Here is a 70,669-nt window from a genome sequence, read left to right as displayed (position 1 = left end):
TTTAACTGCTGAACTCTTGAAAGTTTGTAATTTATAGAGACCCTGTCTATCAAGTTTTTCATATATAAAAAAATAAAGCTTCAGATTAACAACCACTTCAATCACCTAGAGAGCTGTCATAACGGCAAGTACCAACTGGAGTGAGAGGATTGCTGGATGGAGAAGCTGCAAGAACTTATAATGAATTAATGATACTTGATTAAATATAAAGCTTCCTAAAACAAAACTTATCATCATAAAGCTTCATAGGTTCGGTTAAGGAGTGGTGTAATAACTAATGCAGTCCATCAAAATATATATGTAATTGTACTCGTAAGGGAATTAGTGAATCTTTATTCAAGGGTTAGGTGCAAACGTATAATAATAACAAGATTGGAAAGAGAAGATAACTCACCAGCATTTGACAAGGGTGTCAGAGGTCCAGATTTATTGTACTTTGCAACCTTGGACCTGCCATAGTTCCTACCTCCTTTTCCTGATACTGGTGTAAGGAGAGAACTGGTAGCAGCCTCAGCGTATCCAGGGCTGGTTGTCCACTCACTTGATTCAGCAGCTCCATTGTCTTCTTGTTCAGTCTTTCTCTTCAACTACATATGGAATACCATTATCATTGAAATATAATCAACAACATCATAATAAATATGTATTATTCAGAGAACAGATTAAAGAACTGCATTAATAAAGAAAACACAAGCTTGAACCAACTTAAGATATGCTTAGATTTTCTCAAAAAACAAAATGCTAAGGACCCACTGCAGCATTAGGATGTCACACGTATTTAGGGAGTATAAACTTTCAGACAACAAAATAATCAAAAAGTCAAATAAACTTTCCAGAGTATTGGATTGGCATTGAAACACAAGCTTGCAACACACCTGTACACATTGAGATTCAGGTCACCAGCTCTCAAAGTCATCTTGCAGACCCTATAAAAGAGCCAGATCTTCTTTTCTGGAGTTGGCACTCTCACTGGCCCCAAAAAAAACCCAATTTTTCATGTTGCAGGAGGTTCAAGCTATCATTTATTCAATCTCTTTATGTACAAAATATTCAGAACTTTTCTGAAAAAAAAATATTATCTAAATTTGATTTTGTAGTGCTTTTAGGTGGTAACTTTAAACTAGAACTACAAACCCCATAATATTGTCAAAAGTTTAAGTGCCTCTGACCAATTTCTTCAAAGTTCCAATATCAAATTGAACAACTACCTTTCATGAAAACATCATTTTCAGCTTCCCATATAAATTACACTAAGGCGTAGGACTGTGTTGTTCTGAACATTCTTATAATCTTCCTAGAAGGTGATATGCAAATTGTACAATTGCAAATCCCTCTTTTCTTCATCATATCTATGTATTTATGGGGATTAGATGGTATTGACATGTTCAATGAAGATCTGAAGAGGCTCCAATAAGGAGGGGTATTTTAATTTGTATTGAAGATCGTAAGAGGAGAGGAAGATCTAAGAAAACATGGATGGAGGTTAAGAGGAAAGATATGGAGAAGCTTGGAATAACACTCGAGGTGGTTCTAAATAGGAATATTTGGCCAATAAGGATCCCTGAAGCCAATCCCAAATAATTGGGCATGGCGAGCTATGTGTTCATGAAACTCGACAAAAAGGGATTCAATCAAAGTAAAGAAAGGTCTTGGAAATATAATGAATGTTAAAGATATGGTGGTATATTATGAGGAGATGGTGACATAACGCATTGTTAACAAATTACCATAATATTGATTATATTATCAATTTATGCAATGTGATCATTCATAAAAGTGAAGGCCCAAGGATTGATATGTTGAAGTGGGCCAGATCAACCAAGTCTCCTTTTCATTTTGTTAAGCAAAAGAGGCTTTACCAAAATACGCAATGCCTTGCATCCACAAGCCCACATCAACAGCTCATTTGCATAATGCTATAAAAATAAACAAGATAATTATGAAAGGGGATGAGAACCTATTTACGCTAAAAAGATTTTGCAACTTAGGGGAGGAAAAAATGCTGCCCACAGCACGAAGTCCAAAGATGACAAGCATAAAATAGTAGAAAATGACATGAAGCATCTAATATTGCTATAAATGTATTTAAATGACAAAATAGTAAAATTGGTATGTGGATTACACAAAAGCATTTTTAAGAAAAAATTGTGGACTTCATATCAAGATTCAAAAGGTAATAAAAGTTGCTGATCTTCATTGAATGAAAAAAGAATAAATAATGTAAAAGGCCTGGAAATATGTATTAAAAACCAAGGGAGAAAAAAGATTAGTAAGGTTAACTATACCCATTTATGATGGTTATCCACTGGTTGGGCTAACATATCTAGAAGTCAGCTAAAGTAGGGGTGTGAAAATTAACAAGGAAAGATGGAATATGTCTGCAAAATTATCGAAATTCATAACTCTAGGAAAACACATAAGGGCAGCACTCTAAACAATATAAGTTGAGAAAGCTCTGAAAAGGATGATGATATGAAAGAATTTTGATGAAGATTCAAAGGTGAGGACCTAGTTAACTAGCTTATTCGATAAGATCCTAAAGTAAGAAAATGAGAAGTTATTGAAAGAAATACCGTATCAATTTTATAAGAACAAAACTAATTTACAGTATTGCACCACTTTATGTCACATTAAATTCATAAACTATATCATAGAATCATGGAAGAGGGTGGTGGTACTAAGACAACTAAGTTACATTATTCCCAGAAACCATATCAACAAAATTTTGGGAGTTGAGGGTGCTTTCCAACATCAAATCTAGCATAGAAGATATATGAGAATTTTTCATAAAAGATGCAAATCAAATCACAATATTTCAAATTCTGGGTGGATGGGTTGAAAATGTCTTTTTATTCTTATTTCCAAACCATAGATAGTTGAATAGAGAAAGTGCTAAAAATCACAAAGAGACACTGAAAAGAGATTTGGGGCATTAAAAAATTGATATAATACATTCTTTTCCAATACATGAAAAGCAAAGCCTGTAATTTCCGGAGATAATATATAATTGATATTTTGAACTTCATTGTTAGCTCCAAATCATATGGTAGACTGAGGGATGTATCAATATAAAGGAGTGATTCGAGACTGAAAATCACATAGTATGAAGTAGCAAGAAAGAACTTGGCATATCAACATCAGTACTAAACCAAGTGGAATGGAGAAAAAAAGATTCATGCAGCAGACCCCAACTAGTTTGGGATGAGCACTTTGTTAAGTTGACTTGAGTCAGCTCCAAATCAGACAAATAAGAACTTCAGTTTTGAAGGCAGGTCCAAATCAAGTGTCACCAGATAACTTTGTATGTACTGACTCAAATATCAATCTTGGTTTTGACATCAACACATCAATGGTTGGAAGCACTAGCAGTAGGCTAAACCAGTCAGATATGATGGGATCCCAAATTACACAAACAAAGAATGACATGCCCACATGATATAATAAATGGATACAATAAAAGAATTAGGCAACAACAGTGCAACTATCAACTTTTGTTTTACATTTGCTACATGATAGAGCACGCAGAGGCGGCAAGCATGATAACTAATGCAAGAGTTGTTGATGCACCAGAAATTTAAGCTATCAACTTAAGCAATGAAACCATAAAAACAGTAAACAACCAAAACAGTGAACAAATAGAAAGAATGTACATTCAGCTGTTCAACACAAATGAAACCAGTCCCTAACTTCAATCAGAGTGATGTCCATTGATGCACCAATTCAACAATAGGGACACAGGGTTGATCTTTATTCTCCATTCTGCATAGAATCTTCTCCCATTCTCCTCCATAACATATGGAAGTCATCACCCCAAGCCTGGTTGGCTACCATGCAATTTTGACAACAAACAGTGATTTCAGTTGCCTTATATTTCTTTTTGCACTCTCTTCCATTCCACCATCTCTCCATTTCGAGCACGTACCAGTCATCTACTATGTCTTTTGCCTCTCTGTTGCACTTTGACAAAAAGGGCTGGTATAATAAATAGTTCCCTTATCAACAGCCTTTGTGTTCCCTTTCTCTCTTAAATTTTCTTACCTTTTGTGCTAACCTTTTTCTTATCTTTCCCATTATCCACATGTTAATCCAAGCTTTTCCTCAAAAACATTTTGACCTTTAAGTTTTTCCTGTTCAGAATTACTCCATTTATTAGTGTTAAATCCACCCATTATGCTTCTAGTTTGACCATCTATAAACTTCTGCATGAAATCAGTGGCGCAGAGGATCAGATATAGCCACAGCATAAGATAACAAAATACCACAATATGCCAATTCTGTAAAATGTACTTTGGTGCTTGCATGTTCCACCATGTCAAACATGATACAAAAGAAGATTTCAGATAATCAGCACAGTGAGCATTGCAATCCAAAAGTAGTAAATAAAGAACAAGAGGGGCATGGAGTTGAGAGTGGAAGCAGGAGAGAGGTGTTATTGGGAACAATTGCTAAGAAGAAGGCACTAAATAGAGGCAAAGGGAAAAGATGGAGAAGATGGAAAGAGAGAAGTAGGTGCTTGTCATGATTGGACATCATATTCATGACAAAAATTTCAGTATAACAAAAAGGCATTCATCTGGTGAATTTACCTCAACAGATGGGACCCCACACTAGAAACATATTTGATGTAGGAAAAGTATACAGGACCGAATGGAAATCTGATACCAAATTTTGGCAAACTCGGATATGCTAATTGACCATCGGTAGATAACTACTAACCACTAGTTAAAATTGATTAGGTATGAGTTAAACTCTTTAAGCATTCACGGATGATCAAAACAAGAAAAGGATTAAATGTAGCAAGTATTTGAGCAACATATCAAATCAAAATGAGTAACTCATTGCAAAGGCCATAACTACAACCAGTGAGTTTTGCTCCATCTTTTCAAGATCAAAGCAATCATTTTTAGCTAGTCATATGCTTCATGAATGAAAACTTACTTGTTCTTTTCCCAAAATTTCCATGCAACACTAAGCCATTATCCTTAAGACTCTCTGAAACTATCTAAGCTCCTCTTCTTAAAATCGATCAAGCGTATATCATTTAACATGAAAAAACCACATGTTTATGTCCATCACTTCATCCTCGATTGGCTGGGCTTTCAAGCTTCGGCAATTTGCCAGACAAAATTATTGTTAAGCCAACTATCCAAGAGATCCCCACTTTGCTACCTAATCAAGCAATTTTCCAGTGTTCAGTCACAAAATGACAACATACATCTCTCTCTGTCTCACTCCCACTTAAAAAGAGAAAGAAATCAGCACATTCTGCAGCTAAATAATGAATTGATGCAGCATTGAATCCACAGATTAATTAAAGCCTTACAGCTGTTTGAGTTTATAAAATCAAAAACGCACTAATACAACATCCGCAAGATGCAAGAAAATTCTAGATAAATCTAGGGGGATCTTTAGGCTTTCTCTTGCACATGCTCCTCGCAAAGTGGCAGAAATATGTGATATTGTTGTTTGATTGAGCATAGAATCACAGCTGTTCTTGTCGGTATATCGCCCACAGCGATGCTCATCCCTCTTAATACTTTAAACATTCGTTCTAAGATAATTTACAAAATTTGCAGTTCTTTCAAACGATGTAGATATCATAAATACTAAGCACATAACGATCATAAATAGAGAACTTGGAAGTGAATTTCAGATCAAGCAGCACGTAAACTTTCTACAGAAAGCTCCACCAATTTCAATGCGAGCTTAACCTTCAAGCTTTACGACAGCACCTCAAAACACAAGTAGCATACACTAATTGCTCCAGCTATCATCCATACTCTCAAAAAATGGCAATTTACCTCCGAACGAAGAAAATCAAAATGATCAAATCAACTATTTACTGCTTCAATGCAACAACTATAAACAGTAACATCTATAGCTTCAGTGGTTAACGTTCCCAAATAACCAACTCCATTTGCAGCAGCAACAGAAAATAGCACGGATCTATAAAAAGCAAGAAACCTCAATACAGCACAGTACAACACTTCTGCACCAATTCGACCACTCTAATTTTCTGAAAAACAAGAAATATATCAGGAAAACAGCTAATTTTAGTATTAGATGAAACAGAACGGGGGAATAGCATCAAGAGCACTAAAAGCACGATCAGAACACTCAAGCAGTGGATTTATCGTTTCCATCTCGAACATAGAACAAAATGAACAAACCTCCACATGAAACTCACGGGTGTCTTAATAACTAGGGCATCGGAGACATCATCGGGGGTGATCCGGTGGCCGTCAGCGGCGGAGAACTGGTGGTACTCATCGGGTGCCACGAACGGCGGCTTCGCCGAGGGGAACAGCGGGTGGCGCTTCAGCGGCCGGAAGATCTGCCCGGCCTGCTGCTGTGCCGACCGGTTCCCCGCTGCCCGGCCGCCAGACATCGAGCCCACCGCGGGAGACGAAATCCGATGAAACGGATGCCGAAACGCACACAGATTGGTACTGGAGGCGAAAGCCGAGAAAAAGACCCCCGATTCAAGGAGGGGATCGGAGGGCGTGGCGGATCGGGGCCAAGATCGAGGGGTTGAGGTGGCCGCCGGCGGGGGGTCGCCGGCAAGAGGGGCCGCGGGGGCTAGGGCTTGGGGGATTTGGGATCTGGGGCGGAGAGGGAGGGTTAAAAAAGCGGAGAGCAGAAAACGAGGGAAATTATAGCCTGGACTTCGGATAGATATGGAGGGAAGGCGTGAGTTGAGTGAAATTAAAAAGGAAAATATAGAAATAAAACAAGAAGAATATAAGAAATTGCCAAGAAATCCTCCCCTGTGGTTATTATACAGGGGCAAAAACTTGTATTGACGTCACCGGTCAGCGACGCTCGTTAGTTAAAATAACGGCCCTTAGCTGTTATAACTGTGAAAGGAAAATTACATATACACCCCTCCAAATTTGAGCCATTTATACTAGGATACCAAAAGTTTAAAAAGTGTCAATTAGCCATCAAAACTTCAAATTCGTTACAATATAGACCAACTGTCTATCTTTGTTATGAAATATTATTACATGGGGATCATCTGAAAACTAAATTTTTGAAAAATTCTAGAGCTATCTTTAGTCTACCAACTTAGCGATGAACTTTTGTTTTAGTGTAAATTAAAAAGAAGTGCACGTAGATGAATTATAAAGGGCAAAGTGTTTTAATATATGTGCAGGTAAATGGATGATAGAGGATGAGGTATTTTAAGATTTATATAGATTTATGAATGACAAAGGATAAAGTATTTTGAAATCTATGTAGATGGATGGATGAAAGAATATAGTACTTTGAGATTTGTACAGATAGATGGATGATGGAGGATAGAGTGCTTTTAAATCTATATAGGTGAATGAATGACAATGGAGTGTTTTGAGATCTACACAAGTTAATGAATGATAGAGAATGAAGCATTTAGACATCAATGCAAGTAGAATAATAGCGTGCTTTGAGATCTATGCAGGTGGATGAATAACAAAAAATTGTTAATTGAATCTTTTTCATTCTCAACGTGTCATTATACTTTGTCGAATGACAACTAATAAGAGATACTTAAATAATAGCTTTTATCTAACTACTATTTCCTAATCCAACTACACTATGACAGACCTAATAATGTATACTGGGTATGATAGTCACTACTAGGTAACTTAGCATTTGCATTGTTTACCGGACAAAATATTATTGTGAGATTTAAACTTGTATATTATCTAAAAATAATTTTAATAATAGAAAATATAAGAAATATGCCAGAATAGTATTATTTTTATTATTATAATGATAAAATATGATTGATTATCATGTTTAGTTTAAAAAAATTGAGCATATAGAAATAATTTAATCATTACGATGGATGATAACAATTCATACAGAGATATCTACCATTACAATAAAGGTAACAACCATCGATGATTATTGGCCAAAATAGCAACGAAATGTTGGTTATTATTCTGGCATTTTATTAATATATATATAATCAGAGTAAGAGGTTCTGAATTGTTATAACGGCCATTGATATGGACTTTGATCCGGTCGCCCACACAACAAAGAATTGTTGGCAGAGTGCCAAATCTAATAAACGGACGGCTGAGATCATCTTGTCTATGCACGTCACCAACCCACGCCCGTTACTTTAGGAGGGCGTGAAGGTTGGCTATACAACGTTTTTGTCTGTATATAAGACTCACAAAGGAAAAGGTTTTTTTCCTTCTTTTTAATGTTTTTTTTATTTTTTTAACACCGTAGTTTGTCCGGCCCGAGCTAGTGGGAACAGCTCACGCTCGTTCGAATCGGCGATGCCCGCGCTTTTTGGCCTTCGTCTCCTCGCGATTTTTCAAGGGAGAAACCCTAGCGGGCGAGAGGAGAGAGCCGTGGGATCTGGCGGGCGGGCTGCGAGTGGGAGGAGCGCCTTCGGGAGACTTTTCCACTAAAGGGTGCGACGACGTGTCGAGAGTCGAGACACGTGACAGCGACCCTCCGTAAAGTAACTGGTGTCGCTGTTTCCCCTCCAACAGCCACCACGAGTCACCTGGTCGGTTGCAATTATATCCCAATACTTTGAGCACAGGTCTTTTGAAATATGTGGGTATAAAAAAATAAGTTTATACCTAATTTTGCATTATATCCCAATAGTTTGAGCACAGATCTTTTGAAATATATAGGTATAAAAAAATAAGTTTATATCTAATTTTACATGAATATCCTTCTAAAATTGATATAATGACTAAAATATTGTTAATGGGTAGATGTGCCAAAAAAAAACATTTAATGGAGGGCAAAAAAGTAATTTCAAAATTTTATTTTATTTTTAATTAAAATACATATGGTTTTTATTAACGGTGTCAGAAGAACCATTATATTAGGGGCATTTGTGCAAAAATAGTATTTTATGAAGGTACACAAATAAATATAAATTTTAAAAGAATATTTATGCAAATTTAAATTCTTAGAAAGGTATTCGTAAGAAAAAAACTCTAAAAAAAATTTGTCTCAATGCACTACAAGAATGAACCAAATGTATGCAATTTTATCGAGGTTATTCTTATATTTTGAATTCGTAACACTTATATCACAATATATCAAGACCAGCCTTCTTAAGACATATAATTCCTCGAAGAGCATCCTTGTCGAGTATCTTGTCTCTCATACTTGAAAACTTTTATTAACACTAGTTTATTGAAATTGGAACTGATCAGTTCATGTTTTTTTAAATTGGGCATGTAATTGCTATCGGTACTATTGTGGTTCAAATTTGGCCCGAGAGTGACCACATCGGTGGAGTCGAGGAAGCCGCTAGTGGTTGAAAAGGGAAGACAGGAGCCATCTCCTGCGCGACGGCCACGGACCTGCACAAAGCCTCACCGGTGTTCCCGATGAAGGGCCTTCGACGTTCAAGTTAGAGTGGGATAAATTTGGTCCAACCAAAAATCCCTTAAAAGTTACCTGACTGAGTTATTTATAGTCTCGGTGGAGTGGCCCAGATGGCAGAGACACTGTCAGCTCTTATCATGAGGGGGCGTGGCTTTGAATCGGATAGCGTGCAGCTTAAGCTAGTTGGTGGCGTGCAGTACTGCCTATTCTTGAGAATTATAGGATGTTGACAGTCACAACAGGGTATGGCCGGAGTAGTTAAGGTGCTGTCTGACTGCTGAAGGCCGGTTATGAAGACGTGACACGGTAGTGTTGTAAAGTACGGCCACGTAAGTGGGCGTAGGCGCACACATGGCTGCGGTCTTTGGCGAGGCCGAGCTCGTTAAGTAGTCGCATCATGCGTTTGACGAGGTCAGCTTGGCGGGTGCTGGGAGTAGCTTGGCTTCCTGAGTTCCAAGGCGTGCTCGGTGGAGCGCCCCGAGCTCGAGGGTCGGGACGTACTGCTGGGGTAGGCACCTCGAGCTTGGTCGGGGTGGGTTGGCGAATGTCTGGAGGCACTCTGAGCTTAGTCGGAAAAGTCGGCGAATATTTAAACTTGGTGGAGCTTTTGACAGAGTTCCGAACGCTTTCTGCCTATGCTCAAGTTTTAGATGGACGAATTGGTTTTGCAGGTAGTAGTTGAGAAGTGGATATCTTATTCTAAATGGGAAGTTTGGTGAGCATTCTTTGCTTCACACACACACACACACACACACAGGTACAACATTCTGCCTATGCTCAAGTTTTAGATGGACGAATTGGTTTTGCAGGTAGTAGTTGAGAAGTGGATATCTTATTCTAAATGGGAAGTTTGGTGAGCATTCTTTGCTTCACAGTTTGGCTAACATCCAAATACCCTCTGAGATCACAGCATTCTTAAAATTTGATAACCCTGTCGTGATGCCCTGCACCTCTGCTATCACCTTAAATCCAAGAGGAACAAAGAAGAGCACCTGAAACAACTCTGTCGCACCAATATTACTCATTATTCTTGCAGTCTAAAAGTACCATGGAAACCTGATTAGCCTGATGAAGAGCTTGGAAACAGATGACAGGATCATCACTTTCAAACAAATACATAAATCCAACGCCTTTTGGCTTCTGCTGGTAAGTGAGGGTGAGGCGAGTACTATCATCCCTGTTTCTTTACTGGTCATGAGCTGGGGCTCTCTTGAGTTCTGTGCTCAATAAACTCCATTGGTTTCTCAAAGTCAGCAAGCTGGCCAGGAAGTGAACATGGCATGATACTAAAATGTACAGACCAAGCAGAATCAACACAATCTCAATCCCATATTTAACAGTCTGGTACAAACAGGAACTATAATGCATATCTAATTTCACCATTTTATACCGTATTGGGAGTGATAGCACTATCTTCTTCCACAAAATTCATTCAGATTTTAAAGGCTGTAAATTGTCATATATGACAAAACCAATAGATCTACCAGGCCTAGACACCTCCATTATATTATAATCACCCATATTTAACAGACTGGTACAAACAGGAACTATAATGCAAATCTAATTTCACCATTTTATAATGTATTGGGAGTGATAGCACTATCTTCTTCCACAAAATTCATTCAGATTTTAAAGGCTGTAAATTGTCATATATGACAAAACCAATAGATCTACCAGGCCTAGACACCTCCATTATATTATAATCACTCGAAACAAAAAGGAAATGACATCCTACTTAACCAAGTGAGCCAGATCTGGGTCATCCATGTCCAGATCCAGCCAGCCATAAAGCTGCATGTATTCAATATAATGGTCAGGGGGCTTTATAGCAGGAGGGTTCTTTGGGGTGAAACCATGAAGCCTTTGAACATCACGAGCAAGCCATCTACCATAGGCTCGGTCCAATGGAGGCATGACCTTAACCAGGATCTCGTCGCGCTCCTGCTTGGTAGGCTTATTCCCCATGTCAATTCAGAGAATTCTGATTGCGTGCCACCTGAATCTGAAAAGGCAGAGGATCAGATTTGTGAGGCTGAAACAAAGGCACAAATAAGGATCAGTCTTGTGAGAAACTGTGCAAGAGAACTTTTAAGGGAATGCATTAAGTTGTTTTCGAAAAAAAAAATCAGTAGCATATTAAGATGCCACATTAGATGCTAAAACAGACTTTGATCAAAATTGAGTGTTGCACAATAGGGGTGCTGCTATTTTCTTCTGGGAAGTCAAGCCTCAAGGGCCATCACAAAACTGTAATATGTTACACTGCACATAAATATGCCATTTCTAACATTCTGCATCTTTTTTCCTTTTGACAAAATTTCTAACATTCCACATCATTTGCTTAGAAAAGCTACCTCCCATTGTACCCTTCAGAAGTACAGACATACATACAAACATATTTATCCTCTTAGAGAGAGGGGGGGGGGGGGGGGGGGGTGTGGAGGGGTTCCTGAAAATGCCGAGTATCCTCAAAATTTTGGCTTCACACTTGACTTATACACAAACATGATCAGCACTACTTAATCTAGTTCTCGGTATATGAACTTTCAAGCCAACTTCTAACTAAAAGCAGCTCGAGTTTACAAGGCACAACTCAACACATTGAATGCTACTTAATCATGTAGGCCTCCGCAACAGCCTTCTTTGGCTTCTAAACACCTTGGAGGTGTCATGAGACTTCTACTTCTCCTGCTAATTGGTCCAAGTCCGCATGCATTTGTGATGCATGCAACTGAACTGCTCCCCATATTGTTCAGATATTTTATGTCTGAACCAAATACCCATTGTCCTCAAGCAAAGGGAGAACAGTCCAGGTCTGCACCTTTCTGTTACATTTATTCCATGTTAAACCCCCTCTACGTCCAAAAATCCAACCTCCTGCAGAAGGCCTTCATGCGTGTCTTTACTGGTTATTCATGACTAGAATCCTGCAGGTTCTCTGCGCATGAGGGGAAAAAAAAAACATACTGCAGGAGTTGATTGGGGGCCTCATGAAATGCTCTAGGAGTTTAGCATGTGCTGGACTTCCCACATTTTTACTAAAGATACAGTGCCATTTATAGTGACTTTCCCATTATATATAGAGTAGAAATTATCAATTCAATAACCAAAAAGCATCCATATTTTACTATTATCTTGATTCAGAAAAAGTGAAAGGGAAAGAATAATCTCATTTGATTTTCCTTCAGCATGGAAATCCTAGATACTTGAATCCTTGCATATTCTTCCAACATTCTTGATCTCGTTACCTTTTAAACATCCTAAGGAACCCCCTACTCTTTTCCTGCATACATACCCCAATCTATGATCACCTTTCCATGCACTAGATGACAGTATGAGAGAAAATTACCCAACAACTGATGAAAGAATATTTTCAACCAACCACAAGAGGACATTGCCCGCCTTTGTTTAAATTTACATAACATGACTTTTTGCAGTCATTAACACCAAAATACTTTGATATAATGAAAACTGTACAATAACAACAACTAGAAGAACAAAAATTGGATCTATGTAGGGTTGTCTATCCTACCCACTGCTTCCAAAATGACATGAAATTTGAACGGCATAGTAAATAATGTTTATCAAATATCGTCAAAGAGATATGGCTGAACAAATGATTCAGGTGTAGGCTTGCCAGTCAGCACATATCGTGCCAATGCCAACATTCTGCTTTGTTTTGCTCTTGCATATCCATGCAAGTATGCAGTTTTGATTTTTAATAGCCTTACTTACCTCAACCAAAAAAAAAAAAATTATAACAGCCTCACAATGTGATGGACTAATGGTCACTATGCCAATCTCATTCAACTTTAGCAGCTTCAAATAGGTTCCTAAATCCCACCAGAATGTTGCAGACTAATAGCATCATGTCATGCCTAATTTCTTACTTGGGTTTTCATATCACCCTCTTGCTATACAGTCGATACATTTACCCCTTTGATTTCATTCATACAACACACCATCTAAACTCATTCCCTTTCATCAGTCACAGCCAACCTTCAATCCCAACTTAATCATAATACAAATATCAAGTCTTGACGTAATCATTTAGCATCAGCTTCAAATAAGTTCTTTGTCATCATATGTTATCAAGGATTGCAACCTCGTGTTCGCTTATCATTCCGCAGCGATCGCATCCCACGCTTTCGAAAAAAAAATCCCACATCATAATCTTACAAAAAAAACTCACCGAAAGAAACGATGATTATATTTCTAGAGAAAGAGGGCTTAATCAGGGGAAGGAAGGAGAAGATTGCAAGTTTTTTCTGATTTGAAGAAGCCATATAAGGAGTTGATAGGAATTGGGAAACTCGAATACTTTCGAATAATAGCGATTCCAGGACCAATTAAGGAAAAGAACCAAGAAAAAAATTGAAAAAGAAAAGGGGGTGTCAGAAGAACCGCACCTGTGAGGCCGATACCTCTCGCACCTTTCGCGATTGGTTCGGTGGGTATTCCTTGGGGATATGGCAGTGCCGGAGACGACAGGGTTCAGATGCGCCGCGGGTACAGGTTAGTCGCTCCGTCTCTCTCCGCCGCATGGGGTCCAAATTGTCCAATAACACTCTGGAATTTTTTATTTTTTTTCCCTATAGGGATCCCTCATACACAACTAAAATGAGAACACCTAAAATCAAAATATATAGCAAATCTTGTAATACCATGGGCAACATTTTTTTAAATTTATAGAGTCCCTCAAGTGAGCGATCACGTACGAAGCCATTTAATTCACAATTCTATTAAAATCTTGATGTTCTACGAAAGCAAAAAAAATGGACCCCTTGAGTCCCTTCCGCCGCACCCTCTCCGCTAGCCGGTTCCAGCAGAACAATGGACGCTTCACCACACTTGCCTACGGGCGAGGGGCGACCACTCCACCTAGATCCCCGGTCGGTCCGGTCCGGTCCGGTCGGGTTCAACTCGAGATCATGTGGCGCCGGTTCAACCCCCCTCCCCTTCTCCCTTATCCACGCTCCCGGTGACAGAGGCAGCGCGAAGGAGAGAGAAAGGGAGCGCTCCGTCGCCATGGCTCGCTCCGTTCCTTCTATCGTCTCCTCGAACTCGAACCCTAGGGTCTTCCCCTCCAAACCTTTGGCGCCCATGGCTTCTTTGCCTTCCGCGCCGGGGCGTCTTTCCAAAACCCTAGCCATCCCGAAGAGCCTCCACGGCCTGCGGAAGGACTTCCAGCCTCGCTCCCTCTCCGTTTGTCTCCGCTCCCAAATCTTCCCGAAGAAGCTTCGTCGCGAATGCCGTCGGCGGGGTTGTTCTCCCAGACACCAGGAATTTCTATTCTTATTATGATTTGATGGCGTTTCGTTCCTGTTGCCGGATTTCCTGGTCACTCTAGGTTATTCTATTCTCGATCCCGTCACTCTTATCAGTGTTTTAGATTTTTTGTCTTTTCCAGTAATTGATTGTTTCTCGTGGTTTTTCTAATGCAGCGGCAATACTCTTTGGGTTATCGTTGTTTTTTTTCTTGTTTTACTTCGCTTGAGTGCTTTTTTGGGTTCGGGACTTTTAATCTTCTTTTCTGAGCGAGTTGATTATTTTTGCAGAATGAGCTGCCACTGGCTGGAAATCTGGCGCTAGATTTTGAAGCTGAAGCAGTCTTTGATCAGGAGTTCAGCAAGGTACACACAATTGCATTCGATTTTGGTATTCCTTCCTCTCTTTTGTTTGTTCTCTGGAAAATTCGGCTTTGATAATAGGTTCTCCCTGTATTATGATTACAGTTGCGATGGTATTAATTAGAAGTTGCGATACATGCTGCAAATTCCACTAAATTGGATAATGCATTGCTTGTAGCTGTTGTCCTCTACAAGAAGATTGTGATCTTTTTGCCCTTTGTCTTAGCAATATCCTGATAATCCAATCCAACGAAATAAGAGCATTCAGCAGAGTTGAGAATGCTCGTGTACAATGCATCAGCATATTTTGATTTTAAGCGGCCGTAAAGCCTAGGACCATCTAACAGTTCATGGTAGGGAGATCTCCAGTGAGTTTTCAATAGCGATACCCAACAATTTAAACTGGGAAATTCTCTCTTCATAATCATGGGGAAAATATTGTTGACCTCCCGTTTACCTTCTTATTTGCCATTTGTTTTTTTGTTTTTTCAATCTATGGCTGGTTGTTGGTCATCTATATGCTGACCAAGGGTGTTTATTTGTTAAAAGAACAATAATGACCTAAAGGGATATTAAAATATCTCAAGAAACAATTATGGTAAAAGGGAAAAAAGTACAATACAGATGGCATATTTGATGATTTTGGATATTGGAAATTACTGGAAAAATAAGAAAATTGAAACTCTGGCCATGACTGATATTTGTTTCATTGGTTGGTCCTGGGAGGCTTCTTTGTGCATGTGTTTTCACTAATTTTTATATCATCAAGGCTTTCTTTGGTTTCTTGTCAAAATTTATAGTTAAAAAAAAGCTTATGCAAAAAACCTGTTTCAATTTTATATCATGCACGTTTCAAGAAATTGGCTGTAGCTGACTTAGAATATGGGCTTACTGCATAGGTGAAAATTTTGGTCGCAAGCTAGTCTAATCATTATGCAAAAGATACTCAAAATTATTCAAAAGAATTGAAATGAGTAATTCAGAACTGTGTGGTATTGTATATTTTTATGGTATTGTACTGTGTAGGCATTGAGTTACTAGCAGTTGCTACTCTGGTCTTTCTCGATGTGGGAATTACTCTGAAGATATTGGAAGGTATTGGTCAGTAAATTATAATTCTTTGGAGCTAAGTCTAAATATTATTATGGATGCATTTGTGTGTGCCTATGCATTTCTGCACATGCAAGTCTGCACTCCAAGCTTATGGCTGGAGCTAGACATGCCTGCGCAGGGGGATCATGACAGTCGCAACAGTAGTAAACCTAGTTGTAAAGTCATTGACTCTGGATAAAAGGTTATTCTGCACTTAAAGGGCTAACATGGAGCATGCAACCAGACAACTTGCTGCTAGAATCTGTCAATGTCCTTCATAATATCAAATAGGATGAAGAATTTGCCAAAGCAGCCATGCACCACATGCTGTATCAGCTTTATGAATGACTTAAGACCTCCACTGTTGATTTTTTCCTTCTGGTTTTGTCATTAGTGATACTTGTTATGATGCTAAACAACACCATGAATGCATCATCCACAGAATAAAACAATTCCTTTTCCCTTGCCAAGAAATGATTGCTTGAGAACTTTTAATTTGTGACATCTTTCTTGTGAAGAAATGAACTATAAAGTGTTGTTTGGAAGTTAAATAATCATGGTTTAAGTTTTTTAGTTCTGCAGTACATTTTGGTCAGCCTGGCCCAAGACATTCTAGCAGAATCCAGGTGAAATTAGTCTTCCAGTAAGGTAGTGCTGGCTTAGGTCAAACCTAATGTGCCCAGAAGTGAACGAAGAGGTCCAAAACATGGTGATTTCTGTTTCAACACTGGCCAGATTCTAAATCCCAGTAGCTGTACATGAACTTGATTATCAAGCCAAGATGCTTGTGATTACCAATTACTTGATTAGTAACCTTGCAAGTGGACGGAGTGTTGATGAAACCATGAGGACGCTTCAGGTAAAATTGGAGAAGAACGTTCAGAGCTCTCGTTCTGCTTTATAACAAGATGTGTTCATTATTTGGTCGGTCACTCCAATTTGCATCCCGTAATCCATTTTTTGCCTGGGGGATGAGCTGTTTCCTGAAAGCTACCAAATCATACATTTTGCTTAATATTTCACCAATAGATTTTAATAAATACAGTTTGTTGCAGCAGTAACCCACTCAAGAACTATCAAATAAATCTAGAATTTGTGATTTCTTTTTTGTGGCTGCCAATTTAGATTGCAGATACGTCTCCTGTTGCTTGGATTATTAACCCTGTAAATTTTGTAGGCTAGATAAACTCTACCTGCCCAGATTAATTCAAACTTCTTTACTGTGCTTTTCAGGCATTGCAATATGTCCAAGAGAACCCAGATGAGGTCTGCCCTGCAGGATGGAAGCCTGGGGAGAGGTCTATGAAGCCAGACCCTAAACTCAGCAAGGAATATTTCGCAGCTATATAGGAACTGTTCCATTTTGGCTGCTGCTGGTGCTGTGCTATCTGTAAGAGGTGGAAACCAGTCTGTTATCCTGCATTGCATAAAGTCCCTGTATGTCGAGCCGAGGTGTATCCACTTTATGAATTTTTCATGGACCCATACTCGAATAAATGGGAGGAACTTTTACCCCTCCTGATTTTACTTCATGTATAAGATTTCTGTTCATGGGTTCATATTTAGCGCCCCTGCTGAGTTTAATGGAGCAGAAGCTCCGCAGACAGCATGTGTTCTGTTAAATGCAGATCGATGAACTGCAGTTGTCATCTTATATCAAATGACTAAGTGGCCGGCAGAACAAATTGCAACTGGAGTTGCGGAATCTTAGCTGCTTGTGCTTGGTATTGTAAAAGTACAAACTTTTTATTTATTTATTTATTTATTTATTTATTATGCTGTGATGAGAGTGAGCAGAACTGCTGACCAGTGAGTTTAAAGGCTGAAAGCTTGTTAAAAGCAATGAGAGGTTTGCTTGTCAGGGTTATCTATTGTTGAGATGTATTTTCTTGCATGCTATCCTTCCAAGTAGGAGCAGCTGACCAGTCACTACTGTTTGTTATCGCATCAATATATATGCAACAGCGGTATGTTACGAATTACTGGTCTGCCCAACTTGATTCTATTAAACTATCGCTCCTCCTAGTTGTGAGGTAATGGATGCCAACTTAGAAATGCTCTGTTCTGGATCACCCTTGCTATCTTGCAACCTATGTAACACATACAAAGGGAGAGATTAAGAGACTATAGAGGATACAACTGCTCATCTCTCAGACCATAAGAATATGGGTCTACTCTTGATTCGTGTTGCTAATTCATGTTACTCTCACGGTATGGAGAGTCAGAGCTGCCTCCTTTTTGACAGGAAATAGTGGCAAAGAATACTGCTTGCTGGATAACAATGTTAAAGCTTGACTGGCTTGTTATGCCACTTGACCATGTCAGATGGCTATGCTAAACTTGAAATGTAGAAGTTACTGACCTTAACCTGCCATAGGTTCCAAACTCCCCGCATTTACGGATGAAAAATGTGACACAGCTCATTAAGCTGTACGACAATCAGAGTTGCCATATGAAAACTAGTTGAAAAAAATACTTCTAGCTGACTAACTGGTTTGCAAGTGCCAAAATGCCTAATGATAAAACATATCGATTTGTAAAGTTGTGTTCCAGAGAATGTTTTCGATGGCAATCCTGAAATAGCAGGTGAAGTACATGTCCTCATCGAACATGGCTGCTTTTGTCCAAAACCCGATCAAACGATCCCTATCTTGCACACAAAAAAAAAAGAAAGACTCGTCAGATTAGCTCCATTCAAGCTCTCCGATGCTTAAATAAGAGAGAACTTTGGTAGAACAAGAAAGCTAAGGAAAAAATAATTAAACAAAGGCTCTTTCTTTTAATGAATTCATGCTCTACAGTCTTTGATTCATTGGGAAGAGTTTAAGCTTTTTTTTAATTGGGGCCCAAAAGTTCAAATTTAAATAGTACCACATCCTTTTTTTTTTTTTTTTTCCGCCACATGTCACCTCCTCATTGGTTGATATATTTTAGCCACATCAATGGCCAATGATTCTTACCAAAAAAAAAAACTTGCCAATGAAATTGCAGCATATCAACCAAGAAAACTGGCAAAACATATTTGAACATAACAATCTACGAATTTGTGTCTAAGAGAATGTCTTAGATGGCAATACTAGAATAGAAGGTGAACTACATGTCCTCATCAAACATGGCCTCCCAGTCCTAAAATGCTTGCTGATTTAACTATGCCATATCAACCGATAAATTTGCGTTTCATGCAACATTCTAGATGACCATCCCAAAGTAGAATGCGAATATATATGGCCTGAGCCAGCATCAACCATGGGCTCCACCTTGCTTGCTAATAATAATTTGACATATTAGTTCATAAAGCTGTGAAACCGCGGGGAGACAGCTGAGCTGCGCTCCCTGTAAACAACCAGCAACATTAAATCGACTGCTTCGTGCCCAAACTACTATTTAAGCAACCCTTCTTATTCCCACCGCACGTGACCAGAATCGAGTTGGGTCCGCTCCCAATGCGATCTCCCAACATTCTCCTCCTTCCCACGTAAGCCGATCCGCTAGTCGCCTTAACCTACCAAACACCTTACACCACCTCCAGCCTAACTTACAGGCACCGCCTTCGCACGAGCCGCCATCTAATCCAACACGAGCCGTCGAGCCCCCTCCTCCTACGGTGTTTCCTGTTTTACACCAGAAATCCTAGTGCCCATCAGGGGAAGCAGATATCCGCTACGCTTACCCGCGAGGCAGGGGAAAGGAGGGGACGTTAAAGAAATAACATAAGAGGCTCATTAGCTGCATGCAGCGAAGGGTTTGATGGAATCTGATACAAAAGAGTAATTTGCGATACCATCCCAAAGTGACCGTGATGGAAAAAATATCTATAAATAACGAACGATAACTCTCTTTACTTTTACCTTTTTAGAGCAACAAAAAAACAAATCAAAGAAAGTAAGAAAACGGAGACGGAGCCCGAGCCAATATCGGTCTCTTCCTCGTCTCCTCCTCCTCCTCCTCCAAGGAAACGGGAGAGAAAAACCCTAATGCTTTTTCTCTCTTTTGATTCGAGGATGGGTTGGTTTGGAGGAGCTGAAATCGTCTCGTTTCAAGTAAGCCATTTTAATTATATCGGATTATAATCATCGGTTTTTTCCTCGTTCTTTTTTTCTAGTTTTTTTTTATTGGGTTAGGTTGAAGTTTTTCGGAGTTTTGAACTGATTGGAGTATTCTTTTTTTTAGGAGTAACCGATTGGAGGTTTATAGACGGAGATTGCTCGTCTCTGATTGTTTCTTTCTTCCGGTGTTGTCTTTTTGATGGTGCATTGCATTAATGTGATTGGTTGATTGCATGTGAAAACTTGGTACTGCTCGTTAGTTTTCTAGGAGAAATCCGGATCCTTTTTTTTGGGTTTTGGTGCTTTTTCCGATCAAATTAGAGAAACAAAAACCACTTTTTCATCTATTGGATTGAAGGTTTCAACAGGATTGGAATATATCTTCTTTCTGGATTTGTTTGGAGGTTTATTACTTCTAGGATTTCTATTAATTTGCGGCAAAAAGGCGCTGGCCTTTCTTTATGTGGGTGTGTGCATGCGTGTTTTTTGGATGATCTATTTGGTTCTTGAATTGTGTTGGTGCCATTGAAAGCCGGAAATCGGTGGTTTTGCAGGATTAGTTTGTCTTGGCCTAGGGTTTTGCTCTAATGGCTCCCCCACCCATGGAGAATTCGACTTTGAATGGCTCGTTCTTGGTCCTAAACTTGGGAAACAACACTGTTGGATTGGGCAACTCTTCTGCATTTCCGGTGGCTTCTAATGCTTTCAACCAGAACACAGTAGAGGGGACTCCCAATCTTAATGCTGTCAGCAAAATGGACACTTTATCTAATTCAACAGATGAAGCATCATCGGCATCAGAAAGTCAGAAAGGTAAAAGGACCTCCAGCGAAATGCAGGATCCGGATTGGGTGCCAGAGAAGAAGGCCAGGAAGAGCAGTAGTTCAGCAAGCAGACCCACCAGACCGAAACAAGGGCAATCAGTCGGTAAGAATGCTTCCGAGATACCACCGGTAGGAGACAACAGTATGTTTGGCTCCAAATCAGGACCGCCGCCCCCATACCTAGTGAACCTTTTGCAATTCTTTGGATGGAGGGTGATATTTCGGCCTGGCTTTGGTGACTACATTTACATCTCTCCCAATGGTATTGCTTATTATTCCCTTCCCAAAGCATTCGAGACCTTTCTACATGGTACTTCAAAGTATAAGGAGAAGGCATGGAGTGCATCCCAATTCCGGGAGAACAGGGGGCTTGATGGTACCTTTGTTGGAGGGCTCTCTGTGAGCAATGTAGGCCTGCAAAGCGGAGCAGCAGCTCCCGGCAACTCCATTGCAGAGATCCCTGCTAGCAATGTACCCCTGCAAAGTGGAGTTGCATATGAGGGCGGTGGTAAGAAGGGGAAAAGCATCAAGACAAAGAATTCTACAGTCAGAGAGAATGCGGAGCCTGGAATGACGAGCAATGTAGGCCTGCAAAGTGGAACAACAGCTGATGGCAATTCCATTGCAGGGCTCCCCTCCAGCAACGTAACCATGCAGAGTCGTGTTGCAGCTGAGGGCAGTGGCAAGAAGGGCGAAAGCATCAGGACAAAGAATTCTACAATCAGAGGGAATGTGGAGCCTGAAATGACAAGCGAAAAGCCTCCCCAGTTAAAACAGTATTCTGTCTATAAAATTAGCAAGGCTTCATCAAACATGCCAGGTATGGTGGTATCTGAAGGAGCGAACCAGGTGGTTTCATCGAGCATGGTAGACGAGAAAACAAAATTACATGTCAAAGATAGATGCTTGGACAATGAATCCAAGAAGATGGCTGGTAGCTGCAGTTTGACTATAGAAAATGATAGACCCTGTACAAATCGCACACGCCAAGATGGAGAATTGCTTGAAGTAAGGAAATCTATGCAAATTAGCAGGAGACATGTTCCTGTAGAAAGTAAAGTGGATAATGCAGAAACTGACGGCAACTTCTCATATTTGTCTACATGCAGAGTCAGCGGAAATGCAGTAAATGCAGTGAGGGGCAAGGAGGAGCAGAAATTTAGAACTTCACAAGCAAAAATTGTACTTGATAACATGCCTGAAGTATGCATGATAGATCAATCATCGAACAATGAAGTCAGAAAGTCAAAATCCAGCAGTATGGGGGTTACAAGAAATACACATAGCAGCACAACCTGTGTGGAGAAAGATAGCCAAATAGTTGGAGTTAGGAGGTCCAGGCGTGCAAATAAGAAAAATGTTCCAGTGGATTCAGAAGTGCATGCAGAATTGATGGTAGAAAACAACTTGGCTTCATCTAAATCTGTTGTTAACGCAGCTCCTAGAAAGAACAAGGGAAAGTCATTAGTTTCAGAGAGTGTGATAGATGAGAAGATGAATTTTAGTATGACAGGCAAAAGCTCAGGTTCTGAAGCTCAAAAACTGGACTGCAGCATTGCAATCCTTTCACGTCAAACTGATGTCAGTGATATGCATCAATCTGGTGATGTACTTGGAGTCAGGAGATCTGTGCGTATAAACGGCAAACATGTTTGTGTAGATGATGAATTGTATGCAGAAATGGGGGTTGATGATACCTTTTTAGATTTGTCCAAGTTTGCAGCCAACACAGTGCTGAAGAATCAGGAAGAGCTAATAACTAATTTCTCCGGACTCAACGACAAGGAAGGAAGAAGTCCTGAATCAGATAATATGCAGTTGAAGCAAACCAACAGTAAGAAATCAGACAGCCAAAAATTCAGAACACCCAAACAGGTGGAGAGTCATGATTCTAGAAAAGGTGGCAAGGCAAAGAATCCAGGATCGGAAAAATCCTCTGCTTCTCAAAAGGAGATTGAGGTGGCTAAAAGGAAGCCAGCTAGTGGTGGAAATTTAAATACAAAACAAAAGAAAAAGTGGAGTCGTGGATGCAGTCTAATTGTTAGGAGGAATGGAAAAGAAAATCATCACGAAGAGATCTCATCACAAACAAAACTTACTATACTATCTTGGCTAATTGATTTTGGCATTCTAACAGAAAACGAAAAGGTTGTTTACATATCAAAGAACAGCATGGGTAACATTCCTAATGGTTTGGTGACTAGAGGAGGAATTTGGTGCGACAGTTGCAAGGAGGTTGAGCCATTGTCAAAATTCAAAGCTCATGCTGGCAGCGATCTTTACCTGCCTTGGGATAACATTTTCCTAATGTCAGGAAAAACATTAACACAATGCCTCCTGGAAGCTTGGGAGAAGGAAAAGAAACTTAATAAAGTTGGTTTTCAGACAGTAGGAACTGTTGGTTCAGATCCCAGTGATGACACGTGTGGGGTTTGTGCAGATGGTGGGCACTTGATATGCTGCGATAATTGCCCTTCGACTTTCCATCAGGACTGTGTGATGCTTAAGGTAGTAGCTCATGAACCAGTTGCTCCTATATAGTCCCACCTCTTTTACATTTTAAAAGTAAATAGACTTGTCTGCTTGACAAAAAAAAAAAAAAAAAAAAACAGAAAAAAGAAAAAAGGCTCAAAAATCAGGTGCATGCACATAAAAAAATGACCAGAATCAAAAGATAGACCAAATTTTGATTGTCGTCCATGTATATTTGTAACTTAGGTGAGGTGGTATAGATCAAATTCTCGGACATCTTACAAAACTCCTATAGGGAACTCTTGTTAACATGCTTGTTGTGATATTATGAGCAGAATGTAACTTTTGCTTTGAATTTTCCTTTTTCTAAAAAAATTATTGTGATTACCGCCTTGATGGATCATAATGGTGCTTCTGAGATATAGTTTTGCTAGAAAGGATTATTTGCTTATCATTTTTTTTGTGCTTCTGAAAAACTGTTTTACTGAAAAGATGTTTTTTATTTATTTTATTTGGTTATTTCATTTTTCTAGTCATTTTTAAGAATAGTCTTTTACTACTCTTTTCCCTTACTCCAATATTAAATTTGATGAATATTATTTCTAACATCTGCATTATATGGCACCAGCATGGTCTGTCAATGAACTTCTTTTATTACTCCTTTTGAGTATACTGTGCGCATCCATGGTAAGTTCACTAAAGGAATGCTTGTCTTCTTTCAGGCTCTTCCAGAGGGTGCTTGGTACTGCCCATATTGTCGATGTGCCTTCTGCATGGTAGCTGAGCATGGATCAAAAAGAGGTCCTGACACCTCAGCTTTGCTTCTGTGCAAGCAATGTAGACGCAAATGTAAGTATAAGTCAGTTCCACGTGCTTCTTTTTAGTGTTATTTTTTACTTACCTTTGGCCTATCCTTAGTGTTCTTCTAGTTAAGTGATGACTGAAGTACTTGAAAATTCTTTTGCAGATCACCAACAATGTGCCTGGGGGAATGACATTAATGAGGGTTCAGTGCCAATTTCATTCTGCGGGAAAAAATGCAAGAAGGTTTCATTTGGTCTTGGATAACCTTTTAGTTTCCTCTAGCATTATATTGATGCATTTACATTTTAAAACAACCATGGCATAACCATGTAGCCTCATCAAGTGAACCATGGTCAAAAGTGCCAATATGTTTGTTTTTTTTAATATAAAAAATGACAAGAAAGAGTTAATGTTTCCTTGACTGATTTGCTGTTCTATTTGTATCTTGTTAAATAAGCCAGAAGTGGAGGAGAAAATAACCTGAGCATAAATTTATGTATGAAGAGAAACACATTTGTTTTCTTTTTGCTACTGATGCGAGACTATTAGCATCTTTCCTGCTTGAATTTCATCTTTTTATAATAAGCTGCCTGTCGTGTTAAAAACAAATTGCACATGCTTGTGTAGATGCCTGAAATTCTTCTGAAAACATCTAGGATTAGGTTGTGAGGGTTGAGTAATTTGATATGCTCTTAATTGAGTAGTCAGTGTGGCTAGGTGCAAAAGAGTTCTGTATTGAGTTTATAAAGGATGAGAGAAAAACAAATGTGCACAAAAGCCTGCAGCTATAATTTGTATCTTGTGGCAAGGACAAGGAAAGACAGTTCTAGGTCTACATGTTGGTTTGGAAACCATATATTTAGATGGGAATTGAACAAATACAAAAGGTAATAATATCCAGATTTCCTTTCTAGTTTTTGGCCAATATCTTTTTTCTTCTTCATTATTATATAATTTTGATGACTTGCACAAGTCCAGCCGGTGGTACTTCATTCATATGGTTGTTTCCTAGAATCGTGCTTTCTAGTCCTTAATCATTATCATGCTTGTTTTATTATTGCAGCTGGCCACTCAATTATCAGATATGCTTGGTGTCTCAAATTCTATGGAAGGGGGGTTTTCATGGACTCTATTGAAATGTCTTGATGAAGAGGAGGGAGTCATCTCTCATGAGAAATTACCTTTTATTATGGAATGCAATGTAAAACTTTCCATGGCTCTCTCTGTACTGAACGAGTGTTTTGTTCCTCTAATGGATCAAAGGACAGGTGTGGACGTGATTTGTCAAGCAGTTTACAACCGTGGGTAAGTTTCATCTTTGTCCTTTCATCTGAATTCTCTGATAAACTATTTAGCTGCGTCATCTTGCTATCTTTTAAGAGAGCTGCTGTTCATGTCTATCTTGGATCTAGCTATACTGTATTATGTAATGTTCATGATTTTTATTTTGAGTTCTTTGAAAAGCTTTAGTGTTTAAATTTCAGAGGAACTTTTCTTTTCTTCATTACAGCTGGACAAATCTTCTGAATTTTATCCATATCCATAAAACTCTCTATTATGATGGCAGCAGGATTATTATTTCTTGTTCTTCATGAGGTTGTTATGCTTCCTCTTTTAGTTTTATTATTATCTGTCAAATCCTATCAATGTAAAATTTTTACTCTTTTTTTCTTATTATGCTCGTATAATTCCAAATAAACAACTGATCTCAAGCTTAAGGTACCTATTTTTTTAATACCATGATTGAAGATGTGATTTCAATATTTCAGTTCAGTTTTGATGATGCAAACTATCCTGTAATCATCTAGATTATTGGGGATCATACATGCACCATTTTCTGTAATCCATTTTCTGATTTCAGTCTCGAGGAACTTACTTCTTCGATATATTAGGTGTATAGATGATAATAATTGTTTAATTTGTTTCCCAGATCAAATTTTAATCGTTTGAATTATGAAGGATTTCATACCCTAATTCTGGAGAAGGATGAGGAAATTATCTCAGTAGCTTCACTGAGGTTTGTATTCATACCTGGTTTTCCTCTTTTATCGCCACTATATATATATATATATATATATTCATTATTTTTCGTTTTGGCTCTCTACTTAGCTTGTACTTTCAGCCGTACTCCTTAGTCAATGAAAAAACTAATATTTATCTTTTTTTCTTTTGATATGGGCAAATAAGTGGAACCATTCCCTACAAGAAAAGTGTATTAACATCTGAAGGTGTGCAAAGAGAACTGCTCTTAGCCTTTAGCAGGCAAGCAGATGTAACATTGACGTTGCAAGGATATATCTTACCAGTAGGTTGGATTTGGTTCAAAAAATTAAAAAAAATTAAGCCATCTTATAATACCTCACTTTGCTTTAGGTGCATTACAGATGGATTTCTTTGATTCAGTGTCTTGAGACATCAGTATTGAATAAGTCAAGCGCTTTAGAATTGTTGGAACCACATTATCTTGGAGATCACTGCATGTTGCAGGCATGACCTCAACTTTTGAAGAAAATAAAGGCAACGTGGCAAGAACATTTAAGTTAGATTACTTGGATGAATATTGTAAATATTTTCTGAAGCCAAATAGGTTCAACTTTCGATCCAAAACCTAAAAATCCTATAGAATAAACATGTGCCACATCCATGGCATAAATAAGGTGATAAAGAGATAATTTAGGAGTCCGTTGGAGGGTTTCTTGTAACTCTGTCATGACGAATTATTTTTCATTCAAAATGCCGACAAAATTATCAAGCAAAATCATGGTTCTGGCTGACTCTTGATTTAAATCCAAACATAAATATAAGTAGATGAATGTTTACCTACTAAAGATCTACATGAACACTGTGTGCCTTTTTGTCATTTTGTCATGTGTTAAATTGATAACAGATTCTTCAATAACTTGATGCTATATGTGTTTTGACTCCTTAACCTGAACAGGCAAGCCCTGACTCGTCTGTATGGGGTTAGCTATGTGGATTAAAGAATGATCCATACTAGTTCTATAACTTATGACTGGCTATCAAATGCATGAGTGATGTTTCCATGAGATATGGAAAACAGTCTGATCTAACTAGCCAATACAAAAATAAGATCTGTGTACAAGTTTGATTTTGTTATAAGTAAGCTGAACATTACTACATTATGTGTCAGTTATTCCATTAACCTATCATTTTTCCCTTTTAGATCACCCTTTAGATCAAAACAAAACTGAGAATCTAATTAGAATATTTGAAGAGCACTGAAGAAAAAAAGACAAAAATAAAACCAAGAATTTGGGGAACATGTTTGCCAGGTATAAGAGCTGGTTCTTTGTGATATTCATCTATGCAATTAGCAACAGATTACTTTTGAGGAAATAATTTTGTTATTATATTCACATATCCTTATCCTATGGTAGAGGTGATCCGTATATCGTACTTGAAGGCAGCATTTTTAATAGGAATGGTTTGAATATAGCCAAAGCTAACATGCATGTATTGATTGAACATGTTCTTTATTTTTTGTCGAGTAAAGCCTTTTTTGAAAAGAGTCTCACATTATGATGCACGTATGGAAATTTCTTCCTATTTCCTGCCTAATATTTAGTATGTATTTGATTTTCTGGATAATTTTTAAATTTTGTTCAATAGAATTTTCACCAATTTTGTAAAAGCTTTTTTGGACAATCCACGTCATTAATTCGACTTATTGTAATATATCTTGCATACTTTTGTCTTTACTTCATAGTACTGTATAAGTTATACCTTGTTATGTGGCTCTTTACAGATTCCATGGGACAAATTTGGCGGAAATGCCTTTTGTTGGTACTCGACCGATATACCAAAAGCAAGGAATGTGCCATCGCCTTCTCAAGGCAACTGAAGATGTATGTAAGAAAACTGCCAATCCCTTTCCAATTGGCTAGTAGACTAAATTTTTTATCACTTAACATCATCTCTTATCCTGAAAATTCAAGTACCAAGTATATTGTACCTTTGTTGGAATTTACATAATAAGCAGCATTATACCTAAAATCTCTCTTTTCAAGGAGATTCCTTATCAAAATAGAAAGTCAAACTATTGTTAAACCTCTTTTTAACTTTATTCATTCATCACCTCATCCTCTATTTTTGTTACCCCATGTTACATGCACATGCTGCCTCTTTTTTCTATGAGACTTATTGTTACAATGGAACATGTATTGGCATTGTCAGACAAAATTTTCCTTCAGGTTCCGCTTGTTTAGCAATCATGCAACATCATAAGCACTTTCCTACTTCACTGTTTCCGCTATTGTAAACCACAAACATTCTTCTATACTTTTTCTTTATCACATAGAGCCACGTTCTTGAATAAAACTCATTGGTTCTACATCTGGAAGCCAATAGTTTTTGTTGATCAAATACAGATTTTTCCCTGTATGCATGAAAATGTGAACACTGTGAGCTTAGATTTGACGATGAGTACTGCAAGATCTTCTGTTTTCTGTTGTACTGATATTTTGCATGAAGATTCTACCACTGTTTTCTTTCTAATAATTCATAGACCTTATGTTGCATGGATTTGATATTGTGGAATGTCAGAATGCGAAGTTGTTTTGCTATAAAATAGATTTCTTTCTCTTTTTTTTTTCTGATGAAAGGGAAGCTAGATGACAGCCCCCCAAAATTTATTTAGAAGAGAAGATTGAGAATGTACAAGGAAAGGCCGACTCCTGTCTACGGTTGGTCTAGAGTTGGCAGGAGAGTTTACATCATAAGGCGTAGAAGGAAAGGCTACAAAATGGATTTCATTTTCATATTTCTTTTGCATTACTTTTGCTGTACACTCATGCCATAAGAACTGACAGATGCCCCTTCTATGTAATATACTAATTGAAACATTTGTTGTTGAGTACTGTTAGCAATGATACCTGAAGGGCATTAAGAAATGCTGGACCAGTTTCAGATTCTTCTGACATCTCTTTCTTCCCTATTTTTGTTATGACATGGTGCATTAGCTCCATATTTATTTTTACCCCAATCATCCTTTATGGTAGTCTCATTGATATGCTGCCTTTGTGACTTCCCCTTCTATATTATATTGAAATGATTGGGTTTTATTTATTTTGATCTCAGTTCCTGAAAATTTAATCATTTTGACTTGTTGTAGCAGATGTTATCTTCATTATGCATCAAGAAGCTGATCATTCCTGCCATTCCTGATCTCCTGGACATGTGGATGAAATCCTTCTCCTTCAAACCTCTGGAACCATCCTTCAAAGATGAGATCCGGGATTTGAGCATGGTTGTTTTCGCACGAACAAATTTGCTTCAGAAGTCTATATGCAACATTAGAGCAGTGGATCAAGAAGGTGGTATTTTGCATTAGTGTTTTTGTTATCTATTCTTTTTCCTTTTCCTTTTTTTTCAATTGAATGAAACTATGAGTGTTGCTTCTGGTTTTTGCTTTCTGCAGATATACAGACTGACAATAGCAACAGTCATGGGAAGAATACAAAGAAAAATGATGAACTCCCATGCACTTTTAGTGAGCATAGCGAGACTGGAGGTTTTGTTGCAGCTGACCAAGATTGGTGGAATTATAACACAGAGGGACACATCAATGGCATTCCAGATCCTTGGAGAATGAATACTGATTTGTCAGAGATTCAGCATCCCAAAGTTCCCAATGTATCTGTTTTCAACAGTTTGCCTGCCTTTGACACATCAATGACAGATCCGGAGACCCTGTCACAAAGTCTTACTACCGAACCTCTCTCCTTTCCACCTGTTAATATGGTTATAGACCACAATCCCTTTGGTACGAGAATCATATCTACACCAGATAGTCAGCTAAATAGTTGGTTGCAAAGTGCTAATGAGGCAAGGGATGCCCAATATGATGCCGTAACTTGCACCCTCTCATTTGAGAATCTTATCAGAATGAGAAGCTAAATTCTTCCTACAGCCTTCATTTTGTTTTGTTACACTCCTGTCCTTTTGTATATGCATATTTCGACAATCTAGGATCTGCTAGTTAGCAATCTTTGCATTTTTTCAATTTTTTAGCCTTGCATCATTGTTAAACATGCAAGTTCAGACATACTTACTGCAAAGAAGAAACGGTTTAGAAAGGTCCAGAAATAGTTACATTTGTGGTGCCATTTTGTAATAAGGGCTTACTCCAGCAACGATCAATTATAGACTTTTATTTTGATCTCATTCAAGTTGCAATTCTCTTGTGTATGAGTTGGTACCATCTAAAAGCATGCTCCACTATTGCGTTCCAAACTAACATTCTAAGATTGTTGCAGGTTTACCAAGAAATTCATATGTAGCAACATCTAACTTCTGCATTTTTCTTGTCGTGACCATTTGATTCTTGTAATTCAAAGCTTTAGCGGATCATATTCTCTTCGAAACGATATTACCTGTACTAGTCAAAAGAAAGGAGGATAAACTGAGTAATCTACTCTTATGGGAATCAAACTAGTACCTATAAGAAACCTCGAGGACATTGTGATTGATGCCATAGATTTTTTCGGGTACCTGCAAAAAGAGGCATTATGGTATTAATTTTGGGCATTACAAAAAGTGATTTTCGTCTGCAAATTCAGACTTATCAGATTATTGCATTTATCATCCACTCATCTCAAAATTGCTGTTTTGATGATTTACTTACCATTATCTGTCTGCTCTTGCCGTCGATTGACCTTATCTTCTACAACTAGCTGGTGCTTTGAATAAGATTCATGATCTTGTTACTATGTATGATAACCCATACGAAAGCTTACTAATACAGTACCAGTTCTTTTTTTTTCCAATTTTTATATTGTTATAGTTATTTTAAGAGTTAGAAATTTTCGAAATATGATCTTAAGGTTCCACATGTGGTAAACCATCTCATAAATTACACGAAGTGGATCTATATTTTTAAAAAATAAAAAAATATATTTCTAAACATGTTAATGATTTTATGAGTTAATTTTACTTAATATATGTGGTAATTTATAAAATAATTAAAATACTATGCATTTTGTCCTTAAAAACATGTCCTAATATATAAAAATAATTAGTTTAATTAATATTTTTAAGTTACTAAACATATAAAAAGTGATATTTTATATAGCAACACAAAAGGTGGCTGAATTATTTCAAAAGAATTTCTAAATTATCTATGCATCACAATAATTTCTGTTTTTACTATTTTATATATTTTAAATTAATTTTTATTTAAAAATAGTATTTAACTATAAAAGTTTAGTTGTAATTTTGCTAAATATAAAATTATACTAGGGATACTACATATATTTTTTTTAGTCTATAGGTATGCCTTAATTAGTACTTGTTTTTTAAATTCATTTGAATTTGGACTTAGGTTCGCATAACCATAACCATGCATAAATTAAAATAATTATCAAAAAGGAAAGCAAGTAACATGAATACTCTAAAATGTACTATTAATTCTATCTAATTATTATTATTATTATTATTATTTTTAAATTAAAATTATATTTTTAATCTAAAAAATAATGGAATCAATGAAAAATCATGATTTCTTCTTCAATGCATAGATTACCCTTAGATTTATAACATATCATAAAATCATGTCAAAATATAAAATTTTGATACAATTTTTTATTTTTTATTTTTAGTTTATTTTAGGTACAAAAAGAAAAACAAGAAAAAATGAAGAGGAGGGAGGAGATTATACCCCATATTTGTGTGGATTTTAGTCACAACCATAGGGGAAAAAATCCTATTTTCCTTGATTTGTTTTATCTTCTCACATTTTTATTTATGTGCTTGGTAGAAAAGAATTCTCCCTCTTTCATTCATGAAGGGCCTCAAACTAACTTGAATGAGTCGAATTGGGTGGTTTCATTTAGTTCGGACTAGTTTGGACTTGTCTTGAGCGAAACTAGCAAATCAACCTGATTTTGCACCAGTTCGATTAGATACACACTAAAATGAAGGGTTTGGGACTATTTTGTAAACTTTGGTTTTGAATGATAATGTTGTTTATTGATATGTGATACCAATGTTACATGTCAATAGATAGATATTTTGTGGGTTTTATAGGGTGCATTTACTTGTTAATGAATTAAAGCATAACTGATAATGATACCGATATGGAGGATCAAACTATTTCTCTAGATCATCATCAACTTAGCAATAAATCAAACAAATCCTCCATGATTACAGTGGATCAAAATGATTCTCTAGATTTTCTTCAACTTGGCAAGAAATCATATAAATCCTCTATTATTTTGTGACTGTTATAGCAACTTCACTCTTCCTTTTATATCAAAGTGATTCTTTCCTTTTGTATTGAAGAGATTTTTCCATTATGCCTCATTTATAATTTGAATGTATTATTCTTTGTAATTTTAGATGATATATAGAATGATGTACCGTTATTATGAATACAATAACATACATGCTCAATTCTCGTGGAGATTGAGTCACCAAAAATCTATTATTACCTTCCACTTTCATCTTTAAGAGCATAACATTTAAAAACATTATATGGTACATTAGGGAAGGCACATCTCTGGTATAATCTAGATCAGGGACACTTTCTTCTTTAGTTTATTATAGCATTTGTTTTTAGGAAATGGTTAGGAATTATCACAATCTTACTTTTACCCCTTATTTATATGAAGTCCCCTTGTTCTTCTTGACATTCTCTTTTTTTTTTTCAATTTTTTTTCTTCAAGGTAGACCTTCCACTGGTGTTTGATGCTCTTATATTCCATTTATCTCCCACATGTCGTAGCAAGTTAATATTTAGGACATCTTAGCTTCAATTTAAGTTAGAGCTGAGAAAGTAAAAAAAAAGTTTAGTTATGAAATGTAAACAAGCTACTTCAAATTCTCAACTTCATATTTTTCTTTGAAATTAGATTTGAATTAAACATTAAATAAAATAATAAACCAAACTAGATTTAATCTTCAACTAAGTTTCATGATACCTACACTTGATCAAGATAGGTCTTTAGTATACCCCTCCCTGGATTTGGGTCTATTAGGTCATCTTCTAGCATCTTTATCCTCTCTAATTTGCATGAGTAGAGGGGCTTAGTTCTTCGATCAAAACTTTCTGTGATTGTTATGATATTTGTGATTGGATGGTCCTTACCAACATGCTACCTCATGTATGGCATGAGGCCCATCCCATCATGATCGTTGCACTAATCATGAGCGATCGTGATCGGAGAACTGGCCCTCCCTAGTTGACATACAAATCAGATGGTATCTTAACTCTAGAGCCAGATTAGCTAAGCATGTCCCTCGGGTTTGGTGCTAAACATGATTACCTAATAACCCACAATAGGTTTAACCTAACTAACCGCATCCCGGATCCGGATGCGGGTTTCCATGTCGCATGCGGATTATGTAGCATCCGACCCGAGTACGGCACCGCACAGTGACCAAGAAACGAGAGATCGATACGAGGGAGGGAGCTAGGATTCGCAGGGGAGAGATGAGGCTCTAGCTCCGAATTCCGCTAGAGCAACGAAGCCCCCGCTGTCCTCCGCGGGCCTTCGTCGGAGACGACGAGGACGACTTCGAGCTAGAGATCTCTCGCTAAGCTTCGAAGCACAAGGCCCTCCAGAAGATTTGCATTCGTCTCTTATAAACCCTAATTCTTACCATTGTTTCCATCGATTGAGAAGAAACATTGGCTAAATTTGTGATTTTTTGTTTGTTTTGTTGGATTTCCGAATGGAATTTGGAAAAAGATAAGAGGAACAGCACAACAAGGCTGTACGAGGACCCCTCGGTGTTCGACTACGATGGGGTGTACGACCAGGTGAGAGAGAAGATCGCCCGCCCCAAGATTCAAGACCCCACTGAGAGAAGGTACCCTTCTTTTCCTTTATGTTTTTTGCTGAATTTATGATGTTTATCTTGAGCAAAGTTTAAATTATTTTGTTTTTCCTCCCTCAAAAGTTTCCTCCCTTGAGAAGGAAAGGGATTGACTGTCTGTTTTATTTTAGCGTGAGTGGAAACTTGTTGGTAGTGCAGGGAATTTTATTTGTAAATACTGGGAAACAAGAAATTGAGGTTAATATAGACTTTTCCTCCGGCAGAACTCAAATTCTAATTATGATCCAATATTGATTAATAAGCAACATATATCTTATTGACAAGAATGGGAAACAAAGGTTGTTGTTAGTCCTTTTGTTAAATAGGGCGTTTTATAATGGTACAAGTAAATGAACAACACACAAGGTATTGTTAACAGGACTGAAAATGTTGGTATGTGTAATAGTTGCATTACTAAAATTGCACGGCATTTTGACATGAAAATAAATGTGGGTTCATTGTCCGTATATAGGTACCTAAGATCTACCCAGTGTATAATCGATGTAAGACTAAACATACGCCCGCACCAATACTCACCCACTACCCTGTTTAAGCCCTAGCATTCGCACTAGGCTAAGGGTCGAAATCTATTCAAATCCAATCACAAATACCATGACCAGCTTATAGTCAACCAAATAGACCTATACTGCAGCGTCTGTTAGTCCACATAGGCTATGGGCTTGGTTTGCTCTGATACTATCTGTAATTAGACTTGGGCATCGGGTCGTGCCGGGCCGGCCCGGCCCAAGCCCACCGGGCCAGGGGTCTAAACGGGCCGTGCCTGGCCCGGCCCGCTTCGTTCCGTGCCAGGCACGGCCCGCTCAGCAGAAAACCGAAGCCCGGCCCGGCCCCAGGCCCGTCGATTGGCGGGCCCTCCCAACAGTCCAAAAACGGCTAAATTGAGGGGTATTTTGGGCTAAATTGAGGGGTATTTTGGGTATTTTAATGGAGACGGGCCGGGCCTAGCTCGCGGGCCGTGCCCGGCCCAGGCCCTTATGGGCCGTGCCGGGCTGGCCCGTGGGCCGTGCCGTGCTTGGCCCGCGGGCCAAGAAGCGGGCCGTGCCAGCCCAGGCCCTAATGGGCCGTGCCGGGCTCGGCCTGCGGGCCAGAAAACCGTGACCCAGCACGGCCCCCTTGAATGGGCCGTGCCTGGCACGGCCCGGTACTGTAGCAAGCGGGCCGTGCCAGGCACGGCCCGCTTCGTGCCGGGCCGTGCCGGGCCATGGGCGGCCCGGCCCAGTGCCCAAGTCTATCTGTAATAACTTGGGACCTCACCGAAAGAAGCCAGCTGAAAGGTGTTTTTTGCGTTTATTGGCCTTGTATAAGTATTCAAGATCTACCCGGTGCATAACCGATGTGGGACTAAATGTATGTATGCACGGGTCCTCATAATAAAAGCACATCTCCTAGAAAATATGCAATATTTTGGGATTTTATGGAAAAAGGATTCAACATGAAAGGAACCAGATCTGAATTGGAGAGCTGAAATAAAATTGTTAGGAATAGTATGAGTGAACATTTTAGTATTAATAAAATCATGCCTTTTTCTTAAACTGGTATAGATTTAGGAGAACACTTTTGACAAAAATATAAGACTAATTGGACCATTGCCTGCTAGGTGATTGTTGTAGGAGAAAATAAGATTGGATTAACTGGATTTTGGAATAAGGCATCCTTTTAATAGTGAGATTTTCAATTTGAGAGTTAGGATTTGTAGTCCAGTAAGGGCATGTTTGTTGCAAAGAAATGAAAAATGAGTTTGGTGCACGGTGAGAGGAGCACACAAAGCCTAAGAAACAGGAACGAGCAAATGGTGGTACCCAAGAAACCGAGGGTAGTAAGTCAGAAACTAAAGGACACGTGCATTCTACTTGAGATAGAGAGGAAGCTTCTACTCGAGATAGAGAGGAGGTTGATCATCAATCTGGGAATTTCCTATCGCTCCAAGAACCATTCTGAGCAAGCTGCTGTGGTAACAGCACAGAGGTTCCTGTGGTGAAGTTGAACAAGCATCTTTTACTCATGCAGTAGAAAACCCTACAAGAGAAGTGAAGATGCATTCACTGCAGCAAGAGAATGATAATTTCATGTAAAAGTCTCTTACGAACTCGTGCTTCATTTCTTTGCAACTTTGCATGTGTACTCTCTTTTAATGTTTTCAGAATCTTGTTTAGAAATGATCCTTGCTGATCGCTTTTTTTTCATTTGTTGAAGAAATAGTGGTTATATGCATCTGCTGTGGAATCATCAATTGTTATGCTGTTGGACATTAATTTTCGTAGTAAGCATTGCTTGGAGATGTAAAGCTGTTTCCTGCTTGACAGAAACATGGAGGTGCAAATCTTGCCAGCAAATTTCCATTGGTGATCCAAGTGTCAACAGTCATATTACGGATTATCATCAGCTACTCTGCAGCAAGGTCTTTTTTTTTTTTTTGGTTCCATCCACTGAGTATAGAGTGCTCGTCATGGTAGACCACTTGGTATGACTAGATCATCCATGCTTGGAGTCCTGGCAGGCAAGCTCTGAAACTTGTGTATCAGCCCCTCGATGTCGAGCAGGTAAACAATACGACAGGGTTTGAAGTGTGCTCTAGTACAAAGTAAGGTTTTCATAATGCCTGCTATCAGTTTGCTAGTGGTGGCTCTGTTACAGCATTTGAATATGAGAAGGTGTTAACTTGCTGTCCTGTTTATCAACTATCTTCTGTAATTCAGTTTATGCGCTCTTCAGAAAATTTTTGAGTACGGGACACCAACTCTTTTGTAATTAATATTAATTGATAAAACAGAGGTTCATATACAACATATTCTTTCTCTGTTATATACTTATATACTTGACTTTTATTAATTTAACTGAAGGCACATTGCTTGGTTCCAGTAAGGATCTTTATTTACTTTCGTTTGTTGACTGAAAATCTCCCAATGCTGCAGATGGGGATATTCTGTGCTGAATTATTGATTTGTTGTGGTTGTCATAATGACTAGTGACTAGTGAAGACGACCACCATCACTACCAATGGCTAAATTCAGAGAGAGAAGTACTCTCAGTTGGTACTGTCATCCTGGGGCAGTGTGGTATGACCATTTTGTCGATTATTTTGACAGCCAGGGTATTACCTGGTTCATCTCTTTTCATGTATCAGGCCTCGTGATAGGCCATCTGAATAGACGGTTCACAACGTTTATCACGAAACAGTTTCTCCAACAATATAATGACAGAAAATTTTCTTGAATCTTTTTTTTTTTTTGGAAGACAAAAAGGACAAGCCTTTTAGAACTTCTAATTGCTTAATTACTTGTTAGTTATTATGTATATATCAAGGTTTTCTGTCAAATCTAAATCAATCCCTCTTATTTGTTAGGCCACTTTATGGGCTGAGATATAGGGCTGCTCGGAGCTAATGTTCGAAATCGGTGGTTGTGCCTGCTGGAAGGTGGATGACAATAGAACCCTGATCCAAGAAGACAAGAGAAAGACTAATATTACCCCCTTAACTTTTCTCTCAGCTCCTTTCTAGGTTTTTGGCAAACCCATTTCTAGATCCCTCATGTTGCAGCTTGCTTCTCATGGCAACATTTTATGTAAGTCTTCCATTGATCTCATTTTTGGATCCTGCAAACCTAATTTTAATCGTGTGCTAATAGTGTTAAAATTACCACTTATCCCAAAAACTTAGGGCTCGTTTGGTTCACAGGAAAAGAAGGGGGGAAAGTGTGGTCAACGGGAAAGTAATGAGATGCCTCTTGTTTGGTTGGAGTTTTCAAAGGAGAGAGAAGGGAAAGTTGTATTCCCATGGGAATGTGATTCCCACATTTCATGGGAAAGTCTTTTCCATGAGAAACATGGAAAAGTTACTTTCCCATGAGGCGGGAATCACTTCATTTTTACTTTTTCCCAAAAAGTCCCTTCAGTATTAAAGAAGCATTAAAGAGGCATTAAAAACCTAATTTTTATTAAGGGCATAATAGGAATTATATATAACTTTCCTAGGAAAGTGGATGGCCAACCAAACATAAGCACCTTGGAAATTTGTCACTTTCCCATGGTCAACCAAACATGCCAAAAATACTTTCCTAGGCATCCTCTTCCTAGGAATTTATTTCTCAGGAATCATATTCCTAGGAAGGAAAATGCTTTCCGCGAACCAAACGAGCCCTTAAGCTAATAGGCTGAGGTAGATTTATTTATATATTTTATATTTTCTTACACTCTTCTTCGCATGTGGGCCTGACTTTCCATTTTAATGGGTGAGCCCAACATGTGAAATTCTTAATAATGGAGTTAAAGAGTACGGAGACAGGATCCGAACTCAGAACCTCTGCTTTGATACCTGTTAAAATCACCACTTATCCCAAAAGTTTAAGTGAGGTAGGTATATTTATATATTTTATATTTTCGTACAGGTAGTAGTGGATGTTAGATCTTGGATGACAAGGAAGAGCTAATAGCAATGGCCAACTTCGGTCCTTGGTCGGGGACTGCAACATCACTCAATTTCGGAAGCTTGTTATTTTTTATTTTTTTTCTCATGCACAAGAAAATTAGTAGCGTAAATTAGGGGTTTGCTGGATATACCAGTGCGTGGTGGATGAATTGGAGATTTTCTTCTTGATGCAACCTTAGATACAACTATTGGAAAGCTTATGATGCTGCTGTGGAATCATCATTTGCATGGACTGGAAGTTGAGTTTGAAAACATGAGCATAAGACCAGCATTGTAGATAATGTAGATGTCCAGGTCTCTACGGTGTTGCAAGACTGGGATGGATAGAGATGACTACAGAGAAGGAAGCTTGGAATGGCATTAATAAAGTGACAGGGAACCATCAAAATGACTTGTAATGTCTACAATTTAAGCTGTAAATGACGTGTGCAGAGGCGAGGAAGGGTTCCCTGAATTTAGAACGATCAATCATAAAAGATGATGAGAAGACCTAAAAAGGTGTGGATGGAAGGGGAGTTCTAAATAGGTTTAGTTTTTTTAGGGTTGGGCATCACCATGGTTTAACCCAACTTGGTACCAAGTACAGGATATTGACCTGAATTTGACCTGTACTTCTTGGACAGAAGTCAGGATTAAGTTCTGCATGAACACACGAGTATGAAATTATCTAGATTTAGCACTGTTGCTTTTAATGACATGTTTGCCAAGGAACTGTGGAAACATTTTGACATGAAAGGGAGGATGTATGGAAGTTTACAGAATACCCATGGTGCTTGCAGAACTGCATGGGAAAAGGCTAAGGTGCATGCTCAATAAGATCAGCCAAAGGCTTGAGGATGCATGACCACAAAGGAGAGCCACTGGTTTGGATGAAGTGAAGATATGAAGGGTGTAAAAAGATTATGCTAGTGACAAGATTTGTCTCTGTTGATAGAGGACAAAGAGAAGCTAAACAAAACAAATTTGACAACCGTGGAAACAGAATGTGGTGATGAAGGCAAAAGTAGATCACAGATGTAGCAACGAGGGCAGACCAACTGCGGCAAGGAGCCTTAAGCTGCAATGTCAGTGATTCAAGGATCCTCTGAAATGGAAACCTCGGCAATGCAGAACTACAAAGTAATGAATTTATCAGTTTAGGGTACAGGATATCATGAAGATGAGCTTTACTGAAATGGTTGGCTGATGGTGAAGCTGTCTAGTTGGCAAAGTCAACTAACGCTTATGAATAGTGCCAGGGACTAAAGGAGCAGCAGTTTAAAGATGCAAGAAGATGAGGCCAGTAAGTTAGAGAGCTCAAAGTAGCAAAATTCTGCTCCACCTACTGAAGTTTATACACTGGAAAGCTAGGAAGTCTTTATGCAGCTGTTTGCGATTGTTCTTGGTGTTACGGTGTCACTTGCTCCTGAATCCTTTTCTTGTGGTTGTGCATTATGACGCACCTGTGTATGTAACCCATATGCTGTGATCAAGATGCTTGCCGTGCATCTGTCATCCTAATCACTTTGTCGAGCATCCGTGTTTTGGAGTCCTTCCTTGCTGCTTTTGTGCTGGTGATCAGTGGTCTTCATTTAAACCAGGACAAATGTTTCCAAAGTTCAGTTCGTCAAATATGGTTCAATATATGCCATTATATTTTTTTGTGGAAATAGATGTGTTTTCTTCCATAACTATATCAGCTATCAGAAGTCATAATTTTCATCGACCGACTCGTCCATGAGAAAGAAACGGCAATATTTACTACTCTTTTGAATTAGTTCAGTGTGTACATCTAAATTCTGTAAGCAAACTTTACCATCCAATTAAACTCATGACCTTAGATTATACGGTCCCCTGCTCCATGATCGAGCAATCAGAGGTCCTTAATTCCTTTGTTGGTAGTCTAGTCTCGACCTTGAGTTTGCGTTGCTTCTAGCTTTTGCAGGAAGGTGTATGTTGTGAGTAATTATACTGTCAAGGTAATCGTTTTGACAGAAAATTTATGTCTTTGCCATACACACAGGTATAGATGTATTTTGTGTAAATAATTTTCATGTGTTTTGTGTTTGTTGTGTGCTTGAAGATGATGCTTCTAGTCACATGGCTGCATATGATCAGACTCTTAGGGACACTTTTGGGCAGATAATGCCATATAATGCTTTTAATGCTGCTTTGCAAGGGGTGCTTTGCTTTAAAGACATACCCCAGGAATGAAAGGGTTCGATTGGGGACATAAAAGAGAAGATATGAAGGTTAAAAAATGCCCCTGGTTTCTTTTTTTTTTTATTTCTTTCTTTTTTTTAAACCTTTAGCATGCACTGCATGGCGTGCACAAACTTTTAAATGGTCGATAACCGTTAGGAATGGAGAAAGGAAGCAGTGGTGAGGATTTTGTTGCATTCCTTTGAACTGTATTTTCTCCCTTCAATCACTCCTTTTGTAGCATTGCAGGGGCTTTTGCCTTGCTAGTTATTAGATCTGTCCTTTGTGTGCCTTTTGGACCATATTAGACCAAAACTTTTGACTGTGACTAAGGCTAGTTTGAAAAGAGAAGCACATTGTAGTTTAGAAGCCTCCTCTTTGAGCGTTTAGAAGCCTCTTCTTTGAGCATCTAAGCGAGAAAGCAGCATTTGAAAGTGCTGAATCACCTCTCTTACCAGCTGTACAAGCCACCTCTTTCATGCTGGTAAAAGAAATAGTATGTAATACTACTATGTGATCTTACGAAAAAGCTGCACACCTCATTGCACCAGTATCAATATTTGTTTGCTCATTAAACGCATTCTGCCGAACAAATAGAGACGTAGATGATTAATTGAAAGGTATAGAAGGTCAAGTGACACTGTGGTTTGCTATAGATTTCATGCTGTATAATGTCATTTTTGCTACACAACTAAATGCGTTAACGTTAAATGACTCGAGTGGATTCTTTTCTCTCATCCTTTCCTTTTCCTTTTTCCTTTTTCTTTTTGGTATGCGAAAGAAGGTATGGTAAGAATACATGCATGAGCTCTCTCTTTGTTCGCCGGTCAATTTTCTTTCTCTCCTTTTTCTTTCTATCTTTATTTTTTTTTCTTTACCCCCTTTCTTCATGGAGTGCAGGCTGATTGGTGGTAGGCGCCGATGGCATGGTCTATGATAAAATTACAAGGTGACGGGAGATCTCTTGGAAAGTGTGAGGTATTTTGTGTGTTTATTTTTTTCCATCCACCAAGGTGGAAGTGGAGCTCTGCTTTCCATGCAAATGCACGATATGAAAGACCGTTCCCCAGCATGGTCCCTAACAAGTATATGTCTTTTAAAATATGCTTCAGTGCCTCTGGAGCAGGAAACGGACCATTGCAAGCAAAGCAAGAGAACCTCAGAAAAACCTTCTCAAACGATGTATTACAATCAAAATGATATATGATAGCGACTCTGTTATTAGCTGCAGTATCCTTGTTCCTACAAAGAGCATTTTAGCTTTCCCTGCTAAAATGGTGTGCAGTGCAGTGGAGTCACAGCTATGTCATTATTTCAGCGAGCTGTGAAAACTTTCGGAAGCAACATTTATACAGAGTGATGTATTTGTCAGCCACCCTGGAAGCTAACACAGTTATTCTATTCACTTGGCTTTTGTGGAAAGAGAGGATGTTCAAAAAGCCTTCACTTTTTATGTGGAATTAATGTGGCGTTTGCGTGCGAAGAAGAGAGGGAGAAAGAGAGAGAGAGAGAGAGAGGGGAGAGGGGGTGTCCTATCCATATGGGCGTAGGGGCACTTTATTCCTTGTTCTTTTAGAGTCCCTAATGAAAGAGGCCGTACACAGTTCCCGATTCTGAGGCCAGACCAGACCAGCAAAGAGACTATAAAAAAACTCACTCATTTTTTAGTAGGCCCTGCAAAAGATGAGAGGTCACAGCCCCACTTCACATCACCCCATGCATTGATACAAATCATTGTTGTCCGGGAATCCCGTTTCCTAAATAAATAAATAATAAGACAAAGAAAAAAAAAGAATTTCATAAAATTATCAGCATAAAAAGCTTTCATGTTAACCATTACTATATGATCGAGGTCATTACCGCAGAACTATCCTCCAAAAGTTCCCCTTTTGGAACAGAGCAGTAATGTGATGGTCTGCATGCTTTGTATTTGGTACAAAGAATACAACTGTTCTTATTACTTTTGGTGGTGAACATGTAATGACTGGAGAAACAAGTAACATAATTAGCACAAGCACGTCAATAGAGTGGGACAATTGTGTTTTCTTGAATTTTCATTTCATCAAATATATATATATATATATATCAATTATCGTCAAGTTTTATGCAAGAGATTTAATTATGACGAGCATTTTTAGTTGGACTTTTTTCACCAATAATTGGCAATCCCTGGTTATGTGCAATATCTACTACTACAGCGGCGCCATTTCCCATGGCTTTGTGTCTGATATATATATATACACATATATGTAGCCGTTTTAGAAAAAGTGCATCTTTTACAATAATGTGTTGTAATTACTTTATTTTTCTAGGTCGACTTAAGATCTAGAAGAATACAGTGGGAGAACATTATTAATTAATGAAGGCAAATCAAATAGATGTTTGTTCATCTATTTTTATCCCTTACTACTTGTAATGCAACCTCATTCAACAAAAATAATTTCTTACGTACAACGAATTCATTGCATATGGTCTGAGTCATGCATGTATTTGTAGAAGTTGAACAATTGTAAATTGCTCTTTTTGATTCATATGTCTATTTTCAAACGTCCCACATAAAGCATATAATTATACGCTTTGTATTGTTTGGAATAACCAATAGTTTCTAAAGTTTTAAATGTTGACACTTCCCTAATTGAAGTATTCTAGTTATATTGTGAATATTAGAATGATAGTTTTTACATATATAATGCATGCCATCAAGTATGCAGTTATATTCTCAATATATATATGCACGATATTCTTCCCTCTTAAGATTTTGTGAGCAGACCTCACTCTTCACCTAAACTTGTAATTCTAGATTTTCTTTTTCTTTTTTTTTTGAGCACAATGGTTGGGTGACTCTAGCTGTTATGAAATGACTTAAATGATGGTATAGTTCTTAAATTCGATTTCATTTCATGTGCTCAATGAAATCCTCAGCATAGAAAGCTTTTTGCCAATTTTCTAGTACTTAGGTTACTTATAACAGTTTCTTTGTTTGGAACTATCCAAAAATTATTGATCAAGCAATCCAACAAATAATTATGGTCTTTTTCCTTAACAAACCTTCTTGTCTTTATATCTTGTCCTATGTGACATGTTCCTAATTTACTTAGAACGCTTCATCATGCTAATTTGTATCTATGTCGTACCTTGACCTACCAGCACATACCGGTTATGTGACAGGTGGCCGCACATCCTATAAGATTCAGCTTATAGGACATGCAAGGCCTGCCTAAATTACACAATTTAAAAATAGATATGTATCAAGGCAGATGGTGGTAGATGATAAAGCATCTAGAAAATTTCAATTAAATAGAGTTTTTTCCTCCAAAATTCCATAATAATTTTTTTGACAAAGATTTACTAATCAAGAGACAACTAGCTAAATTATAATTTTTTAGCATTAAGCTCATAACCCCGTCCGAGCTATTCCTCAGTATTTGATAAAAAGACAAGAAAAGAAGAATGATCTAACAGTTCAGTAAGTAACCTCTGCATCTCTAGTTGGATCAAGCATATATATATTTATTAAAATATTTAAATGGGCATAAGATGTCATAATGGAATATAACAGAAACTAACGTGGTATATTTCTAGGAAAGAAATCCAAAAAATTCACTTTTCATAATATTAGTATAAAAACTAGTTTTAAATGCTTCTAATGAGGAAAATCCCTTTTTATGAAACTTTCAAAGCAACTACAATATTTTCCCTCTCCCAGTTGTAGCAATGACGGCCAAGATCAATCCTAAGACAAAGTCCAAAGGCGATTATCTTTTGAAAACAAAATATACCATCGATCAGCATGTGTTAACAATCAGCCCAAACTAGATAAGTTTGAAATGAACTAGCTCTAATTTACATAATCATGATTGGACCCATGACAAGGCCCAAGAGACTAGCTCCTGAATACATAATAGCCTTTGACTCGCATATGTTAGCAATTAGCCCCATTTGGCTGAACTCAAAGAAAATAGTTTCTGAATAGGTATGGGCAAACGATCAGTTCTATTGGCTATACCAAAATTATAGTCAGACTAGAATGTAACCATAAAATCCATTTCAAAATTGGTTTTCTTAGTTTTATAGCGAGCATAATTCTTTCAAATGTCCATGCAATTTCAAAATAGGATTTAACATCTCATTTTAAACATTTCCATTGTGCAAATCATTCATCATGCTTATGATCATGTTGAAGTATAATACTTCATGCTTGATATAAATTTAAAGAAATATATATTTTTATGTAGAGCATACATAATATTTAATTCAAACATAAACATATATATGCAAATATAATTTCCATAAATTTTAATTTTAAATATTTAGGATTTTTTTAAATTCATGTGTAAAAACTAAGCAATGTAAATTTTATATCAGATTATATAGCACGCGTAATAAAAATACCAAGGATAGAGGTACCTACAACTTTAAATTAATAGGATCCAAAATTTTCTCTAAATAGGGGTGCCCACGATCTTACTTAATGGACTAAAATATAAAATCCTCCCCTAAATTTCTCCTTATTCAAATGATGTACCTTTGGTGGGTTGAATCAGTCTAATTCTAGGTGATGATTGATCGAATCGTGCAATGAGAGTCTGATTAGGGCAAAGGCAGCATGACATGAGGCTGTTAAGGGGTACCTGACAAAAGCTGGGTTGGATGGCGATGCAATGGACGACCACATGATCGGTTCTAGATCCCCCTACTAAGATTGATCAGAGGCACATAAAGAAAGAGAGTGGAAGGGATTTTCGGGTATGTGGGAGTCCCACCAATTTGAGAGAGAAACAATGAGAGGGAAAGAGAGAAAATACATGAGAGAGAATTAGAGAGAAATATGAGAGAGAGAGAGAGAGGGAGAAAGAGAGGTCAAGAGAGATAAATTCTTTTTTTTAAAAAAAGAAAATAGGGAATTTTCTTATAATAATAGAGGAGGGAAAGAAGTCTCTTCATAGCTCTCTCGAAGAAGAGGGAAGGAGGAAGGAAGGGGTGGTCTAGTGATAGTGTTGGGAGCAATGACCGAAGTTTAGTAGTAAACTTGTTCATCGAATGAGCCAGGCAGGGTTTGGACTGAGCTGAACACAAGATATAGCTAAAATTAGTCAGACCCGAGCCCGACTCTCTTGGCCTATTTTCTAAGCCGAGCTTGGTACTTACTTGGGCTTCGAGCTAGGTCTCAAGCTCCTTAATATTTTTATTTAAAACCTGTGGAATAAGGAAGGAAAGAGAACAAAAAGGGGAGAGGGAGAAGGAGGAGGAGGAGGATGGAGGGGAGGACACAGGAGGAGGAGGAGGATCGAGGACCGAGCTTGGGCCGAGCCATCCAAAACTCGAGTTTGTCTTATTTTAATAAGCGGACCCATATTTCAGGTCTGGCCCAGCCCACTAGGCTTAAAATCTAGGCCTAGGGTTGCACGAAATGCTTCGAGCTTGAGTTGGCTGGGCGAGCTGCCGGGCTTTTGAACTGGTGTGTTTGGTAGTATGTGGTGGTGGTGGTGATAACAATCGAAAAAAGAGAAGGAAAACAAATATTTAAGATAGGGGGTGGGGTCACGAGCTGTTGTTGGCTCGATATCTGGTCGAGCCTTGCCCATTCGGTTAGTGGTTGTGCCCTTGCTATCAGCCACAAAATTAGACTAAGGCGGCTAGATTGGGCTTACAGAAGAAAAGGCTGTGAATAGGAGAGCTTTCGGCTGCTGTGCCAAGTTGATTTCAGTAAGATATTGCATGATGGTGACAATCCTCGATGGAGACATGTAGGTAGAGAAAGAAAGCATAAGGCGAAGGTGGTATTAGGTTAACTCTATCAAGATTTGATGTTGGAGTTTGGCGATAACAGGGATAGGGCATGGTAGAAATAGAGAGAGAAGAGAAAAAAAGAGACACAACAAAAGAGCTTAGCTTGATACTCCACAGGGAGGGGAAGGGCTTTAATAATAGTGGAGGCTAGGGTTTTCTAGCCTCTGGTGACTACGAGATGGATGAGTCGATCTCCTTCTTTGACCCATCCTATTTTTGGTCCAATCGTGGTGTTGGGTTGTTTGGGTTGCAAGGTGGCCGAAAAGGCTAGGCTAGCTCAATGGTGAGCCAGGGCCTCCATCAACATTTTCTTTATTTGTAGATTAATTTGCTGAGATCCTCTTGAGTTGAAAGTCCTAATATTTCTAGAATAGAATGACGTTTTAAAGCATGGCACGAGTAAATATTCTTCTTAATTTATAACAGAAAAACCAAAAGCGGTGAGCTGACCTACCAACGTGTGAATGTTTTATTCATGAATTATTTACTGTAGTCACATCCTCATAAATAGTTCTATCCGAGAGGTGAGAGGTAAGGCTATGTTCCTTTTTTCTTTCTAAAATATCTATTTGTGAGATAAATCATTCTTAAATATGCAAATAAATCTTTGATGAGATTTTTTTTTTTTATGATTGTTCCAACTTAAATCTCAATATAAAAATAAACATAGAAAAAGGAACAAGGGTCCTCTTCAATTGAGTTAACATCTTCAAAATAATATGGAGATTTAATCCTGAACTTTGTCAATATCATGACGTAATGAATTTTTTGTATTTCTTTTTGCCTACCTCGCGTATATCCAGTTCCCACATAAAAAATTTGATTTTCTAAACTTTTCTAGTTTTCTTGTTGTATACTTGTACCATGGTTAGGGGGGGTGGAAGAGAGAGAGAGAGAGAGAGAGAGAGAGAGCAAAGCTGGGTCGCCTTTGGATGCCGCTTGTCAGCACATGCGTTCCACTTTCCACTACGAATTCGACTTTGGACCCCAATTTACCCTCCCCTGCAAGAAAAGCACAGTCCACAAATCCATAAAATTTCACTACACCTCGCCACCACAAAGCAAATAACCCAAAAGAACCTATAAAAAGTAGACAACAACCTCCATATACATCCTTGCACTCGCACTCACAGTCACATTCCACATAGATCAGCTAAAGAGCGAAGAGATCGACATCCCACCTGACTCGAAGCCAACAAACCCCCCTCTCTCTCTCAAATCCCTCGAAACTCCCCAACCACCCCATTTCTCCCTTCGTTCCCTTCTCTTCACTCCTCTCACGATCTCCTTCTTCCTTGTCCAATGAGCTCCATCAAGACAAATCCCCCACAACCACTTCCTTAAATCTTTCTATTGTCACCTACTGCCACCGCTACCACCACCACTTCAAGAATTACGAAGAAATTCGTTAAGATGCGAGCAGGAGGTTGCACAGTGCAACAAGCTCTAACCCCGGAGGCAGCGAGCGTAGTCAAGCAAGCTGTGAACCTTGCACGCCGGCGAGGCCACGCCCAAGTGACCCCACTCCATGTCGCCAACACCATGCTCTCCTCCTCCACGGGCCTCCTCCGCGTCGCCTGCCTCCAGTCTCATTCCCACCCCCTCCAGTGCAAGGCGCTCGAGCTATGCTTCAACGTTGCCCTAAACCGCCTCCCTGCCTCCTCCTCCTCCACCCCTATGCTCGGTCCCCACCAGGTCCACCACCATCACCACCACCATCCATCCCTCTCCAATGCCCTCGTCGCCGCCTTTAAGCGCGCCCAGGCTCACCAGCGTCGTGGTTCCATCGAGAGCCAGCAGCAGCCGCTGCTTGCAGTCAAGATTGAGCTGGAGCAGCTCATAATCTCCATCCTCGACGACCCCAGCGTGAGCCGAGTCATGAGGGAGGCTGGCTTCTCAAGCACTCAAGTGAAGAGCAATGTGGAGCAGGCCATCTCCTTGGATATGTGTGCATCCACTCCTTCTAACCCTAATCCTAGCAAGCCCAAGGAGGTCACCAGCCCTCTCACCCCTCCCCATGGGACCAAAACTAGGCCTTTGGATCAAGTGAGGAGCGAGGATGTGATGAGCGTCCTGGAGACTTTAGTAAGCAGGAAGAAGAGTCTCGTAATAGTAGGGGAGTGCTTAGCCACCGCTGAGGGAGTTGTTAGAGGGGTCATGGATAGGGTGGACAAAGGGGAAGTGCATGAGGTTCTAAGAAATTTGCAGTTTATAACCCTCCCTCTCTTCTCTTTTATGCACATGCCAAGAGAGGAAGTTGATCAAAAGGTTCGGGAGCTGAGGTGCCTGGTGAAGAGTTGTTGCGTGGGGAGAGGAGCAGTGTTATACTTGGGGGATCTCAAATGGGCTGCGGAGTATAGGGCTAGCTGTGGGGAAAAGGGGAGGAACTACTACTGTCCTGTGGAGCATGTGATCATGGAGATCAGGAGTTTGGTCTGTGGTGGCATCGGAGGGGAGAGCAGTGGTCCTCTTAGGTTTTGGCTCATGGGAATTGCAACGTACCAGACTTACATGAAGTGCAGGATCGGAAATCCTTCACTGGAGGTTCTCTGGGGTCTTCAGCCTCTCACGATTCCTGCTGGAAGTTTGGGATTGAGTCTCAATTGCGACAGGTAGATGCCAAGTTGATTTTTAAAATATTTCAGTAATGAATCAAAATTATTTCAAGTTAATCAATCAGTAGTCATTGGAATTGCATTTCTTTTGCCCCTTCTCATGCCTAGTCCAAGATCTAGTTAGTTCCTTGCAGGGTGGTTTTTCTTGCGAATCTCTAAAGAAAGTTGGAATCATGTCGTCTTTTCCTTAGCAATTGGAATCATGGTTTTTATATGAGAAATAATTTCTTTGCATCAAAATAAAAAAGAAAAAGGTTGGAACTTCAATTTTTCTCTCTTTTTATAGCTTTCCATCTTTTCCTTTTCCTTTTCATTATTTTAGATTTCTGCATGTCAGATTTGGTTTCTGAGGCAGCAAGAAACTGAAATACAGCCTTTCAATTCTGATTTCGAGTCTTTCCACCGGGAACTTGAAGTAAAATGATTAAAATATTTCTCTCAGGAGAACATTAAAAAAATAATAAAAAAAAGTTAATTAGCTTGTACTGGTGATCCATTCAAAATGCTTTAAAAGTAAAGAAAACAAAGTGCGATACTGTAGCATCATGGATATTTGCGTTGCCGACTCTCCTTACCCTACTTTTCTTAATTAATTCTTCTCCCAGTGGTCCGCAAAACCAATTGAAAAGCAAGAGGAATGGAGATGGGTCGTGTTGGTCATTGTTAGAAGATGGACTGGGGAGTCAGCTGACTTGCTGCGCCGATTGTTCCATCAAGTTTGAAACCGAGGCTCGAGGTCTACCAAATACTTCTTACAGTAGCAATGGCTCAATCACCTCAAGCCTACCTTCATGGCTCCAACAATATAAAGAAGATGATAGAAGGACAGCTAGAAATGACCAGGTAGCGTTCATCTCCGCATTCCATTCGGCTAGAGTAACAGAATCCAATAGGAAACACATAAAGTAAGTTCAAGAATAAAGTTCACACAACAATGACATAGCTTTATTTTTTGCTTCTCTCTCTTGCAGGGCTGTCTTCAACTTAGAGATCTCTGCAAGAAGTGGAACTCGATATGCAGTACATCCCACAGAAGTCCGCACCATCCATCCGAGATGACTCTAAATTTCTCTTCAGCTTCTCCATCTTCTTCATCCATCTCTTCATATGATCTCCGCTACCCAACATTGCACCAGAGCCACCAGTCTTGGACATTGCCACTCGAGAGCAGACATCCATGGAGGGAGCATCAGCTCTGGATATCAGAAAATATCGATGAAGGCTTTGAGTCCAACTCAAGAATCTACTCCCAGGAGCACATGGGACGAAGGACTTCACCCCTACCCTTTTCTAACACTAAGGCTAACCCTAATTCAACTTCTTCAAGTGACACCATGGAGATGGAGAGCCTCCCCAGGTTCAAGGAGCTCAATGCTGAGAATCTAAAGACCTTGTGCAATGCGTTGGAGAAAAAAGTCCAATGGCAGAAGGGCATAATCCCAGAGATTGCAAGCACTGTCCTCCAGTGCAGATCGGGGATGATGAGAAGGAAACAGAAGTTGAGGTTAGCTGGGCCCAAGGAAGAGACGTGGTTATTCTTTCAAGGAGGTGACACCGAAGGCAAAGAGAAGATAGCTCGAGAGCTAGCGAGGCTCGTCTTTGGTTCTCCCACCAACTTCATATCTATAGGGCTCAGCACCTTTGCAACAACTCGGTCTGATTCCAGTGATGATCTCCGAAATAAGAGGTCGAGAGCAGAAGTAAGCCATAGCTATCTTGAGAGACTCTTTAAGGCAATCCGTGAGAACGCGCACCGTGTTATTTTGATGGATGATATCGAGCAAGTCGACTATTACTCTCAAATAGGAATCAAGACAGCCATCGAGAAAGGGAAAATACAGAGCTACGACGGTGAAGAAGTTGGTGTTAGTGATGCTATCATCATCTTGAGTTGCGAGAGTTTCGACTCGAGATCAAGGGCTTGCTCTCCTCCGGTTAAGCAGAAGGTGGAGAGTGAGGAGGAGAAGGAAGAATCGTGTCTTTGTTTAGATTTAAATCTTTGTGCCAGAGATGAAGATGTGGTGGATTGTTCCTTTGATGATGTGGGATTTCCCCAGTTGGTGGATCGCGCATTCTTTTTCAAATTGCCTGAGGACTCGTAGTGCATGTGATTGTTAAATTTCTCGGTGGTTGTGTTTTTTTTTTTCCCATGCTGAATCTTGGCCTTTTCCCCTCCTTTTTTGGTGAATTATGAGATGAGAGGATAGAAGACATTGGTTGCTTAAGGTAGATGCACGTAGGAAGCACTTGTATATTGCTAGTTATATTTGTGGCATTGGTTTATGGATTATTTTCTTATGAGTTTTGAATGTTAACATAGTTTGGCTAATAGTTTCCTTATCTTTGTCCATTTGGATCCATAAGATGATGCTGTGAATGGCACTGTCAACATTTTTTATCGCCGAGTTGCTAATAATTTCATTCTTCTAAGCATGAATGGCACTTTTAACCTTTTTCACCGTCTTTTCTTTTTGGAGGAAAATAAAACTTTTCACCATCAAATTTCCAATATTTCGTTCTTTAACCACTACGGAGTTTGGGAGGGAACATATTCATACGAAATGCCTACTTGCTTATCTTGGGAGATATATAGAAGCTCTCTCTCTCTCTCTCTCTCTATCTATCTGTCTCTATCTATCTATCTATCTATCTATCTATCTATCTATCTATCTATATATATATATATATATATATATATATATATGCGCGAAAGAAGGAAGTGAAAAATCCATGAGTGTTGATACAACTGAGCTTCTACTGTTTGTTCCTTTATTCACCTGTTATTCAAAATGAGCCTTGAGTTTTAAATGGCAGCTAACATTAGTTAATATTGATGATTTTCATGACCCATGAGACTAGATCAATACCTGCATTGAACTTTTAGGCGTTATAATTAATGAAATCCAAGATCTCATCCTGAACAAATACTGTATGCTCTTCAAAGGAAAATTTGTATCTGTAAACCTATAATCTCCCCATCCCGTCTGGTTGGTTTTCTCTTTCATACACCCCCCCCCCCCCCCCCCCCCCCCCCCCCCCACCCAAACCAAAAAAAAAGCCAGCTGCTATGTTTTTTTCTGCTTTGCTAATTAGACTTCTAAGCAAATTAGACTTCTGTAAAGTTTCCAATGCTACTTTCACCGGAAAAAGCTTTCAATGTTACTTAAACAAAAAAATGCAAATCTAGCTTGTAGCAGGCAGTTCGTAGGTTAAAAGTTTTTCTTTGGTTTAGGTGAATTTATTATTCTTTATGCCAAACTCCTTCTTCTTCTTCTTCTGCTTCTTTTACAATAATCATGATATCTATGTGTTTTTGACCAACATGAAGCTGGAAAACATAGAATAAAAATGTTTATAGTGCAGTGTCCAATCTAAAAAAGAGGTGCACATATCTAAACTATCAAAAGAAGGTAAGAGATAGAAGCATGCGAATAAAAGATAGAAAAAAGGTTGAAGAGGCCCAATATTGCATCATAAGGTAATAAAAGAATCGACCTACAGAAACATAACCTCATTCTCTTTATATTTTAAGAACTTACAAATCCCAAAGCCGCATAAAGTACAACCACTAATCTTTTTTTTTTGATGATATAACCATTAATCTTCAAAGAAACTTCTTGCTCAAAACAAATAAATAAATAAATAAACTCATTGTTAGCTTTCTCACCTCAAATGAGGATACAGCTGGCATTTTGAACAAAATATATAATATGTCCGCTAGTTTTCAATTGGTCAAAACGTGGACTCTTCTTATTTTCTAAAATTATGTACTTCTCAAGCTTAGAGACTCTATTTCAAACTTTGACTAATTGTTACTCTTGGTGGGTACTGCATCAATGTCAAAATCATAATAATTTTTAGAAGTGTATTGTAAATTTCTTTTACTTATTTTCCAATGGATTTAATGTTCATAAATCTCTAACATCGTAAGGAGCAGATCCTAATATCTCTTTGAAATGATGCAATAAATTCTGTTCACTTGGTTTATAGGTTTCGATACTGCTGAAAATGTCATATATTCAAATCCAGTAAATCAATTACTCTCTCATGTGTTCTCTCAAAAAATTACTCTTATGTGTTGGAGCACTGAACACGCGCGTACAATATACACAATTGTACTACATAGGTCGATCTTCTTGGCAACAAGAAGCATTCATTTCATACCATTGGGTTTTTGGGTAGGGATTACTTGATTTCCTTAGGCTATTTACAGCGAGTTCCCTGGGATCCATCAGAGTAATCTTCATGATTGCATTTCCATGATTCCAAGGAATGAACAATAGCATATATTTATTGCGTTCCCATGGTAGGAGCTGCATTCCATAAGAAATGATATAAATTTGAACCATTTCCTTTAAAAAGCGGTTCATATACTAGCAGACACAACCTAGCCTTGTTTGATTACAGAATGAGAATGGTTGAGTATACCAGGGTCACTTGATATTACAATCATGACATGAGCCTCCAATTTAGATGAAGGTGTGGAGACCAATTTAATGATGACATGAGGTGTGCAGAATTAATATTGAAATGAAAGAAATATAAGCGATGTGCAAAGCAGGATTAAAGTATGATTCATAACTTAGGGGTTGTGCAAAGGTGGAGACACTTTAGAAGGCAAAAGCACAATCTTCCTTAAGAAATATCAAAAGGACACTACTTTTTATGCATGGTGATGCGATTTGAAAAAGAATCCCTTTTCCTGCTTTAGATTTCATAACCCAACATTCTCATCTTTGTAAAGTAGTGGAGGGCGAAAAGATTAACATAATAAAGATAAGCATCTTAGTCTTTAATTAGACCTTAAAGTTTGTGCTTTCGAATCCTATAAAGATAACCTTCCCTGCTCTCTTACACCTAATTTTAAAAAAAGAAAAAAAGCAAAGCAAAGAAAACCCATAGTGTAAGCATGGAATTTGTCTTCTGTGGCTTTCGGAAAGGATTATGGGTTTTGAAACTAATGGATATGCCATGTGTGGATCACAAAGAGGGGGAAATTACTGACCTCTCACATGCCTATCCATTCTTTTGGAAATCCCAACATTAATATATTCTCCATCACTTTTTCATCACTTTTTTTCCAATCTTAAAAAGGGTGAAGCCTCACTCACACAAAACCAAAAACCATTCGCTCACTTTCACACCCACACATCTATACACAGACACAGGGTGAAGTTAAATCTCGCTTTCTTCGATTCCCAGTGAAGATGCCACATCGATCTCTCCTCTCCCATCAAGGGGAACAAGACAGGCTGGTATTCTAGCCTTGCATGTACGGGGTGTTAGCCTAAATAAAAATACAAAGGATAAAGAATAATTTGTCTGGAAATAAATATAATATCAAATACATCTAAATTACAACAAAGGACCCACAACTTTAATACAATGAAGGACCAAATGAAAAAGGCTACGTAGTTTTTGTCCATGCACAAATCGTAAGGGTAACATGGGGAAAGGAGAACCAAACCATATATATTCCCATTTATCTTTCTTTTTTTTTTTCGTTTTTCCCCGCGGATTCATGCTTTTGATGCACGTATTTTAAGGAAAAGAATATAGGTGTTCATTTGAAAAGGTCGGAAGTACAGAGATACGCTGCTATTCCCAAGGGATTAGGGAGACCGTAATACGCTAGCCTCTTTAGATTTGGCGAAACAATTATACACTTCTTTTTTGGTCAGAAAACTAGAATACTGTTTGAAACCATATGGCAGGCGCATCTTTTGGACCTAGAAAACCCCAAATTCCCTTCGTATTCTGAGTCACGATGGGACAGATCTTAGTTGTGATCTTAGGAGATCTGTGACAGAGAATTCTGCATGCGTTGCATGTGCATGCAACTTAATTGACGTGAACTTTTCATCTGGCCACTTCACTAGATTTGGTTCAGTATGGTTGTATAACCTCCTCGGTCTTCGTGGTTGGTTGTTCTCACACTAGTATTTGACTGCAAATTCCACTGCACCAAGAGCATCCTCTTGCTCTCATGCTCCCGCCTAACTCGAAACTTTTCTCAGAACTCAATATTTATTAGAAAGAAACATAATACCGGCAGGGGGAATCGTCAGCTTTTGGTGTTTGTATTAGTTTTTGCATTTAGTGAGTTTTTTATATTTCTCAAAAGAATATTTGCTTTTGCATCTCTATTTGACTACACTTGACCACAGCTATTACCAAAATAGCCAATATAGATGAAATTTTGATGACATTCATCAATGAGAGAGAAAAGCTTACCAAAATATCAAAAAGTAATAACATAGTTTTGCTCTTATAAATTATAACAAATTCACTTAGTAGACAATCTTTGTCCGCACCTAGTTTCATTTCACAAGATTCTAGTTTCTAGGAAGGTAAAAACTGTAGATTTTGGAAATAGCAAGTTGAAAGAAAAAAAAAACCCTAAAAAAGGATACATAATAAAGTGTTCTAGTGCATTGCTCAAGAAACAAGGAAATGTTCCAATACTGAAGTTAATGGAACTAGCTAATTCACTAGCATCTTCCAAAATATTTTGAGTTTTCCTAATTATATAATTGAAAATATAAAAATTGAATCATAATTTAATCTTTTCTATTAGTGGTTGCACCCCCTCCTCACCTTGAAGGAGGTTTTGGATTTGAACTTTGGAGAATATTTTCTTAGATTTTTTGTTATAATTATTTTTATTTCTGGTTTTCTACTCAACATCATTCTACTAGTGCTTCTCCCTATTGTGATTCTTTTTCCAGAAATTAAAAAAAATTGAAATCTAGAATGTGAAGGTTCATGGAGGTGTAGCCATGCAACAAAAATTGATTGCTCATGAAACTATGCAAGAGTACAATATTTAGGATTGCAATGGCAATGTAATGTGAAAATGAGTTAAAATAGATTTATTAATTGGCTGGTGATGGCAATTCGATTGTCATGGGTAAGAATATGTTGCAAAGTAACCCACGTGAAAAGTAGGAAGATCCAATCAATCCATGACAAGTAGAGAGCATGTGTCTTTACTCAATTGTGAGACTCCACACACGAGAGCAAAGGATCTAGATCTTTTGATATACACAGCGGTGCATGCCACAACTAATTATTCTTGATGGTTCTTGTAATAATACAGGTCCTTTTAAGCCCTAATATTCTCATCAGGCTAAGGGTTCAAATCAATTCAAATCTAATCATAAGTATCACGATCAGTCCGTGGTCAGCTTCAATGAATCCATGTTGCAGTGTCTCCTAGCCCATATAGGTTATGGGCCAGGTCCGCTATAATACTATTTATGAACCTCATCCAAAATAGCTAGTTAGAAGATATTATTTGAGTTCATTTATCCTGTATGAGTACTCAAGATATACTCAGCGAATAATCGATGTGGGACTAAACATACGCCCGCACGAGTCTCACAGTGCAGCTGCCAATAAAAGAAGAAATAGGAGAGAGATGTTCTATCATCATTACTACCACTACTATTATTATTATTATTAATCAACTATGCAGCTTCTCTATAAATTTTTAATTTTTTTTAATATTTATACTTAATATATACAGGATAGCTATAAAAATTACAAAGAGTCATTGCCATCACAGAGCCTACTTTCTGATTTAAAAAGGGGCTTAAAAAAGTGATGCATGGCCGAACTGAATCGACTGATGGCCGGTGCATTAGGGAGTTCAAAAAGTGTGGGCAGCACCACACAAGCCCGAGAAATGGGAACAGGGAGAGCAGCAGCGAAAAGTAATAGTTGTTTAATTGGTAGATGTGAAGGGGAATTTTCGGGAATCTCGTTATTCTTCTCCCTGTGGTGTCTGAGTCTCAGAAAAAAAAAAGGACCAAAGAAAGATGCGATGAGACATGATGGATCGATAGTTTGGATCATTCAAAAAAGAGCTTTTTCACATAGCCCCTCAATAATTCAGATCTTACATGGTAATTATGGAATTCTATAAAAAATCTGTTTGCGAATCTAAGCTCTAATTACCTATTAAAGAGAAGATTAAAAATTTTTGTTCATGATAATAATAGAGATGCCACTGTTGGGCTCCATATTTTGGATCTTTTCTATGTGGGGGACCAAGAAAGGATGCCAACTCTCTCTCTCTCTCTCTCTCTCTCTCTCTCTCTCTCTCTCTCTCTCTCTCTCTCTCTCTTTTGGAGGATAAGAAACGATGCCAACTCACGTAGTTGATGCTTGCATTTTAATTGGTGAGGGACGCTATGTAGGACTTGGAGCAGGATCAAACCATTCCCATGTTCACAAAAATGACAATTTTCCAATTCATGAGATTGCCAAGTTCTCTTTGGCTCATGTACTGGCATATGTGCAAAGAATTTTAAGGTAGGATTATAAGTAGGTTGCAGTCAAAGTAACATCAACTATGACAGATAATGACCGCCATAAACGTGACACAGCTTCAAAGACTTTCTAGGATTTTGTTCACAAAATTTTTGATTATAGCATTGTTTATTCACAAATGAAGTCTCGAAGTCTTTGTTTCATTTACACGTAATGCTTAAGAAAGTAAGATCATGACGATATAGCTCTTTATTAGAAATGCAAGCCGAATCGTATTCAGATTGGTTGTAGGTCTCAGAAATGGACTTAAACCTAACCCATTATCCCTTTGGTTTGACAAGCAATTTGTCTCAACTGCAGGCTAAAGCCAAACTTTTGGATGCTACTCTAGTCCAGTACAAGCAAAAGCGGTCTAGTCTTACCAATCTCTTGTTCATCCAAAATTTAGAAGTATATCTAGTGCTGCGAAAACATTGCCATGGCTTAATACCAAGCCCAGATGAAAAAAAGCAGATGGTTGATGTCAACATTCAATCACAAAATACCAGATTGAATGAGGATCCATAAAACCGATTTCAAATAGTTAAGAAAAGACTGGATGGTTATGATTATGGTTATCTAGAGCTGCAAAGTGAGCTTAATAGCAAATTTCCTTTCTAGGTTTACTTTGAGTCCAAAATCGTGTTGCGTTCGGCTTGGATTCAGACATGCCCAACCAATTTGGAGCTTGGATCGTCAAGAACTTCCACTATAGAAAATTCTTACAGTTTGGATGAGGAATTTTATACCCTAGACGAGGATTGGCAGATTATAGCACGTTCAGCGAGCTTTTAATCAAGCTCTACAAGTCTGGCGTGAGGACTTTCCTCCTTTTTTAGCTCAATACATTACAATGGATGCAGGGGGCATCCCCTTCATTCAGGTGTAGAGAGTTCGTCTCCTGTTACCAAAAGATATTTCTTCAGCGAATTAGAAAAAGCTACCGCCTGAACCTACTTGGAAATTCCTAGATCTGCTGCAGCCCACTTAATTGCAACCTTCTCTACCATTACCAAGTGGTGAACATATTTCCCAATCTCGATCATTTTTTCGATAGCAATCTCCTGCTTTAAAAATCAAACATCCCTCTGAATTAATTGAATGTTTATTTTTTTATCAACGATAATTCAGCATTGCTATGTTTTGCTGTGTTTTATATACAGATGTTGTAGAATTAGAATTTTATTTATTATACTGAATAAATTTGCATCGAAGTTGTTTTGCACAAAACTTTGAAGCCAATGGGAGAAGAGAGGAAAGTGGCATTTGGTCGGAGCACAAGGAAAATGGGAATAAACAAAGCTATACCAGGTGGTTTAGCTATGGTAGTTATTTACGACAAATTCTCTTTAATTATTGTGAGGACCCGTGCAGCGTGTGTTTAGTCCCACATCGGTTATTCGTTGGGTAGATCTTGGGTACTTATACAGGATCAAGGAACCCAAATAATACCTTCCGGCTAGCCATTTTGGGTGAGGTCTTGGGTTGTTACAAATGGTACCAGAGCGGACCCGGCCCATAATCTATGTGAACTAGGGGACACTACAGCACGGATCTATTGGGGCTGACCATGGGCCAATCATGGTGTTTGTGATTAGATTTGAATAGATATGAACCCTTAACCTGACGATGACATCAGGGCTTGAACGGGGGGAGTATGTGAGGACCCGTGCGGGCGTGTGTTTAGTCCCACATCGGTTATTCGCTGGGTAGATCTTGGGTACTTATACAGGATTAAGGAACCCAAATAATACCTTCCGGCTAGCCATTTTGGGTGAGGTCCTGCGTTGTTACAATTATATAAATTTTTGAAGTTATGTAGATTCTCCTTAGCTATGCTAGCAGCTTCCTGCAGGCACTTCAAGTTATATGATGTAGAATAAAAATTTATAATGGCATTTTTCTAATTTAAAAAATACTTATTGAAAGGTCGCGGCATCTACACTAGAATATAGTGAAAAAAAAATAATACTGCATGCAAAAAATAAGAAATGTCATTAGAAATGTGCATAATGACAGTATCTGAACATCTGTTCTTATCTTGGGTACACATGGAAAGTAGACTTCTGTTTGGAAGCTTAATGGAGGAAATCAAAGGATTGAATGAAAGAATAGGCCAGCCAAAGGCCTCCACAGGAATAGAATATTACTAATAGCAAACACTATAAACATGTCAACGTTAGAGGAGTCTAGTTCCTATAGTGCATGGTTATCTTTACACTTTCCACAAAACAAAGGAATTTTCTAGTCCACCAATGCACCAAGAAGCTTTGTTTTGCGTCATTGGTAAGCTGAAAGCAGCCCCTTGGATGAAGCAAGGTTCAAAAGCTCATTAAAAGGTAGCCTGTAATCTTTTATTCTCTATGTTACACCCCATCCTTACATTGACTCAGATAAAGGATCTCTACTTTAATGGCAATACTTCTATTAGTAAGCCCAGCAGTCTGCAAAAACTAGATATAGTTCACACCAAATCAGATTTTCTAGTGTTCACCCTAGAATCTTTGTGGAATTTACTGAAACCAAGCATCAAATTGAATTTGACTTACTAATTGAAACAGCGAGTTCCATATATATGCAGATAAGACTAACATACGTCAGACTTGCATCTTTATAGCCAAATTAGGCAGCAATCATACTGAGTCATTATCATATTAGGTCCTATCTGTGAGTCTTGCTTTCAGAGTGGCCCATGTGTCTGAGTTTCCAGCTCAGATTAGATTCTTGTTATGATAAGTTTCCTTTGATTGGAACCTCGCAGCTTAGTCCATGCATTCAAACATGCATTGGACTATGCTTTTCGTAATTGAATTAACATTAATCTTTTCCTAAATGCTCCAACTCATTAGGTCCACATTGTTAGATGCCTCCGTCAACACCATCCGTAACTCGTTTTCTAAAATTATTTTATGGTACGTGCTAGATGCCTCAGTAGGCCTCAATTAATGGGAGGGCTTGTAGTGCTATAAGGTTAATCTTTGTTTGTTTAACAAAAGCTTTCAATTGGAGCCATTAGTACAAAATAAACTAAGAATCAGTCATTCTAGATTGTCTTCTTTGATGAATTGTTGTACCATAAACAAGCATATGCCACTCATTTCTAGCAAAAACTTCTTTGGTTTTCTAGGTTTTGGACATGTTCATACTTGCCAGGTTAGCATGCGGGAGCCTTTCTGAAGTGCACTAAGTTGACGAGGGGACCTATGTTGAGAGAAAAAGATTCATGTGCTCTGGATGGAGTAAACTAATTGGATGATACCACCCTCTTTGGCACTTACTCTAGTCCAGATCTAGGGTACATCCTAGATTGATAAAAGGATCTATTGGAATGATTGTATATTTCCATTGGCTAGAATTAGCCTTTTCTCTTAATGGCCTTCATGATAGCATGAAAGACATGCCCTCGAGCTCTTCCCTTGATATAAAGAGAGACGCCACTAAAGCGATGGTTGTATTTGAAAAATGATAGGTAAAGAAGAAAAACCTTATAAGATTAATTAGTGGCATTGGATGAGAAACATACGCATTAAACCAACACTCCCCAACTTTGCAAGAACCAACGGACTTGACCATGAACATTTCTTTCCTTCAAAGCATCTCCCTCCCAAACTTACTGAACTTAGAAGCGAGGATACTCGGCGCTTTTGAGCTTAAATCATATATCTCTCTACAAGGATTCAGTGTCTTTTGGAGATAACGGAGCTCCTTGTTGGTACTTGTCTTTCTTCCTTTACGCTTTTTTGGACCTCAAGGCAAATATCTTTAACAACGATAGCAGCTCTGCGCATTATAAACCTGGTAATTAAGGAATCCAATTTGGATTGATGTCTGTTGAAGCACTTCAACAAGTGTGTTTGTGGGTCGGGAACTAGCACCACAATATAGGGTCCCACCAGCAAGAGAAGCTATAAATTAAATGTCAGTATATGCGTTAATTGCGGGCAGGTATATATATGTATACATGTAGGCATGCATGACTGAACACTTGATTGAATGTTTACCTAGAATTTATTATTACTCTTGGCAGTGTCATCCACTTTATCAAAGAAGCAACTGTTCTTATACCAGATAATGATATGCTCCAATGTCACGAGCCCAGATTCACCACCATACATAGGAGCTAGTAAGCATAGTGAGATAAAAGGAATTAGAATACATAAAAGCTTGCATGACAAATGATGTGATAGACAAACTTCACGACACTACGTCAAAAAGGAAAAGATAAAAAATATCTGATGGCACATCTGATGAAACCTTTCACCGGATTTAGCACTTGACAAGGCAAGAAATGACTAGGATGATTAATATGCTTTTGGCGAGCCTCTGATCCACCATGACCACTAGGGAATAACTTAAACGCCTTCATATACCAACGTACCTAATCTTGAGGTTTGGCACGTGGCAAGCGTACGTCCTCAATAAGACTGCTCATAAGCTGTTCGAAGACAAATCAATGATACGTTATGCTCTTCAAAAACTAGAAATCTTACAGCTTTGGAATCATACGCATAAAGTCTATTTGTTCACTACCTAGCAAAGTTTAACTTGCATCTCTGATCCCTTAATTCGTAACTCAGTCTATAACAAGACAAGCTGCCAAACCATCTTTTACCTCAAAACCCCACAACAAAGGAGAGGCCAGCGGCATCTACAAAAGATAATAGGAGGCTTGGAGACAAAGTTTCCACACCTCCAAGCTTTTGCAGACTTTAAGAAAGGTAAGCTTGCATTGGTCTCTTTTACTAAGGGTCGCCATCCCGCCCTTTTCCTTTTCTCCTCCCCCAACCCTCCTTTCATGTGAGACTGAGACCGCTTGCATGGAAGTAAGCGAATTCTCGGATCGGGAAGCCCTACGATCCGCACTGGTTGTTGGCAGTCTATCCGGTCCGCACATCCACGTCTCTGCGTCCATTTCATCATTTGAAAGCGATCATCGGGGGATCCGAGGTGATGGATCCTACTTTGTCTTTATGTGATCCTTCAGTTCTAGGGAGACGGCCTGAGGCGCCAATCCATGGGCTGCTCTCTTTCTTTTCTAGTCTTTGTTCTTTCTTTAAGCTCAAGTTCCACAGGAGGTGGAGCAGGACTGGTCAAAAAGGATGAGGAGAGGTAGTAGAGACATGCACGGCATGAAGAATGAGAATGATGATGCTTTTGGTGTATGATGAGTCGTTGTCTTACGAGAGCGTTTTATGGGAGGAGGGGATGGCTTTTTGCATCATATGGGGATGATTGAGCTGTTGGCAATTAGCACCTCGCTCCCTGAGCTGCAAAAGCTCTTGGGTGGTGAATGGTTTGTTCAGTTTGTGAGAAAGAGATATCCAGGGCACTGTGAGAACCAAGCGTTCAGGAAGTAAGAGAAGGAAGCCATCCCGGGGCAACGGCCACTGTAGGGGGACCCTATTTTTTATGGGGTCCTTTCCCATTGTTTGTGGCTTTAACTTTATCTACATTAAATAGTAGGATATGTGGAACCTCTAATTGCAATCTCCTAATTAACATGGCCAGCTTCACGTAGGGTGACGGTGGGCAATTCTTGTTCTTGGTATTGTTTCCGCCCATCTTTTGTCAACAATCGATATGAAATGATGGGAGCTGGATTATAACATCCGATCGAAGGTTGTAGCAATTAGTAAACGGCGTTTCTATTGCCGGAATGGAACTAAAACAATTAGGAGCACGGCAAGGTGACCCATTTGCCAAGGACTGGTGAGATGAGATATGTCCGCACGAATCTCCATCCATCAACCACCTTGAGAACGAATCTCAACCTGCACATTTGCACTGGGTAGCAGTGCAACTAAGACTGCCCCTTCTATAAGGCTTTCATTGGGCAAGATGTATCACCCAACCACACTCACCACATGCTTGCTTCTGCAAATGCTAATAATCGAAAATCAGGCGAACAAGCCCTTGAGATTATTTGAAGCTAAAACAATCTTGTATTCTAGGGCTCACGATCACGACGGCAGAGCGAGTGCGGTTTCTGATGCACAATCTTGCAACCCAATGCTAACTATAGCAGCTATTAATTGTTATTCTGCTTCAACATATATATAGGTACACAGTGGCTACACCTAACAAATGGACTAGATTCAAGAATGAAGGTTCAAACTAGGGAAATGGACAGATCTTATTTGAACATTCAAAGCCAGCTACCAAATGAGTTGGATTCCGTCTTTAACATTAAAAGCCCATCAAAATCTACACGTACAGGAGAAAATAATGCAAGTACCTAGACACAAAGGCAGAACAAAGTTTATATAGGATTTTATCCATCTAATTTACGACGAGGTCTGATAAAGTATTTTAGCCATTCTAAATCTAGCAAGTGCAGGCACTATTATAAAGGATTTTAGACATTACCCTACGCATGAAAGCAGCACTCAGCGCCTGTCCTCATGATGTCCAATTGGCTCCTAATGGGCTTAGCTCGATCCAGGTCTGGCCCGTCATATAGCTAAAGGCCTGGGCCACGCACATTGGGCCCAGGCCCGGCTCAGTGAGGTCGCTGGCCCCGGGCCCAGGCCCCAGGCTCAATACGAAAGAGACTTCTCAGATTTTAAGGGAGACAAATGCTGCATGCACCAGAGCTCCCATGGGGTTTCACGATGCACCAGGTGTAAGATTTACAAGTATTTGAAAGAATATTTAGGATATCCTATACTTCTAACCTTTGAGTACTTAAAGACCGTCTTCTAAGAACTTATAAATAATCATCCTTTATTGTATTTCGGTAATCCATCGAGACTACGCTGCTGTGCCAGAGAAAGGATGGCCATACTGATTCGGTATACTCAAAATATACCTTTGGTACAAAATTGATGATCTCACAAAGATAAAATATCAGTAGTTTTCCATTTATTGATTCCATCTTTCATGGAATCAATTCCTAGATTGTTAAAGAAAGTCTTCAACACCTAATATAACCAGCCCCTAAAATCTAAAAATCTGTCAAAAGGTTCAATTAAAAAAATATTTGCAATTTTTTTAAAACCAATATCGCAAATATAATGTTTCTGAAGCTGCTCCTTATTGATGTTCCTATTTTAACTAATCTAAATGCCTTTGGAGCACCAGCAACATGATCAGCTGTTGAAGTAAAAATGAAAAAATTAAAAATTTTAAACAAGTTCTGTACATATTCTCAACCAGATTTCATACTAGAATCTACTAAATTTTTCATCATCCAAGATGCTGCACACCACAACCGACCGACAATTTAGGTGTTAAAAATCAAATTTGAATACCGAACGAGTAAAATTCATCCACAACTTGCGCACTATAAAAGGCAAAAATGGAAGGAAAAAATTTGGATGGGGCAATCAACGAGTTCGATTTTTTGTGGACAAGAGACAGTATCCAACCAGCCGACGCACCCTAGCTGGGTTAGATTTGTCTTCTCCAAGCTGCCGTGTGGACAAGAGAGACTTCGATCTCCCACGAGCAGGCTTTATTTAACAATGACATGGCAACGTGGCAGTCTTTAATTGCCTAGCCCTTGCCCTAAGTGCCGTCACCAAGTTACTCTCCTCCTTCAGCCACATGAACTAAAACCAAGTCAATGAGACTGATGGGATCCTAGTCGTTGCAGCCAAAGATTCTCTGCCTATTGACCTGGTTCTTTACCCTAAAGACTTGGTCCACGTATTAAATTTGAGTTCTACTTAATTTTCTGCAGATTTTAAGAACAGATAGGAAGCTGGGTTACAGCTGGTAGTTTGTTATGTTCATTTAAATTTACTTGTTTCTCTAATCTCCTATCTTATAAAGGTGAGATTGATTAATAAGAAAGGCAGAGAAAGTTGAATCCCAAAGTTGGCCATTCGAAGTGAGACTCTTCCTGATTGGTGAGATGCCAAATTGCCCTTGAGAGTTTTGAGTGGTGGTGAGAAGCCTTCCCAAGACTTTTGTTTCCCTTGAAGCTCTGCATCAGAGACGACTTACTTGGTCAATATTTATTACATCAAGATGGTTGTTAAGAAAGTGGGAAGCCACAAGAACATTAAACAACTCATCAATCAGCTTATCATTTCACACACGCCATCACATGGCTGCTTCCGGGAAAACCGCATTGAGACTATAAAACAAAAACCGACGCTTTTAATTAACGATAACAATGAAGGAATCAATCGAGGTTTTCCGCATGAAAGGGGCGAAAAGAATCCACCATGGCAGGGTTATCAGTAGTCCACATGGCACTTCGTGCTCTCAAACGGGATGGAGCTCGCCGGCGCCGGAATCTTCACCGTGCACGCAATCCGGGGCTTGAAATGCCGGGTCTTGATGAACCAAACCTTCAACCTGATCTTAGCGGAGGCCTTTACCTCCATGTAGAAGAATCCCTCGCCCTTCTCCCTCTTAAAGGTGGTGGCCGCCGTTCCAAGGGCCGGCGACCGCCCATCGAAGGCCGGGTGCAGCACGGTGGTGTTCTTGGGATGCTGGTAGAAGGTGGGAAGTGTGGTGGAGCTCAGCTGCGATCCATCGTACAAGGCGGTGGCCTCGATGCGGTCGTAGTAGATGCCGATTCTCCGGTTGGGGTTGCGAATGGCGAGGTCGAGGGAGAGGTTGTATTGTAGGGTGGAGTTGGCGTCGGCGAGCTCAAAGCGGGCGAGAGAGGCGGTGTTGACGTAGGCCTTGAACCTATGAGGGCGGAATATCAGCCAGAAGGAGAAGACGGAGAGGCCGCCAAATATGATGAGTTTGAAGAGGGCGTTACAGAGGCAGCCCAACCCACTTCTCGAGCTTTCTCGGTTGTTATAAGCCATTTAGTTGGGTGGTGTTTTCTTCTTTTTAGGAGAAGGGTAGGGGTGGGGAAGGGGGGAGAGAGAGAGAGAGGGGGAGCTAAGGTGGTCTGTCTATAGAGAAAGGTTTTGAGAAAGGGGAGGGTGAGCAGTGGAGAAGAGGAGACAGAGAGAGAGAGAGAGAGAGAGGTTGGGTTTGGGAGGGAGAGAGAGCTAAGGTGGTCTGTCTATAGAAAGAGGTTTAGAGAAAGGTGAGGGTGAGGAGTGGAGAAGAGGAGACACACAGAGAGAGAGAGAGAGAGTGAGAGAGGGGGTTTGGGAGGGAGAGGGAGCTAAGGTGCTTTGTCTATGGAGAGAGGTTTAGAGGAAGGGGAGGGTGAAGAGTGGAGAAGCTTCGAATCAAGTTCGAAGCTTTGCTGTGGAAGTGGGCCAGAACGCGTGGTTAACGCGTTAAGTAGAGACACGGCTCAATGTTTGATCTTGTCAACATATAGGAAAAACTTGACTAGGTGTGCATCGAGAGGGATTGGCAAGGTTTTCACAAAAAATAAAATAAAATAAAATAAGAAACAAGGAAAGGGCAAAAAGAGTGAGTTCGGGTCCGAATGGCGCAATGGCTTGGTTGGATCCATTTCTGATTCGCTTTGAGTCCCCAAACTTGCCTAGTCTCGTGATAAGTTACTAATCACTAAGGCTCACTCTTCTTTTCCCTCCTCTCTTTTCTCTTTTCTTTTTTTTATAGATGAAAACGATAATTCATATAGCTCTAACTTGAGTACTTCCTGCCAAATCAAAAGAAAGCAAAAAATATAGAAGTTGAGGAATATCCCCTACCGATGTCCATACAAACTCTCCGAAATGACGGGCAAAAAAGGAGGCAACTCAGTCAGCTGATCTATTCGCCTTCCTGAACACATGAGCTATTTGACAATGTCTCAGCCCTTGAAGCAATATATGAGACTCATGGATGAGAGGATGCTCATCACCATACCTGTCCACTCTCCGTATCCAGTCGATCACCATAGAAGAATCTTCCTCAAGGTACACCCGCTCTTCTTCTAGTACCTGCCTCGCGTAGGAAATCCTCTCCCAGACTGTCCGAAGCTCGGCCCTAAATACAGTGCATCCAGGTGTGCGGCGACATGGCCCTCCTCTCTTTTCTCGTATACACTTTTCAGCCGTTATTGGTCGACATGGCCGGTAGCTGGATGCGTATACTCTTCGCCCCTCACCTTTCTGAGGCATCTCCATTTCAAAAAGATACGCGTCTTTTATGTGTTTCGTAATCTTGGTCTCAAGAGCTGTTAGCTAGGATCAATCAGACCTCATTGGCACTGCAATAGAAAGGACAAGACAGAGCTGGCCGAACCTATTCGCATTAGTTTGGGAAATAGACAAAAACTCTCTTAGGGTAAAGCATTTTTTATGTCCAAGTTGTTGCAAGCTCATATAGCTTGAGCACACGGTAAGTTTTGATGGGCCCAAAAGAATTCGGCAGGGAATCTCTTTACATTTTAAACCAACCTCCCTTTTGGAGAAAATAGGTGGCACGGGTTGGCTTGTGAAAATTGTCCTATTATAATATTGTGGATTATTTGCACTCAATTTTTAAGTTGAACCCGGATAGCTTTAGAAGGTCCATCCAAATTAGCCGCTGTAAAAGAAATTGTAGCAACCGGGTTCCGTCACATCCTTATCACTTAAGCATGTATGATTGATCTTCTTTCATGGCGTCAACCACTATATTATATCTCACACATATCTCAAACAACTCCTAGCTTCTTCTTCTTCTTCCTTTTCACAGTGAATCATTTGTTTGCGCCAAAGATATACAACCTGAAACATGTCAATTACACTGGGGATGATGCATGCGGGTCCGGGAGATTTTTTTTTTTTTTGAGGGAAAATGAAGGAAGCAAGTAGTTTCCCCCCTTTCTTATTGAAATAAGAATGCATCCAGGAAATCACAGCAAAAGTCCAAAAGAGAACTGGGACCCACATATGGGGTGTTCCCTAATCGCCACCTACGCCGTAGACCTTGATGAACTACTTTTACAAAGGTTGACTGCATAATTCACAAGTAACTTTCTTATCTTACCCTCCCTTCGATCTCATCATTTAACCCCGGCAATTCCACTGTTTCAGAAATGAGAGAAGGGCCCGGCCGGGACCGCTCGCCGGCGTCGAAGATAGATATTATCAGACGTCCACGGTGCAGGTGGAGATCTGCTGGAACTTGATGGCCGGCTGGTCGCTGTCGCCCTTCCCGGACTGGAAAGAAAGAACAGCCGGGCAGGTGACGAAGAGGTGGCGGCGGCCGGAGGTCCACGAGCCCACCTTCCACCGGATCCGGCCGTCGATCTTGACGTGGAGGAGGAGGAGGCCGGAGGACTGGTCCTGGGCGAGAGCCTCGGCGAGGTAGGGCGCCACCGGGACAGTGACGCCGCAGAGGAACGGGGACCAGAGGTCGACGTCGTTGTGGCCCTGGTAGAATGGAGGGACGGCGGTGGCGGGGGTGATCTGCTCGTACTTGTAGGAGGCGAAGACGTCGACTTGGTCGTAGTAGATGCCGATGCGGTTGGGGTTGCGGGTGGAGAAGGTTACCTGGAGGGTGGTGGAGACGAGGTTGCCCGGGGAGGAGACGTTGAAGGAGAAGATCGTGGCGTTCTGGAGGTTGAACTTGGGCTTGGTGGGTCGGAGGGCGAGCCAGATGACGAAGATGATCAAGACGATCAGTATGTTCAAGGCCAGGAACCAGGCGAAGAAAATGCGCCAGCGGTGGCTCTCCTCGCACCCGCAGTCGTGGCCGCAGTCGTCCCCCTTCCACCACATGCACCACTTGCGCCAGCCGCGGTGGTGGCCGCAGGCGCTGCTCTTGCACGTCATGCTGCTGTTTGAGCTCGTGGGCGTGGGAGAGATGCAAGAGAAATTAATACAGGGGATGAGATGGGATGACAAAGATGATTCCTTGGTCCATAGAAACCATATGGTATATGTGCATTTATAATGGTGTTCTGCTTCCCACTATGCACATGCCTTCTCATGATCGAGCAACTTGATTCCTCAGAAAGAGGGTGGTGGACCAGGTGAGCTGGTAGAGTATATAAACTACGTATCCCTATCCCTGTTGACTAGTCTCATAACAACCAGTCCAATAATTACAGTAAGTTCAATTTTCGATGAAAGCTTTTTTTTTAAAAAAAAATATCGAAGATGCCTCCGTCCCTGAGAGTAATTCCTATAGAAAATTTAAATATGTGTAGAGAAGGCTTAACTATATTTTCAAGACGATTTAACTATGTGCTAGGCCGGATTGAGTGTTCAAACATTGATTAACTGTGTACAGAGAATATTTAAATATATGCAGAGAAAACTTAATTGTATTTTTAAAATAATTTAACTGTGTGACAGGCTAAATTAAGTATATTTCAAGCTTACTTAATTGTGTACCGAGAAGATTTAATTATATGCCAGACTAGATTAAGTGTTCAAACATTGATTAACTCTGTGCCACGTTTACTTAAATATGTGTCATACTATATTACATGTGTACCAAGCTTATTAATCTAATTGCAATGGTGAGTTAATTGTGTTCAAGCTTACTAACTTAATTGTAATGATGAGTTAACTTCCTTTTTGTTTATTTTTTTTCTTTTCTTTTCTTTCTTTTCTTTTTCTTTTCTTTTTGCTTCTCTTCTCTCTCAAGCTCTTCTTCTTCCTTTTTTTCTTCTCCTCCCTTCTTTCTTCTCCTCCTGCGAAGCTAGCGGCACCGAAAGAGTGCTGGGTTGTTATTTTTTTTTATTTATTATCTTATTTATTTATTTATTTGGTCAATCATATATATATATATATTTATGCATTTATTTATTTATTCTTCTTTTATTTTTTTCTTCTTTCTTCTATTTTCTCCTCCTGCAAGGCGTCGATGCTGGAAGAGTGCCGAGGCTGGCGGTGACTCGGCGACGTGGCCGGTGGAGTGCGGCCGAGATCCTTTCTCCTCTGGATCCTCTCGTGAGAGGTGATGGTGGGGAAGAAGCGTGGGTATAGGGCGAAGGCAAGGAAGGCCGCGGCAGAGACAATGGCGGAGAGGGAGTCGCACTTGGCCTGAAGGTCGAAGGTCTGGTTGGCGGTCGCCGAGTGGGCAGAGGCTGCGGAGAGGAAGGCAAAGGTGAAGGAAGCGAGGAGGAAGAGGAGGTCGGGAGTGAGGGGGTGCAGGAGGAGGAGGGTGGCGGCGGCGAGGAGGAGGAAAATTAGGAGTGCAGCGACAGACTGGAGGGCACCGAGGCGGGGGAACGGTCGTCGGCCCCGGCGGGGGATAGAAAGGCATTATGGGGGAAGAAAAAAAGTGAGTTTCGGGCACTTATGAGGGAGGGGTATTTTCATCTCATAAAAAATAGTTAAAAATGTGCTGAATTGGTTGCTGTGAACCTAGTCAAGGGTGGGGAATTAATTTTCCCTAAACTATTTTAGAACAGGATGACGTGTTTATGGAGCTGAGGGGCTTTGAGTCCTTTCGTGGGAAAGAAGGA

At 39.3% G+C, this 70,669-nt stretch overlaps 5 protein-coding genes, 2 long non-coding RNA genes and 1 pseudogene across 15 annotated transcripts in view; 4 read left to right on the top strand and 4 right to left on the bottom strand.

Moving 5' to 3' along the window:
- The window catches only part of LOC103703131 (transcription factor E2FB-like), a 9,995-nt gene extending 3,258 nt beyond the window's left edge, over positions 1 to 6,737 (bottom strand). Inside the window, exons 1-3 of the mRNA XM_039130733.3 lie at positions 6,188 to 6,737; positions 395 to 587; positions 106 to 165 (exon numbers count right to left, since the gene is read on the bottom strand). Coding sequence (XP_038986661.3) covers positions 106 to 165; positions 395 to 587; positions 6,188 to 6,388 — 454 coding nt within the window. The 5' untranslated portion in view covers positions 6,389 to 6,737. The remainder of the gene's footprint in view (positions 1 to 105; positions 166 to 394; positions 588 to 6,187) is intronic.
- A 4,133-nt stretch (positions 6,738 to 10,870) lies between these two features.
- Positions 10,871 to 13,916, bottom strand: LOC103703134 (aspartyl/glutamyl-tRNA (Asn/Gln) amidotransferase subunit B). 2 transcript variants are annotated; one of them, XM_008785877.5, is made up of 2 exons: positions 13,758 to 13,916; positions 10,871 to 11,350 (listed from the first exon to the last, which is right to left on the bottom strand). In XM_008785877.5, the coding sequence occupies exon 2, from the start codon at positions 11,311 to 11,313 to the stop codon at positions 11,080 to 11,082; it is 234 nt and encodes a 77-aa protein (XP_008784099.4). In that variant the 5' UTR covers positions 11,314 to 11,350; positions 13,758 to 13,916; the 3' UTR covers positions 10,871 to 11,079. The 2 variants fall into 2 exon arrangements, with proteins under 2 accessions (XP_008784099.4, XP_088565899.2); XM_088709773.2 differs by having other exon boundaries at positions 10,871 to 11,344; positions 13,758 to 13,844.
- A 385-nt stretch (positions 13,917 to 14,301) lies between these two features.
- LOC103703135 (uncharacterized) lies at positions 14,302 to 17,853 on the top strand. The gene is made up of 3 exons (XR_603405.6): positions 14,302 to 14,698; positions 14,907 to 14,981; positions 17,304 to 17,853. It is a non-coding gene; the product is annotated as an uncharacterized LOC103703135 (long non-coding RNA).
- A 2,063-nt stretch (positions 17,854 to 19,916) lies between these two features.
- LOC103703136 (uncharacterized) lies at positions 19,917 to 30,399 on the top strand. Of its 2 annotated transcripts, none has more exons than XM_039130731.3 (9): positions 19,917 to 20,110; positions 20,671 to 23,448; positions 24,135 to 24,261; positions 24,380 to 24,459; positions 25,280 to 25,521; positions 26,147 to 26,233; positions 27,983 to 28,082; positions 29,351 to 29,549; positions 29,654 to 30,399. In XM_039130731.3, the coding sequence occupies exons 2-9, from the start codon at positions 20,704 to 20,706 to the stop codon at positions 30,130 to 30,132; spliced, it is 4,059 nt and encodes a 1,352-aa protein (XP_038986659.2). In that variant the 5' UTR covers positions 19,917 to 20,110; positions 20,671 to 20,703; the 3' UTR covers positions 30,133 to 30,399. The 2 variants fall into 2 exon arrangements, with proteins under 2 accessions (XP_038986659.2, XP_017697300.3); XM_017841811.5 differs by having other exon boundaries at positions 20,241 to 23,448.
- A 2,764-nt stretch (positions 30,400 to 33,163) lies between these two features.
- LOC103703137 (uncharacterized) lies at positions 33,164 to 42,126 on the top strand. Of its 6 annotated transcripts, XR_015972739.2 has the most exons (6): positions 33,622 to 34,044; positions 36,375 to 36,611; positions 36,984 to 37,127; positions 37,415 to 37,486; positions 37,571 to 37,634; positions 38,457 to 41,553. It is a non-coding gene; the product is annotated as an uncharacterized LOC103703137 (long non-coding RNA). The 6 variants fall into 6 exon arrangements; XR_015972738.2 differs by having other exon boundaries at positions 37,415 to 37,634; XR_015972740.2 differs by lacking the exon at positions 36,984 to 37,127 and having other exon boundaries at positions 33,623 to 34,044; positions 38,457 to 41,552.
- Positions 42,127 to 47,582: 5,456 nt separating this feature from the next.
- LOC103703138 (protein SMAX1-LIKE 3-like) lies at positions 47,583 to 51,423 on the top strand. Its single transcript, XM_008785881.6, has 3 exons — positions 47,583 to 49,080; positions 49,689 to 49,926; positions 50,055 to 51,423. The coding sequence occupies exons 1-3, from the start codon at positions 47,882 to 47,884 to the stop codon at positions 51,183 to 51,185; spliced, it is 2,568 nt and encodes an 855-aa protein (XP_008784103.4). The 5' UTR covers positions 47,583 to 47,881; the 3' UTR covers positions 51,186 to 51,423.
- A 13,905-nt stretch (positions 51,424 to 65,328) lies between these two features.
- Positions 65,329 to 66,564, bottom strand: LOC103703139 (NDR1/HIN1-like protein 10). Its single transcript, XM_008785882.6, has one exon. It carries the CDS (start codon positions 66,162 to 66,164, stop codon positions 65,580 to 65,582), a length of 585 nt encoding a protein of 194 aa, XP_008784104.4. The 5' UTR covers positions 66,165 to 66,564; the 3' UTR covers positions 65,329 to 65,579.
- A 1,552-nt stretch (positions 66,565 to 68,116) lies between these two features.
- LOC103699391 (NDR1/HIN1-like protein 1 pseudogene) lies at positions 68,117 to 69,217 on the bottom strand (annotated as a pseudogene). The gene has a single exon (XR_015972674.2). The product of XR_015972674.2 is annotated as an NDR1/HIN1-like protein 1 pseudogene (transcript).
- Between the last annotated feature and the right edge of the window lie 1,452 nt (positions 69,218 to 70,669).

Source organism: Phoenix dactylifera, chromosome 13 (genome assembly GCF_051530095.1).
Source record: "Phoenix dactylifera cultivar Ajwa chromosome 13, Ajwa_hap1_PhDact_Kaust_v1.1, whole genome shotgun sequence".
In the NCBI taxonomy this organism is placed as follows: Eukaryota; Viridiplantae; Streptophyta; class Magnoliopsida; order Arecales; family Arecaceae; genus Phoenix; species Phoenix dactylifera.
The sequence above is the reverse complement of the archived record's forward strand: the minus strand, read 5'-3'. Positions and strand labels throughout refer to the sequence as shown.

Bases quoted from the DNA above. Each gene is read 5' to 3' on its own strand.
- LOC103703134 (XM_008785877.5), bottom strand. From the start codon at position 11,313: ATGGGGAATAAGCCTACCAAGCAGGAGCGCGACGAGATCCTGGTTAAG.
- LOC103703136 (XM_039130731.3), top strand. From the start codon at position 20,704: ATGGCTCCCCCACCCATGGAGAATTCGACTTTGAATGGCTCGTTCTTG. The intron at 23,449-24,134 runs GTAGTAGCTCAT...GTCTTCTTTCAG, and splicing joins AGGACTGTGTGATGCTTAAG to GCTCTTCCAGAGGGTGCTTG. The intron at 24,460-25,279 runs GTTTCATTTGGT...TTATTATTGCAG, and splicing joins GCGGGAAAAAATGCAAGAAG to CTGGCCACTCAATTATCAGA.
- LOC103703138 (XM_008785881.6), top strand. From the start codon at position 47,882: ATGCGAGCAGGAGGTTGCACAGTGCAACAAGCTCTAACCCCGGAGGCA. The intron at 49,081-49,688 runs GTAGATGCCAAG...TTCTTCTCCCAG, and splicing joins TTGAGTCTCAATTGCGACAG to TGGTCCGCAAAACCAATTGA. The intron at 49,927-50,054 runs GTAGCGTTCATC...TCTCTCTTGCAG, and splicing joins GGACAGCTAGAAATGACCAG to GGCTGTCTTCAACTTAGAGA.
- LOC103703139 (XM_008785882.6), bottom strand. From the start codon at position 66,164: ATGGCTTATAACAACCGAGAAAGCTCGAGAAGTGGGTTGGGCTGCCTC.